We start from the raw sequence: 72,089 nt of genomic DNA, 5'->3' as shown, positions 1-72,089 counted from the left end.
ACGATGTCACTCCGTCCTCAGAACAAGTGGCCTTTCACACGTCTGGAATGGCTCATAACACAGCTTGGCATTTCTGAAATGTACACAGTGTTATGCAGAAAACTCAGCTACCTTACTTTTGGTTTTCGGTCATGGGGTTTTCCTGCCCAAGCTGGCTTTGCACTGTGATCCTCAGATCTCAGCCTCCTGAGTATCTAGGATGACACATTGTGAGCCACCAGCAGTGCCAGGCTTCAGCCACCTCTTAGACCCAGGGGAAACCCAACTCATCAGGCCACAAACCACATGCAACCCTTCACTTCAGACTTTGACACCAGCATCCAAAACCATTCTTCCATGGATGGAGAGCATATAATTGACACTACCTTCCCACCCCTTCTCCCATTCACCCACTCCCTGCCTGCCACAGGCCACAACCTCTGGCGTTCTTGGTAAGGCATCACCCACCTGCTATGGTTTCACACTGGTAAAAACCTGGGTAGTTCTTAGAAATGTCTGTACACTGATGCCAGCACCTGGTCTCCCAACCACAGCACCCCCACTACTTCACCATCTCTTGCAAGCAAGGAAGAAGTGTCTTTCTTTCTTTCTTTTTTCTTTCCTCTTCCTTCCTTCCTTTCTTCCTTCCTTTCTTCCTTCCTTTCTTCCTTCCTTCCTTCCTTCCTTCCTCCCTTCCTTCCTTCCTTTCTTCCTTCCTTCCTTCCTTCCTCCCTTCCTTCCTTCCTTCCTTTGTTCCTTCCTTCCTTCCTTCCTTCCTTCCTTCCTTTCTTCCTTTCTTTCTTTCTTTCTTTCTTTCTTTCTTTCTTTCTTTCTTTCTTTCTTTCTTTCTTTCTTTCTTTCTTTCTTTCTTTCTTTTTCTTTCTTTCTTTCTTTTTCAGTTGAGGGGCTTGAACTCAGGGCTTGGGTACTGTCCCTGAATTCTAATTTTCCATAAGGCCAGTGCTTCACCACCTGAACCACAGTGCCATTTCTGGTTGCAGATTGCAGATGAGGCTCTCCTGGGAGTTTCCTGCCCGGTCTGGGAAATGAGATCCTCTGGATCTCAGACTCCCAAGTGGCCAGGATGACAGGAGTGGGATGACAGGCGTGAGCCACCTGCACACGGCTTGAGGTTTCTGGTCCTTCAGAATTTCCAGCTAGTCCTCCTCTAGGCACTACAACCTAGACACCCCTCTACCTTCTTCAGGGACAGCAAAGGGAGGCTCAGAATCTGGGTGGAGCCAAAGATATTAAAGGGCTCCACCACATTACTAACCCTTTCTAAGCTCCCATTTGCCTCCTATGGATGGCCTGGTCATCCATGGCAGACAAGACCCACTAGGAGTTCTGGGGCCTGCTCTGTATCCCCCTCCCCACCCAACCAGTACCTGAGGATTTCTGAGGCCAGGTGCTCCATGTCCCAGTGGAAGACATTGGAAGGGTTGCTGATAATGGGGTCCAGGGGTGTTCAGGGCAGAAGGAGTGTCCAGGTCCCTTCTGTCAAAAAGGAGACACAAAGCATGGATGGAGCTACTAAGAGCTACAGTGCATAGCCATCCACCGGTCACTAACGTCCCTTGGAGAGCTGTTTTATGTTGACAGCCCTTGGGCTTGACCTTGAGGCCTGGGTGCTGTCCCCAGAAAAGCGCTCTTCCACCTGAACCATGATGCCACTTCCGGCATTTTCTGTGTATGCAGGACCTAGGAATGGAACCCGGGGTTTCCTGCATGCTAGGAAGACACAATCTCAGCCATGCATAGCTGTTCTTTTGTGACCCATCGGGCCTGTCTCCAGACAGTCTTGCACATCTGTACTGAGTTTCTCACCAACAGCCCTGGCTGGAAATGAACACACTCTGCTATGTTGTCCATTATCTGCAGCACCTTTGCTCTCTGTGCTTCCTGTGAGATCCTCCTTGTTAAGCAAGACCTCCTTTTCAAGTGCTGCCTCTAAGAAGCCCGTTCTGATAATCTTGGCAGAACTGGAGCCTCTCTGCTCTGCAGGCTTCTGGCCTTATCACGCTCTGCCTTCCGTCCAATGTTTTTTGAGAGTGCATGAAGGAGAAGGCCTGGCTTCCACCACCGGATTTCTGAAGGCTCTGATACACCACCCAGGGACAGGTGTTGTATCACACTCCGAGAGAGGGTGCTTGAGGCCTGGGCAGTCTGTGGGCAGCAAGATGGGGCCATTTCTTTGTGTGGGCTTGAACTCAGGATCTGGGAGCTGTCTCTCTGAGTTTATGTGCTCAAGGCTGGTGTTCTACCATTTGAGCCACAGCTCCACTTCAGGCTTTTTGGTGGTTCCATGGAGAGTAGATTCTCACAGGCTTTCCAGCTTATGTCTGGCTTCAAACTGTGATCCTCAGATCTCATCCTCCCAAGTAGCCACAATGACAGGTGTGAGGCTGAGCCCCGGGTGACAGGCACCAAAGGCTTTTTTTTTTGCTTCCATTTCTCTCCTCAACTAGGAAGCCCTAGTTGAAATAATCAATTAGAGGTAATAAAGATCCTCTCCTAGGTCAGTTAATACAAGGAGATAAAGTGTTTTTGGAAAAGGCTAGTTTGAGCCGGCCTAGTGGAGGGTGGGTGGGGTGTGGGGTGTGGGTGTGGGTGTGTGTCGGGGATACATACCCCTTTCTCTCTGGTGCCTCATTCTCCCAGCAGGGTGTGCATCCAGGATACTCATCCCAAGGAAGGTGGGTGGGGGAGTGTATCTAAGGTCACATCCAGGGGGATGATCCGAATTATGTCCTGCAACTGAAGCCTGGACAGATAATGGAGAGAAAGAGAAGTTTTGGGGAACATCAAGGGAAGCCCCTTACCTTTGGCTACAAGTACTAGTGAGAAGACTGAATCCATCTTTCTTGGTAGTCAGATAAATGGTGTACACTGTTCATTTATTTTAATATTATTGTGTGAGTCCTAGGGCTTGGATTCAGGTCCTGGGTATTATCTCTGACGTTCTTTTGTTCAAGGCTGAGATTCTACCACTTGAGCCACAGCACCAAATCTGGATATTTTGTGTGTGGGTTTTTCGGGGGAGGTGGTTTATCTGAGATAAAAATCTCACGGACTCTCCTGCTTGGGCTGGCTCTGAGTCACGACCATCAGACCTCAGCTGCCCAAATAGCCAGGATGATAGGTGGGAGCCACCAGCTCCTGACCGCCACCATCCATTTATAATCCCTTAGGCCCAGGGCTGAGCCACCCACACTGCACCCCCTTGTTGTGAGTGGGAAGCAGACATGAGTGAATTTGATACTTCAACAGCCTACCTATCTTTGATCATTGTTCCGGGTCTGTCCGATGGCAGCTTCCTCCTTATCCACAGCTTGGCTCTGTCACAAGAACAAATGTCTCCAAGGAGGTGTCAGGTCTGGGGTCTTTCCTCTGCACCTTGCCCCCTTAGAAACGACACACCCCAGTAAAGGGTAGGAGACACGGAGTGTTTTCATTGTCTTATGGCCAGAGTATGGACAGATAGGTTAGGGTGAGGGTAAGAGGACCGGGATCGTGCTGGGCAGGGGGACAATGCAACGCCTCCTCAATGGTCTAGCAGAGTGATGTGGGGAAGGAATCACAGGGTGTACAATGAATAACCGTCACAGTCTAGCCGAGGCACAGAGGGCTTACCTCATGAAGTTGGTTCAACAGGCTGAGAGACAGAGCTCCTGACCCACAGCCCACATCAAGAATGAGAGGGCCACCTTGGGTTCCAGCCAGATGGGGATGCTGGGCCACCTTCTCCAGCACCCATTCAACCAGTTACTGTGTGTGTGAGAGAGACAGAGAGAGAAAGAAGACCAGAATAACACTTAAGCGGGGTGCCGGTGGCTCAGGCATATAATCCTAACTTCACAGGAGGCTGAAGATCATGGTTCATACCTGGCCTGGGCAGGAATGTATGTGAGACTCTTATCCTCAAAGAACCACCAGAAAGCAATAAGTGATTCTGTGGCTCATGTGGTAGAACACTAGCCTTGCTCTGAGGAGCTCAGGTACAGCACCCAGAGTTCAAGCCACACGATTGACAAGCAGTAGACTTACCACCATAAGAAGTGGACTGTATAGCACCCACTGTACTAGGGAGCATAGCATAGAAGTCAGGCTGAGCTTCCTGTGAGGTGGGGGTCACGAGTAGCTCACCCAGCTTCTCCATGCCTCATTTTCCCCAGCTGCAAAACTGAATAGAGTGAAAGATTCCCTTCCTCATGGCGATAGGGTAATGATGAAAGACAGCCATGTTTTGTTTCATAAACCCACACCTGTTGCATGATTAATAACAGACCCCATCTGCCAGGACACCTCCTGCTGAGTCTCCATGAGAGATCATGCCAGGCAAAGCATAAGCTTCATGGAAGCATGCCTACAGGAAGGAATTGTTGTTTCAAGGCTTCCTATACACTTGGCTGCACATTTATTGCCTCTACCTTTATTCTTACTATAGTCTTCTTGGCTGTACATTTGTTACTTTAATCTCGTTTTGTCTATTTTTTTATTGATCCACGAAAAGAGCATGTTGTTTCTTTCCAGTCCAATAGAGACAGCTTCTCAAAATAGTCAATACTAGGACCAAGGATTAGATGTGGACAAGGTCACAATCAATATATCATCTGATGTGACGCTGCCTCCAGAAACTCCTGTAACTTCACAAGCAATTTTGCAGCTCACTCATAGTACATATAGAAATTTAAAAATTCCAGATATATTACAACAGGCAAAATTAATAAATTAAACAAAACCAGAAGGAGTTATCCCAAAAGCACAGAGAGTTATTCATAAAAGGACCCCTGATAATAAAAGGAAAAGAAAAATTCCCCCAACAGTTATGACTAAGTTTAGTCCAGCTTACATTATAGGGAATAGATGGTGGTTTCCCACAAAACATAAAGTTAGTGACATCAGATTTCCTGAGCTGACTGATGAACCATTGCCTTATACAGGAGTTTATAAAGATGAAGATGAAAATAGATGGATTAATGTAAAAGGAAAAAAGAGTATCTTGGTACTCATTAGATTTTATGCAAAGATTGGGCAGCTCTAGTCCATTATGGTGTTTATTATCAAAATAACAACAAGATGGTTTAAAATAATGTTTAGAAATTTATGTGAACAAATTTTGGGATTAAAATAATAGGAAATGGAGAATGCCTGACTCAACTTGGAAGTGGTTTCTAGGATGGTTTCAAAGGGTCTTGAAAATATATGGAAAAAATAAAAAGAGTACAATATAAGTACAGCCCTGTCTTAGGTTTGATAATTATTAAACATAAAAAGGCTGAATAGATGATGCATTGTGTTAAATATGCTAGACTTGTCTCGCACAACTTAGCTTAATCAGTTGGTGGGATAGTCATCAATTTTATTAAGGCTTTACTTTTCTTAAAAATTGATTATGTGCTTAAATCAACAAAGAATCTATGTCACAATCACCCACTGTATAAAAATGTTAATTCTCCTCAATATAGACACACTCAGATGCAACCCTTTTGTGTCTGTGTCTGTTTGTCACTTCGCCAACTCCTTGCCCACCAAGATCCCTGTCCCGTCGGTCTGTTACACCCATCTGAGCCCTTTCCAGGTAACTTCCTATCATATGCTTACAGAATTGCCGAGAAGCTTATCGGATGGCCGCTCCCACTGTGCCCGGTCCTGCTCCAGAGATCCTTATGCATTAGTCCCTTGTTTCCTCACAACTGTCCCGTGAGTAGACTGAGGTCCGATGGTCAACGTCCAACCCAGAGCTTCACCTGTGGTCAAGAATCTGCTACCATGGACTAAGAGTTTGGGACAATCCATCTAAACCTATTACTAAGCATAGTGCTAAATATCTACCATCCCACCCTTCCCCACAAACACACCTCCACTCTCTTTTGCAGGCAAAGATGTTTTACATTTTTTTTGTTGATTGTGGGGCTTGAACTCTGGGCCTGGGTGTTGTCCCTGAGCTCTTCAGCTCAAGGCCAGCACTCTATTACTTGAGCCACTTCCAGTTTTCTGTTTCTTTGTTGGAGAGAAGTGTCTGAGGGTCTTTCCTCCCCAAGCTGGCTTTGAACTGTGATCCTCAGATGTCAGCCCTCGAAAGTCCCATTCCCCATGGATGTACCACAGGCATCCTGCAACAGATGACAGCCAGGTAGTCTTCAGTAAACCCAAGGTGCCAGAACTTTTAATAGCCATGTGGCTGGTTCAAAGACTGTATCACGGATAGTCTAGGTGAGGTCATGGCTCCAGTGCCTTGACACACCTGACCTAGAATCTTCCTCCCTCTTTGTCTTTCTGCTTATCCCTTGCTCCCCCCCCCCCAACACTTTCTCACACCAATGCCTCCCTAGCTCTTGGTCACTTTCTTCTTATATGACCAGAAAATAAACTAGGAGGGCCGGGGACACTGAAACCTGGTGACCCACCCTGAGACCTAGGGTCTACATGAGGCTACTTCCCTCTGCAGATGATGATCACACAGCTTCTGGATGTCATGAAGTTGCTGAGGGGTCGGTGGCTTGGTCCTATATACTGGCTTTAGGCTCTGAAAATGTCCCCACAGAGATTGTGAATGGTTGGCTCCCTTGACGCAGGGACTCCAAACCTGATGTAGCTCTCCCATAGTTCTCCCTCCTCCCTATTCCCCACCTCCTGGTGCCACTGCATTTAACTGTTTTGGCTCCGAGGACATGAGCCACGATGTACTCCCTGGATTCTGGGGCCTCTGTGATGCCTCTCTTCTCAAAGATCTTTGTCCAGCCACTGACCCGCTCTTTGGCACGCATTTCTACACTCAGATATGAATGAGGCTGATGTGAGCTGAAGGCTCGGCTCAATGGGCCTCCTCTCCTCCCCCTGGGGCCAGAGAGGACGGTCCACCACATCAGCCCCCAAGTTTCATTTTGTAGAGAAAGGATCCTCGAGGCATTCCGGGTCTCTGAATCTCCCAGATTCCAGTGCAGGTGCTGGGAATCATCTCTGCTCACAGCTGGCAGGCTGGTGATGGTGAGGTCACAATCTGTGCTCCCCACGATGTCCTGGACTGTGGTGGTCACACTGGAGAGAACTGGAAGAGAATAAACAGCTGCCAGAGAAAGGCAGTCAAGGCACAACGTACATAGTAGGAGACGATCTGGCTTGGGAACTCTGCCCGTGCCGCTTTGAATGTCATTGTTTGGCACTGAAAACCTCCGTCTAATTTAACCCATAATCCCAGGTGTTAGTGGAAATTGCCAACTTAAAGAAAAAAAAACTGGAAAAGCTGGCATTTCAGTTGTCCCAATGAAACTTAAAGGGTTCCAAAGTCAGTGGTCCCCTTTACCTTCCAGATAGCCTACAGCAGGTTACAGAAACTGGCATTCAGCGAGCCCTAGCTAACTGTCACAGCCTCATACCAAGCACGCTCCAGCAGAGGGAATGCACTTGCCTACACTGGAAATGGCCCAGGCAGGACACAGATTGGTGTCTGTAGGACTCCAGAGAGGACTGCCCTCCAGTGCACTGCCCCAGAGGGAATCCATGGCACCAGTGGAGGCCTGGAGCCCCCTTCCCAGAGGCCCAAAGATACTGTCAATGCCCAGGGTAAGGTTCCCCTCTCATCCTCAGTTGTGGTGAACCCTCTGCCATGTCACACCATTAGGCCACTCCCCAGACGCCCCCACCAAGCTTCACAGCCCCCTCCCTACTCCCCCCATCTCATTCCCTAATTATGTTTGGCAAACACATTCCCAACCCCTGAATTAGCTCCAAATCAACACACCATAGCAGAGTGTCTGACTAGAAGAGTGCGGCTGTGGTCACATTTGCCTCACCAGCCTTCTGGCTGAAGACAGAAGAACAGGTGTCCACCCTGGTCTGCAATTCTCCTAGGGGAGACCCACGCAGGCCTACTGTGGGCTACAGAAAAGGGAGAAGAGAGAGGTGGAAAGGAACATCTACTGAAACCTTCCCCAAAGGAGCCATGAAACAGTGAAGGAGAAAAAAATATTGTGGCTGGGTTCGTACCTATTAGCATTGATGACAAAAGAACAATATGCATACGGACAAATAAAATGCTTTTGATCTTTATAGACATGGTGACTTAAATATGTTTCCATTGTTCTCATCTCCCTGCTCTCTCAACACAACACACACACACACACACACACACACACACACACACACACACACACACACAAATCCAGATGTCTTGTCCATGCAGCAGCTGCAATTTGCCAATTGATCACTCACCTGAGCACAGTCAGGCTGTACAAGGAGAAAGATGATCTCTCTATCTCTCTCTCTCTCTCACTCCTCTCTCACTCATACACTCATAAACACACAGACTCAGAGCAGTGCCTCTCCTGAGTTTGTCAGTTCCTCATCTTGGACAATGTACAAGCTAGAGCATGAAGATTCCCTTGTCAGAACCAGGGGCTCCCACCAAAGGGGAGCACTGCTCGAATAACAAAGAACCACCCTGCATCTCCCAGGGCCAGACCCATCCTCTTGGGAACAACCCATTTTGACTCCCCATTCACCAAAACCCTAGGCCAGGATGCTGGGTGAAGGATTCCCGAGAAGGTGGCTTCTCAGAGCTGGGACAGATAACAATCAGGGGGTCATGGTGCCCGCAGAGGAGTGTCTGACTTGGGGTGGGGGTGGTGTTGGGGAATCGGATGGGGTCCTAAATGTTACATAGATGGATGGACTCCCTATGTCCTTCCTAGTTGCTTCTGGGTGATGTAGCACATTCTTGGGGAGGACGAGGAGACCAGATGGACCAGGAGCACCAGCAGATGCTGGCAGAGCTGGGAAATGTGATCACCCTGTGATCTGAGCTGGCAGCACCATGTTTGAAACAAGGCTCAGCGAATCCTCTCCATCTCCAGCTCAGCCACCACCACTTCAGCTGCCTCCTCCTCAGAGGCCGCTGCCACAGCCGCTGCCATTTCCACTCACACCACCATCACCACCGCCAAGGCTGCTGCCACAACCGCCTCTTCACGTGCCTCCTCCTCAGCGGTCTCCTCCTCTATGGCTGCCTCCTCCACCATGCTCCCCATGCCGGAACCTCAGACTCGGGGCAGTCATGGCTGATGCACTTTCCTGGGGCTGTGCAAGGTGATGCGCCTGCTGCACCAGCTCTGCATGCTCTGTGCTTCTGGCCAAGACCTGCGTTTCAATTGTGGCCTCAGCAAGACACTGAAGCTGCTTCCCACAGTGTGTGTGCTCACTCCTCTCTGCTCTCTCTCTATCTGCCTCCACTCCTCTTGCAGGCCACCTCTCCTCATCTGGGCATTTGCCCTGTGAGACCCTGGACACTGCTGTCAGTACAGTGAGGTTCCTGGGCCCTGGCTCCTCCTCTCCTCGACCCCGCCCCCTCTTCCCTTTGGCTCAGCCTCCACCTTTGCCCACAAGGACAGCCCTGACTGGGCCTTATGTCTTCCATGCCATTGGAATTACAGCGTCACTTCAGCTCAGCATTCCGCACCAACCATTGTATTTTCTCAGGGGATCAAATCTCCCCTCAGACCCACCACTGGAGGAGACTCTTCTCCAAGCCTCTCCACTCCACATATCAAGCACGTGCACGGTGACACTATGTGTGTGTGTGTGTGTGAGAGAGAGACAGAGAGAGAGAATAAGAGAGAGAGAGAGGGATTGTTCGGGATAACTACCTCTGAAGGACTCAGAACATAGCACCCTTTGGGATGACTCAGCACACCGCACACTTTAAAAAATAGCACAAAGCACCCTGTGTAAAGGACTCAGCAAAATATGCCCTTTGAAGGATGGAGTCCATAGCATGTACTGTATAGGACCCAAGCAAGGCATGCTTTGAAAAACTGAGCACATAGCACTCTTTCTCAGGACTCAGCACATAGCACCCTGTGTTAAGACTCCATACACACCACCCTTTGAAGAGATAAGTATGTAACACACTTTGTAAAACATTCAGTGCACAGCACCCTTTGAAAAACTCAGCACATAGCACATAGCACAGTTTTGAAGGACTCAACACATACCACCCTGTGGAAGGACTCAGCACACAGCACCATTTTAAAGACAGTACAGAGCACCCTGTGTAAAGGATTCAGCATAGAGCAATCACCTCATCCCTCTCTTCTCAAGGATGTAGCACATTGCACCCATTGGCATGACTCAGCACACTGCCCCTCCCCTTTGAAGGACTCAGCAAAAGTACCCTGTGTAAAGGAATTGGCCCACAGCACCCATTGAAAAACTCACCTGTCCCTCCCTTCTCAAGGAGTCAGCACATAGCACCCTTTGGGATGAATTAGCACACTGCACCATTTGAAGAACTCAGCATAAAATACATTGTGTAATGGACTCAGCACACAGAACCCTTTGAAAAACCCATCATGGCCCACTCTTCTCAAGGACTCAGAACATAGCACCCTTTGGAATGACTCCGCATAGCTCTATGTCACAAGTTCAACTGTCATTAAGATTAGGGTGCTTTCTTCAGTACGGGAAGGACCCAGAAAACAGCACTCTGTGAAGGACTCAGCACATAGCTCTATGTCACAAGTTCAACTGTCATTAGAATTAGGGTGCTTTCTTAATTATCACCATTTTTCAGAAACACTTCACAAATCCTACTAGTTCTCATTTAGCTAACGTGTGTTTTATGGGGGAGGGTGAGCTGGGGGTCTTGAACTCAAAGCATGGGGGCCCTGTCCCTGAGCTCTTCGGTTCAATGCTAGAGCTCTACCACTGTGATCCACAGCTCCAATTTGGTTTGTTTTTTGACAGACTTTACAGCGATCAGGAAGGCCAAGTTGGGGTGTCCATGGACAAAGGCTCTTTGCTCGGCCTGGAGCTGACTTCTCACTTCCTTGTGCCCCTGGGAGCCAGGCTTCCTGGAGCTCTCTTTGCCTAGGGTGGAACAGATCTGCTCTGGAATCAGCACTCAAGGTGAGCAAAGTCAGCTTGACCCTGGTCACTTCCCCAAATTGAACTCTAGAGGAAAATAGTCCCCCACAATGGCATGGGGCCACATGTTCCGCGTCTGGCCACCAGGGGGCAGGAGGCGCCCACCATAGGAATTGTACCTATGAGTGTGTTTACTCTTGTTTCCCTGGGGCCCCAACATGCTTCTTTCCTGGACAGGAAAGACCTTGAGACTCTTACCTACAATTAACCATCGAAAAGCAAGTAGGGCTGTGGTTCAAGTGGCAGAGCACTAGACTTGAGCAAGAAAATTCAAGGATAGGGCCTAGGCCCTGGGTACACACACACACACACACACACACACACACACACACACACACACACACACACACACACACACACACAATTAGAGATTTCTACACTGAAATCTTTGGGTATTCTCAACCTTTTCTCCACTGAGCCTGGTGGCTGTTGGCCTAGGTGTTTGATGCATCCAACACCACCTGGCATCTTTAATTTTGGGGAACAAAATGGCTAGAAGGCCATCCTTCCACCATCACAGCTCCTTGATTGGGTCAACATCTATCGAGGCCCTTTGGGGCTCCTTTTATAGACTCACCAAGATGCCTTCAAAAGGTATCACATTCTGGGCACTGGTGGCTCATGCCTGTCATCTTAGCTACTCTAGAAGCTGAGATCTGGAAAATCACAGTTCAAAGCCAGCCTGGGCAAGAAAGTGTTTGAGACTCTTATCATCGATGAACCATCAGAAAACAAGAAGTGGCCCTGTGACTCAAGTGGTAGACTGCTGGCCATGAGAAAAAGAACTCAAGGACAGTAGCCAGGACCTGAGTTCAAGCCCCAGGACTGGAAGAACAAATCTTTATTGGAGGCTTGAAAATAATTTATATCTTTGGAAACAATTTATTCTTTGTGATAAGCATAACATGGGCCTCTTCCCTGGCCAACAATAGGCCATTAAATGTCCCTAGACTTTGGGCCGCCTCCTGGCAGCCTTTGCCCTACTCAACCCGCAGTTTACCATTCCCATCACCCAGCAGATGGAGGCCTGAGAGACGGCTACCTGGCCACCTACTTGTGGTGGCTGCTGAGGTTTTGAAGAGTCAGTTTTCACATAGAGAGTCATCATCTACATCAGTCTACAGAAGAAAGGCAAGGAGCACTCCTCACCCTAGCCCGTGAGCTGTGGGTGGCTCTGGATGTGGGGCATCTGCAGCAGGACATGCTCTATGGGGGAGTCCTCTATGGGGTTGAAAACCCCTACCTCTCCTCTGGCAGTTTCCCCACTGAGTTGAAGTGACAATTCTTCAAAACCTTTCTCTTCCTCCCTCATTTCGTCCACCCTGGAGCCTGAGGTGACCGAAGCGGCGGTGGTGGCTGGAAGCTCAGCCTGCGCTGCATCTGGAGCCCACTGTCCGTGTCTTCCCCTGTGAGGAGTGAGAGCGGCTCCTGCAGCTCTCTCCTCTTCTCCATCTTCTCCTAGGACAGCCGATACACACGCTAAGGTTTCTTCTGACACAGCTCATCCAGAATGAACATCTGCTCTTTACATGCCACGAGGGACTCCTCGACAGTGTGATGTGTGCCGACAGCTGGCTGCAGCTATGTTGGAGATCACCCTCTGGAATATGGAAGTCAATCTCATCAGGCAGGTCATGGATGAAGTAGATTTTCTTCTCGGATGCCCACCTGTCCCGCTTCCCATCCCCACACAGGCTGTGGTGCCAGCTCACGGGATGGAGGGCCGGTGGCTCAAGCTTTCTCCCCCTGTGGATTTCAGCCACTAAGAGTGCTCACAAATGCACATCCCTGTCAGTTTGGGGAATGTCTCTATCCTCTGCGATGGTCATGTTGGGGGGAGTCACCTCCCCCTGCGTATCCAGGGTTTTTGACTTCCCCTTCTGTAAGGAAAGCCAAGAAGCTCAGCTGGGCCTGCAGCCTCTCCTCCTGTGGTATGGTTGCTTTTAGGCACTCGAGAGTGTCCTGCCATTTTGGGGGGCACGACTTGGTCCCCCCAGTTGGTCGGGCCATGAACTTGCTTCAGCTGCTCGAGGAATTGGGTCTGCCTCTCTAGGTGCTACTGCAAGGCCTCCTTTTCAGAGCTCAGCCACTCATTGGAGGTGATGTGTCAATCACAGGTGGCTCTGAGCTCCTGCAGCTGTGCCAGGGACTGCTCCTGCTGCTCCTGAGATGCTTGGCTTTCTCTCTCAGTCACTTCTTTCCATTCCTCTATCTTCTCCTCTGTGCGGTCCAGCTGTTCTCGCAGGTGTTTCTGCACTCTGCGTCCAGGATGCTGGTGAGCTCCTCCTCATCTCTCAGCCTGTGGAGAGTGTCCTGCAACAGGGCCAGCTGTTCCTCCAGCTGTCTGTCACACACGTATGTGCATCATAGGATCGCGTGGATCTCCTGCCAATCCTTAGCTTTCTCCTCCAGTCTCCACAGTTGCTCCTGCTGCTCTGCATTATGGAGATGAAGCCTCTGGTTTTCCTGGACCTGAATGTGAAGTTATTTCTCCATGTTTTTCAACTCCATCTGCGTACAGAAGGCCTAGGCCTGCAAGTGCCACTGGGTCTGAGATGGTCCCATGGGGGGCCATGACTCTGCCAGCTTCCTTCTGAGTTCCCCCAGCTCATCCTCTAGGTCGAACACCTGCCTTGTCCCTCACTCCTTCTCCTCTGTCAGTTGGTTCACCTGCTGGGTCAGCCGCCATGTCCTCCTCCTTCCACGTGGACCTCTCAAGGCTCAGGTCTTCTGTGAAGGTGTCTCTCTCTAAATTCGCTGTGCTCACCAGCCAGCTCACGTTGTCCAGTAGTCTCTTCAATACCTCACGCCCAACCAGTGCTTGTTAGAACTTGCAGATTCTGTTCTTCCTGTTGTTCCACTGTGTCCAGAGCACTTCCAGCTTGTCCTGCAACTTTGAGTTCACTTGTGCCAGGTCATCGAAGCTTCTGGTCTTTTTCTCGAGCTGAAATGTCACAGCATTCAGCTATTCGAAGAACATTTCTGTCTCATTCTGTGAACAGTGACCACAGAAGCTGACATCTACGGTCTGCCACGCACTGTTTTGCAGCCTGCAGGCAGCTGGTGAGAGATTCCTGCTCCCTTTCTCTGTCATTGGCAGCCTGCTGCACACGGGCGGGTGCCCATTGTAAATTGCTTTCTGCCGAAACCAACCTCTGTATATGGGTGCCTTGTGAATCTCTAGCTCCGTTTTCGGTACTGCATGCACCTGGGCTATCTTCTCCCTCTCTTTCTCCCATTGATCCTGCAGGTCGGTCTTTTCCTGCTTCAGTGGTTGGATCTTGGCAAAGAGTTCCTGGTTTCTTCCTTTGCTTGGGCCCAGGGTGGGCACCACGTGTTGGTAGCACCTCTGTGGATCCTTGGTGGTATCAGGTCCATTGACACTCTGGGCACTGGTGGCTGTGACTGTGTCCAAAGGCAGGCAAGGCCCGTGGTGAGCATCACCTTTGGCCGGACCCTCCATTGAATCATGCTCCCCAGTGGCGTTTGTATTGGGGATCCTTACCTGTTTCATGTTCTTTGTTTTCTTGAATGTTGCAGGTCTTTCAGGAGGATTCTTCTGGCGGTGTTCTGGGGGCAGTTTCTTGCCAGTAGCTCTCTCATGGAGTCTTGTTTCAGACATCTGAGCACTGGGATGGGAAAGATGGGCTGGCCACGTTCCCAGGCTCTGGGAAATCCTTTGTTCTCCCACTCACAGACAAGGACATCAATTTCCTACTCTAATCCAAAGTCACCTGGAGTCTCTTGCTCACCACTTAGCCACCTCAATCTTTCTCAACTGTTTGTAGTAGTGTCAAACAACAGAGAGAATCCTGGTGCTATCAGGCAGCATGGAATAAGGGTGTGGCCACTATTCTTGTATCCCATTGGTCAGAAAGAACCATGAAAGAATGGGGGTGTGACAAGAATCCTGTGATGCAGGCAGAATGGGCAGAGTCAAGATGACAGAAGTCCCTTTCCCAGGAAATTCTGTCCAATACAGTTGGGGACAAGAGGGTGACCTGCTTTAGCTGGATGGCTGCACAAATAGTTGTGTGTGTCTGTTTGTTGCCAGCTCCGGACCTTGAACTCAGGATCTGGCACAGTCCTTGAGATGCTTTTACTCATGGCCAGCCCTCAACCTCTTGAGCCAAAAGGCTATACTTCTGGCTTTGTTGGCACTGAAGTTGGACATGGGTCTCAAGGACTTTCTTGCCTAGGGTGACTTTGACCATGATCCTCCTATCACAACCTTGTAAGTATTAAGGAGGACTCCTGAACACCACTTGTGCCTCCCTAATCACTGGTCTTGCTGATGTTCTTGGACAGACCTGAGTGTTCCCTATACTCGGGTTGAAATAGTGGGAACTGGAGCCCACAGTTTGAATCCTGGTCCTGTCACCTCCAAATGGCAGGAAATCCTAAGAAACTCATTCCTATCCATATGAATACCAATGGAATGTTATATATGTCATGATTGAATGGGAAGTTCTTGAAAGATTCTAGGATAAAATTATACACAATTATTTGCTAGGACACTGATTGATTTTAACTAACACTTTATGAAGCATTTAAAGAATCACATTCATTAAATGGACGCATAATGAAATACCTAAGAATTGGGTGCCACAGAGTAGAAAGGTGCCATTTATTTTTGTCAGGAATGAGATTGGAACTCATGGTCTGGGTAATTCTGTTGCACTGTGTGGGAATGGGAAGCTCACCTCCTTGAAGTCAAGAAATTCAAGTCTGTTCCTTAGGCCTGAAATCGATCCCCAGCAATAGAAAGCATCCTATTCATGTACATTTTACATATATTATTTATATTTACATACATGTGTTGACTCCATATTGTGTTCAGTGTAGTTATTCATTTTATTTTTAGTTTTATTCATGTGTTGACTTTTTTATTGACTATTATGGCACATGATACATTGATTACATAGGATATAGGTCTGCATATGTATTCCACTTACTACTGACACCCAGGACTTTCACAGAAAAGGAAAACATGTGTCACCATGAGTTCTTACTCCATGATTCATTGTTTGGGAGTGCTGGCATCTGAACTCACAGCCTACAAGGCCCAATTCATGAATGGGTGAATGTAAGCACACCATCCTTGGGCAAATTGAGCTGACAGGCAGTTCCCAGGATCTGAGATCGAGCCCCAGAGGTTGACAAAATAAGAACAGAGAGACATCCAGATAGTAGTATGCTAATAAATATACATCTTTATAGAGTGTCAGAGATGTCTACACATTATTCAGTTATATAGACTACCTTCCTACCAATTCTTCAGTACTTATTATGCCTCCATGTAATTAATGTTATTGTTTTCATCCTTATAAACTATTAAGTAAATCAGGGTCCTGAAATTATTGCGTCCCTGTAAGAAATAGTATTCTTTTAATGTTTCATATTAAATAAAATCAGCCTACTGAAATTATGATATCTAATTTTATACGAGTAGCATTCATGATCAGCTCATTCAACTGTGACATTGATAACGTTCCATCGTTATTCCTATGGATGGGAACCAGTCTCTTAGGATCTCCCGCCATCTGGAAGTGGCATGACTGGGATTCCATCTCTAGACCTATGTTCCGGGACTATGGCTTCCCCAATAGGCCGCCAGACTTCAGCAGTGCAAGATGAAGTACCATTTGGAGCAATGTCATTCAGACCCAGATGGTCACGGTGCAAAGGAAGAAAATGTAAAAATGCAATCATGCCACTTGTTTTTTGGTAGGTCATAGGGCTTGAACTCTGGGCCTGGGCACTGTCCCTGTGTTCTTCAGCTCAAGTCGAGCACTCTACTGCTTGAGTCACAGCGCTACTTCCAGGTTTCTATTGGTTTATTGGAGATAAGATTCTCACGGACTTTCCTGCCTGGGATGGCTTTGAACAGTGATCCTCAGATCTCAGCCTGCTATGTAACTTGGATTACAGTTGTGAGCCACCGGCGCCTGGCTCCTCCACTTTTTTTCAGTGCATATTTTTCCCCACGCAAGGCCTGGAGGTCTAGGATCGAAGGATCGGCTATGGCTCAAGTGGCTGCACCCCAGCCTAGGGTGATGGAAGCTGAGGCAGAGTTGCCATGACCTGAGTTCAAGACCTAGTTTCCCAAAAACAAAAACAAAACAAGAATAATTAGCTCCCTGGCTTGCAATTCATGCCATTTATTCTATCAGGCTTTGGATTTGATCTCAGGGTCTGGGTAACTCTGTAGCACTGTGGATGAAGAGGAACTTCACCATATTTGAAGAAAAGAACGTCGGGCCTGTTCCCTAGGCCTGAATTCAAGCTCCAGCCCTGGAAAACATACTATTTATATACATTGTAAAGATAGGATTTGTACTTACCTATAGATGTTCAGTCCATATCCTTTTTGTTGTGGTTATTGGTTGTATTTTTGTTTTATTCAATTATTTACAGTTTACTGAATGTGATGACATGCATTACATTTATTATATTGATGACATCCCATCACATAGTATCTAAATTTGTACAAGTGTTCCCCATCATGTTTGACACCCAGGACTCTCAGAGAAAAGGAAAACAGGTGTCACACTTGGTTTCTTATTCCACAATCCAATTTTTTGCAGTGCTGGAATCTGAACTCAGGGACTAGCAGAACCAATTCATGAATGAATGTGTCAACACGGCAACCTCTAGCCAAGGAAACTGCCAGGAGTTCCCAGACCCTGAGATTGAGCCACAGGGGTAGACAAAATAAACATACATTGATAGGCAGGTGGCAGTATGCCAATAAATATATATTTGTATAGAATTCCAGAGACATCTACCTAGGATTCAATGACATCAACTACATTCCTACCAACTCTTAGGTATTTATTATGCCCCCATTGAAGGAATAGTATGGTTTTCATGCTTAATAAACCATTCATTAAGATCAATCAACATCCTAGGATCATTGCATCCCATTTTAGATTAGACCGATGCCTGCAGAAACTTATTCAATCATGAGATTCCAAACATTCCATCATTATTCCCGTGCATAGGAACTAGTCTCTTGGGACATGCCCCCATATGTAAGTGTCAGGACCAGGATTCAAAATCAGGGCCTATGATGACATATGGGCCTGTGGCTTCCGTGAAATCTGCTAGTCTTGCCCAATGCAAAGTGAAGTACTATTGTAGCCGTGTCATTCAGACACAGGTTGGTCACCATGCAAAAGAAGAAAATGTAAAATATCCATCCCATGGCTAGTTTTCTGTGAGGGTTTTTTGTTTTTCACCTGCAAGGCTTCAGGGCCTAGGATCACAGGATCGGCTATTCACCCATTGCATCCCACCCAGCCTAAAGTGATAGAAACTGAGGTAGAGTTGCCATGAACTGAATTCAAATTACTTGGTTGGCAAAAAATAATAAAATTAAATAAAAAAATAAATAATAAACCACCCTAGCTCAGAATTTGCACCATTTTTCTGCCGCAGCTGGGATTCCAACTCAGATATGGGTAACACTATAGCACTGTGGGTGAAGGGGAAGATCACCATCATTGAAGACTACAAGGTCAGGCCTGCTCCCAAGTTTGGCAAAAATCATATGCCCACCTGTTTTAAACATAGGATCTCTATTTACATACATGTGTTGAATGCATCATGATTTCAATATAGTTATTCTTTTTATTGTGTGTCTCAGTCAGGGATGCATTTTGTATTTTATTGTTTATGATGACAGATATAATTGTGCTGGCAGGGATGAAACTTATTCACATGTCTATAGCATTGCTTAAGCCTTCTCCATCTTAGCTGAGACCCAGAACTTTCACAGGGCAGAAAAACAAGTGGACGGATTAGATTCTCACATCTGCATTCCTCTTTTGGCAGTGTTGGGGTTGGAACTTACAGCTTAGCAGACCCAATAGGAGAAAGGGTCAATGTGAGGATACCATGTTGTGTGCAAATAAAGAGCTAAGCTGTTCCCAGGACCTGAGATCCAGCCCCAGGAATGGGAGGGGGAGAGCACAATACTCATCCATTCATAAGCTGAAGGTAGTATGCATATTTGTATACAGTAGGAGAGATGGTGACCTGTGATGGAATCCAATATACCCCATGACTATCGATTCTTGAATCTTTCCCGATGCCTCCATTTCATGACTGTGATGATTATGGTCATGCTTCATCAACTCTTCATGAAAAATAATCGATACCTCATGAGTCTTGCCTATCATTTCCTACTTGCATCCTGAAGAAAGTACTCATTCAAAGATGAGATTGATTGAATTCCACGACCCTTCCAAGTGCTGGAAACGAGTATCTCAGGATCTCCCGCCATTCCCACAATGGAAGGGGACGACCAGGATTCGACCTTGAGGTCTCTGATATCCTGTCTCCCTGGGGCTTCTCCGAGAGCCAGCAGACCTTCACCCACTCCAAGTCACCTTCACTCTGCAGGCTGCCGATTTCGAACCCAATATGGTCACCATGCTAAAGAAAAAATGAACATAAAAGCGCCAGGTGGAACTTCCCACCACTTTTTTCCCCTCGCGGTTTTTTTTTTTTTTTCCTGCAGGTTCTGGGGTCCTAGGATCCGAGGATGGGTTGTAGGTCCAGAGGCTGCAGCCTAGGATGATCGGAACTGAGGCAGAGTTTCCACGACTTGAGTTCAAGCCCCGAGTCTGGTTAAAAAAATTACAAAGGAAGAATCCTAGCTCAGAATTCACTCCATTTTACTGCCAGAGCTGGGATTTGAACTCAGTTCTGGGTTGCTCTGTTGCACTGTGGGGGAAGGGGAAGCTCACCGTCCTTGAAGAATACAAGGTCAGGCCTGGTCACAGGGCCTGAATTGAAGCCCCAGCACTGGCAAAAATCATATGCCCACCTACTTTACATATAGGATCTCTATTTACATACATGTGTGGAATGCATCATGCTTTCAGTGTAGTTATTCATTTTATTGTGTGTCTTATTCAGAGATGGATTTTGTATTTTATTGAGTATGATGACAGATATAACTGTGTTGACATGGATGGCAACCTATTCCCATGTCTATAGAGTTGCCTATGCCTTCTCCATCCTATATGAGACCCAGCACTTTCACAGGAGAGGAAAACAGGTGGCTTCTCACATCAAGATTCATGTTTCGTTACTGTTAGGATTTGAACTCAGAACCTAGAAGGTCCAATTGGCAAAAGGGTCAAGGTGAAGACACTGGCCTGTGAGCAACTGAGGAGCTAGGCCATTCACAAGACCTGACATTGAGCATCAGGGAGGACCAGGATAAGCATAAATTCATAATTTAAACATAGGATATACATTGATATACATGTGTGGACAGCATCTTGTGTTCGGTGCACATCTCCTTAATTTGTGTCTAATTCATGGAGGTATTGTGTATTTTCCTGAGTGTGGTGACAGGTATAACTGTTCTGACATGGATGAGGACCTGTTCTCATGGTTATAGGGTTGTGTATGCATTCATTCTCCATCCTTTCTGAGACCCAGGATTTCCACACGAGAGGAAAACAGGTGCAACAACTGGTTTTTGACATCATGATGAAACTTTTAGTAAGGGCTGTCATTTGAACTCAGGTCTGTTTAACCCCATTGCACTGTGGGGGAAAGAGAATCTCAACATCCTTGAAGACTAGAATGTCTGGCCTGGTCTAAGGCCTGATTTGAAGCCCCAGCACTGGATAAAATAACAAGCCAACCTTTTTTTAAACATAGGGTCTCTACTTCCATATAGGTGTGGTATGCATCTTGCCTTCAATGTAATTGTTTTTTTTTTTTTTTTGAGTCTTATTCACGGATGCATTGTGTATTTTATTGAGTATGGTAACAGGTATATCTGTGCTGCCCTGGATGGCAACCGATTCCCATGAGTATAGACTTGCTTATATAGTATTCTTCATGCTAGCTGAGACCCAGGACTTTCACAGCACAAGAAAACAGGTGCAACGATTGGCTTCTTACATAAGGATGAATCTTTTGGTAGGGCTGGGATTTGAAGTCAAGACATAGCAGGCCCAAGTGGTGGATGGGTCATGGTGACCACACCAGCCTGTGAGCCACTAAGCATCTAGGTTGTTCCCTGGACCTGAAATCAAGCCTGGGTGGGGGCCTTTATAGTCATAAATTCATAATTAAACCAGAGGATCTCTATTTTCACACATGGGTGGGCAGCATCTTGGGTTCGGTGTAGTCATTGTCTTTATGTGGTGTCTTATTCACAATGTATTGTGTATTTTCCTGAGTATAGGATGACAGATATATCTATGGTGACCTGCATGACAGCCTATTCCCATGAGTATACAGTTGCCTATGCATTCTCCGTTCTAGCTGAGACCCAGACCTTGCACAGCACAGAAGAACAGGTGCAATGACTGGTTTCTCACATCACGGTAAATTTTTGGCAGTGCTGGGGTTCAAACTGGGGGCCTAGGAGGCCCAACTTCCCAATTGGCCCATGTGAACACACCAGCCTTTGAGCCACTATGGAGCTGGCCCCTTCCCAAGAACTGAGATCTAGCCCTAGGGAGGCCACAATAGTCCTCAAGGCATCACTGAAACATGGGATATCCATTCATATCCATGTGTGGACTCTTGTGCAATGAGTGTAGTGATCCTCTCTATTTTGTATGCTATTCATGGATGTATTGTGTATTTTCTTGAGTATATGATGACAGATATAACTGGGTTGACATGGATTACAACCTATTCTCAGGAGCATAGGGTGACCCATGCATTCTCCATCCTAGCTGAGACTAAGGCCTCCCACAGGAAAGGAAAATAGATGTAACCACTGGCTTCTGACATTAGGATGGATCTTTTGGCACTGCTAGGATCAGAACTCAGGGCCAAGCATTCCCTATAGGCGAATGGGTCCACATGAGCACAACAGCCTGTGAGCCACTAAGGAGCTAGGCTGGTCCTAGACCTGAGATTGAGCCCAGGGGCCAGGGTCCTGGAGAGCACAATAGTCATCCATTTATAAGCTCAAGATATTATGATAATAAGCACAAATTTCAACAGAGTAGGAGAGATGGCGACCTGTGATGAAATCCAATCTACCCTGTGACTACTGATTTTTGGATCTTCCCCTATGCTTCCATTTCATGACTGTGATGATTATGGTCATGCTTCATCAACTCTTCATGAAAAATAATCGATACTCCATGAGTCTTGCCTATCATTTCCTACTTGCATCCTGCAGGAACTACTCATTCAAGGATGAGATCAATAGCATTCCATGACTCTTACTGGGTCCTGAAACGCATGTCTCAGGATCTCCCGTCATTCCCTCAATGTAGGGGGGTGGACCGGGATTCAAAATTGGGACCTCAGTTTCCTGGTTGGCCTGGGGCTCTTCCGATATCCAGCAGGCCTTCAGCCATGCCAAGTCACTTTCAATCTTCAGGCCGCCAGGTTCAGCCCCAGCAACGTCACCATGCAAAGGAAAATAAACCAAAAACATTAGATGGAACTCCCTGCTGCGTTTTTCCTCTCATGGTCATTTTGTTGTTGTTGTTGTTTTCCTTTAAGCCCTGGGGTCCTAGGATTCGAGGATGCTCTGTGGGTCCAGAGTCTGCAGCCTAGGATGATCGGAGGTGAGACAGAATTGTCTCTACTTGAGTTAAAGCCCTGGGTATGGAAAAAAATTAAAAAATTATGAATGTAGCACCCTAGTTCAGAATTTGTGCTATTTTACTGCCAGAGCAGGGATTTGAATTCAGCTCAGGTCAACTGTGTTGCACTGTGGGGGAAGGGGCAGTTCACCATCCAAGAAGACTACAAGGTCAGGCCTGGTCCCAGGGCCGGAATTGAAGCCCCAACACTGGCAAAAATCATATGCCCACCAATTTTACACATAGGATTTCTGTTTACGTACATGTGTAGAATGTATCATGCTTTCAGTGTGTGTCTTAGTCAGGGATGCATTTTGCATGTTATTGAGTATGATGACAGATATAAATGTGCTGACATGAATGGTAACAATTCCCATGTCCATGGAGTTGCCTATGCCTTCTTCATTCTAGCTGAGACCCAGGACATTCACAGGACAGGAAAGCAGATGGATTGATGGGCTTCTCACATCAGGATTCATGTTACGGTACGGCTAGGATTGAACTCAGAACCTAGCATGTCAATTTGTGAAAGGGTCAATGAGAGGTCACAGCCTGTGAGCAACTGAGGAGCTAGGCTGTTCCAAGGACCTGATATCGAGCCCCAGGTAGGGACAGGATAGAAATAGATTCATCCTTGAAATATAGGATCTATATTGACATTCATGTGTGGACACTATCTTGCATTCAGTGCTCTCCTTCTCCTTATTTTGTGTCTAATTCATGGAGGTATTGTGTATTTTACTAAGTATGGTGACAGGTGTAACTGTGGTGACATGGATGATGACCTGTTCCCATTGTTATAGGGTTGTGTATGCATTCATTCTCCATCCTATCTGAGACCCAGGATTTCCACACTAGAGGAAAACAGGTGCAACAACTGGTTTCTGACATCAGGATGAAACTTTTGTAAGGGCTGTCATTTGAACTCACGTCTGTTTAACCCCATTGCACTGTGGGGGAAGGGGAAGCTGAACATCCTTGAAGACTAGAATGTCTGGCCTGGTCTAAGGCCTGATTTGAAGCCCCAGCACTGAACAAAATAACAAGCCCACCTATTTTAAACATAAGATCTCTGTTTACATACAGTTGTGGTATCCATTTTCCATTAAATGTAGTTATTTTTTATTTTGAGTCTTATTCATGGATGTATTTTTTGTCAGTAAAGAAGCAAATTTATTGAGAAGGTTCCTATACTGACCGGCCAGGGCCGCAGCACAGGCTCGGGAGCTGATACTGCGACTTTGTGTATTTTATTGAGTATGGTGACAGGTATATCTGTGCTGCCATGGATGACAACCTATTCCCATGGCTATAGAGTTGCCTATATAGCATTCTCCATCTTCGCTGAGGCTCAGGACTTCACAGGACAGGAAAACTAGTGGATTGATGGGCTTCTCACATAAGGATGAATCTTTTGGCAGTACTGGGATTTGAACTCAGGGCCTAGCAGGCAAAACTGGTGAATGGATCAAGATGAGCACACCAGCCTGTGAGCTCTAAGGTGCTAGGCCATTCCCATAACCTGAGATTCAGCCTTGGGATGGGGCTGGTGCACCATATTCATCCATTCATAAGCTGGGACTTGTGTGCTAATAAATACCTAATTGTATAAGGAAAGAGATGTGGCAAGTTGTGTTAGAATCCTATCTACCATGTGAGTACTGATTCTTGGATCTTTCCCAATGCCTCAATTTCCTGAATGTAAGTATTGTCACACTTCATTAAGTCTTAATTAAAAATTATGGTTGTGCCAAAGGTCTTGCCTATCATTTCCTATGTGAATCATACATTAACTTCGCAACTCTTCCCTAGACTTGAATTCAAGCACCAGCCTGAAAGACGTAACATTTATAGACATTTTGAATATATGATTTATACTTACATCTACATATTCAGTCTATATGGTGTTTGTTGGAGTGATTCATTATATTTTATTATTGATTGGTTTAGCATTTATTTCTGGACTATCAGTGCACCTATATCATTTATTATATTTATTCCAATCTATTCCATAGCATGTAGCTTTGCAGATATATGATGTACATCATACCTGACACCTAGTACTCGCACAGAAAAAGAAAACAGGTGTCACACATGGAATCTTACACTAGGAAGAAATTTTTGGCAATGATGGGACCTAAACTAAGGGCCAATGAGGCACAATTCATGAATGGGTGAGTGTTATTACGGAGCCATTAGCCCATTCAACTGTCAAGTGGATCCCAGTACCTGGGATCAAGCCCTAGGTTTGGCAAACATAGCAATAACTTTCTATGCAGATGATGGTATACAAATAAATTTAGATATTTAGATACTGTCAGAAATGTCTATCTGGTATTCAATGACATATACTACATTCCTATGGAGTCTCAGCTCTTTAGTGAGGACTCCATTTAATCAATAGTGTTCTTTTAATGCATAATAAACTATGAATTAAAGTCAACATGTGTCCTGTGATTATTGGGTCTAATTTTATGCTAAACTGATTGATGAACTACTCATCCAACCATGACATAGATCACATTCCTCTGGTGTTCCTAGGGACAGGCAATAATTTCGTAGGCTCTCCAGCCCTTTGTAAGAGGCATAACCGGGATTCAAACTCAGGGCCTAAGTGTCCAGGTTGGCCTATGGTTTTGATGTCAGCCCTCCAACCTTCAGCAATGCCAGGTGATCTACAGGTTGCAGCCTTGCCATTTGGGCTGGGGATGGTCACCACAAAAGGAAAGGAAACCCGAGAAACCACTAACCATCCGCAGTTCACAGCTTTTTTTGATGCCATTTTCATTTTGTTTTCCTGTCATCCCCTGAGGCTTAGGATCCCAGGATGGACTGTGGGTCCAGAGGCTGCACCATTCCAGCCTATGGTGATGTTAGCTGAGGCAGAGTTGCCACGACCTGAGTTCAAGCCATGTGATTGGCAAAAAAAGATAAATAAATAAATAAGAAAAACCTAAAAATCTTAAAAGGACTAATGAAGCTCCCTGGATTGGAATGTGTGCCCTTTATTTCTGCCAGGCCTCGGGTTTGAACTCGGAGTCTGAGTAACTCTGGTGCACTGTGGAGAAAGGGGAAGTTCACAGTCCTGGAAGGTAAGAAATTCAGGACAGTTCCTACATAAAGAAGGACGAGAAGAACAGGAACTGGTTATATAAAATGCTCCCTACCAGAGAACAAGGTAAATATATTAAGAGTAGATGAGGCACAGCTCTTAACAGTAGGTGTATAACATAGCAGGAATTATTAGATATTTCACAGTCTCAACTTTCAATATGAATGGACTGAAAGTTCCAATTAGAAAACATAGATTAGATAGTAGTATCAAAAAACAAGACACGTCCATCCATTGTCCACAAGAGATACATGTTATTGACAAAACAAACATACTCAAACTGAAAGGCTGGAAGGAAAAATTTCAAGCAAATGGACAACATAAACAGGCCACAGTAGAATTACTAACATAAGATAAAATAGAATTCAAATTAAAATTAGTAGGAAGAGACATTATATTTTGATAAAGGCAACATCAATTAGGAGGATATAACCTGTCTAAATATCAATGCCATGAATCCTGGACCATGCCACATCATCAACCAAATATTACATAACCTAAAAACACATCTCAACCCATTGTCATCCATGGATTGGTTAAACTGGAAAAACTCAACCAAGAAACTGAAGACCTAAATAACTACATTGACCACCTAGCCCTAATAGACATCTACAGAATATACATTCAGTATCAGTTTATACATTCTTCACAGCAGGTCATGGAAGCTTCTCCAAAATAGAACCTATCCTATGTCACACAGAAATTCTGTCCAAGTTGAAAGAAAAATTAACTGAATTCTCATATCTTGTCAGACCACAACAGAATAAAACTAGAATTGAACAGCTAAAGCAAAAAAAAAGTCAAACCCATGAAAAGTGAACAACACATTGCTGTATGACCAGTGAGGCACTGAAGAGATTAGAATGGAAATCTGAAAGTTTCTGGAATTTAACAAAAATGAACACACAAAATACTAGCTCCCCTAGGACATATTAAATGCAGTACTTAGAGGAAAATGTAAAACTTTAAATGCCTACATCAAGCAATTGGGGAAATCTCAAATGAGTATCTTAGTTATGTACCTCAAGCTCCTTGAAAAGAGGAACAAGTCCAAAACCAAGTAGACAGAAATAAATGAAAAAATTAAATCAGAAATAACTAAAGACAAAGACCAACAAAACAGAGCTGGTTCTTTCAATAAATTAACAGACTTGACAGACCCTTACCAAAGCTGACTAAAAAGAGACCTTATGTAGATAGAAAGATAAATACAAAGCATACAGATTGGGAGAAGAACTTTAGTTGCTCTGCAACACACAATGGCCTCATATCTCAAATATTCTTAGAGACTCAAAAGTTCACGCTGCCCCCAAAAAACAAATCCTCAAAGAAACTACAACCCTTATAAGTGGGCTTAAGATTTAAAGAGATACCTCTCTGAAGAAGAAATATGAATTACCAATAGACACATGAAGAAATATGCAACATTTCAGTCCATAAAAGAAATGCAAATCAAAGCAACATTGAGATTCCACCTCACCCCAGTTAGAATTACCATTATGAAGAAAACTAATAATAACAGATACTGGGCTGGTGGGGAATGTGGCCAAAATGGACCATTACTGCACTATTGGTGGAAATGTAAACTTGTTCAAATACATTGTAAAGAAATATAGAGGTTCGTCAATAGAGCTCCCCTACGACCCAGCAATGATGGATCAAGAAAATGTCATAGATATTCGCAACAAAACTCTGTGCTTCCATCAGAATGAATGATATTGCCCCATTTGTAAGGAAATGGAATCATTTGGAAACATACAAGTCAAATAATCCAGACACAAAAAATCATAGGCTACATGTTTTCACTCATTTGGAAATGAGCTCCAAGAAATGGATAAAAGATGATTGTATAGTGAACTGTTTTTAGCTATTTCTAAGTATTTTTTACCCTTTGGTTTATTCCCTTGAGTCACTGATTTTGATTTCTTTACCCTTTGTTTTACACATGTTAATCTGATTTGGGGAAGGGAAGGGAAATCACAGAAATCGTGGGGCAAAGATTAACCAAAGCAACGATGATATTCACTAGACACTATGTTAGAAATGAACTTTACAACTTTGTGGGAGTGGGGTGTCAGGGTTGGGGGAAGCAGGAAAATATGGGGAAGGGGTAACACTGTTAAAAATGCAGTAATTACTTATGTAACTGTAACCCACCCTTCTGTATCTCACCTTCATAAAAAATACCCAAAACAATAAAAGAACTCATCCAAATAGAGAAAATTAGAGACGAAAATGAGACAAAACAACAGATATAAGCAAAATTGAGAAGGTTATAAGAGAGAACATTGAAAACCTTATGCCTATCACCTGAAGAATCCTGGAAAAATTGATGCTTTTCTATACTCAATCTGAACCAAGAAGTGACACATAAGAAGAAATGAAAATGAAATGTCAATAAATCACTTCCCATTCCAGAAAAATCTAGGACTCAATGAATTTATCATGAAATTAAGGCCTGCAAAGAACTTACAACACTCAGATCTAACTCTTCAATGGAATAGAAAGGGAAATGAAATTATCAAACACATTCTATGAAGCTAGAATTAGACTCTTCCCCAAATAACATAGGGACTCACCAAAGAAGGAGAACTATGAACCGAACTGTTTGACAAGCAATGATGAAGAACTTCTCAATAATATTCTCACCAACCAATTTCAGCAGCTAACAAAAAAGTCATATTTTATAATCAAATAAAATTCATCCTAGGATACATTAGGATTCAATATTCTTGTCAATAAACATCATACAAACCATCAGCAGAAGAAGGGACAAGAAACACATGATTGTCTATAGGGATGTAGAAATAGCTTTGAACAAGCTCCAATACCACTTTATGATTAAAAGGACTTAGAAGCTAGGAATACATGGAACATTCCTCAATATAATACAGAGCATGTATATGACAGATAATTAGCATTTACCTATCGGTGGAAGCATGAAGACATTAAAATCAGGAATGACAAAAGGATGTCCATTCTCTCTACTACACTTCAATATGGTAGTGGACTTTCTAGCAAGAGCAATATGCAAGAGAAAAACATAAATGGGATGCAAATAGGAAAGAAGTAAAATTATCCCTTTTTACAGATGAAATGATTCTGCATTTAAAGGACCCTATAGCTTCCTCCCTCAAGTAGTAAAGGTGATGCTAAATTTCAGCAATGTAGCAGGGTATAAAACACACAAGAATCAGTAGTTTTTCTGTGTTACCAACAATGGAAAGATCTGTGCTGAAATCTAAAAAACAACCTCATATGTATAAGCCTCAAAATTAAATCAAATCTAAACAAAACAACAACAACAACAACAAAACTAGAAAGTAATTACTTTAACTAAAAATGTGAAAGACCTCTTCTCTGAAAACTTTAAAAATATAAAAAGGGGAATTGAAGGAGTTTCAAACAAATGTAAAAGCTTTTAATGTTTCTGGTTGGCAGAATTAACATGATGAAACCGCAATACTGCCCCCAAGCAATTGACAATGCAATACTCATCAAAATCCCAACAATATTATTCAATGTAGTAGAGAAAGCAATCCAAATTTAATATGGAATTACAAAATTACAGACGAAACAGAAGGCTTTCAAGTGAACTCATGGGCCTTTAGTCATCTTACACACACACACACACACACACACACACACACACACACACACACACACACACACACACTGAAATTCTATTCACCCAGACACTTTTCACCAGTCTTTAGGAAAATGAAATGCTTGGGAAAATTATACTAAGAGCATAGAGAACGAAATGCAGACTCAGATCAATATAGGTTTCATGGATTCATTCATTTATGATAGCTAGAAGATACCCACAAATCTACAATTAAACAAGACAGATTCTAACTAGTCCCAGTTGGAATGGCCATTATCAAGAAAACAAACAATAGCAAATGCTGGCATGGATGTAGCCAATTGGGAACTCTATTACACTGTTAAAGGGAAATTAAATTTGCTCAACCACTGTGGAATACAGTACGGAGTTTTCTAAAAAGACTAAATATAGATTTCCCTTAAGACCCAGTAATTCCTTCATGGGCAGTAATCCAATAAATAACAAACAAGCTCACATGAAAGCTACTAGCATAACCATGTTCAGGGCCGAGGCCCAGAGTTCAAGGAATGGTAAAAAGTTACCACTGCTGGGTTTGTTTCCACAAATACGAACCTTTTGACATAAGATACCAAATCATTCTACTTGCAGTAGCTAGGATAGGAATTAAATGTAGTGGGTTATAAAATGGCTTCTTTGTTGAATGTTAGGAAAAGATGTAGGTAGTCCAAGAAAAGGGAGGTTTTTTGTTGTTGGTCAAGGGGCTTGAAGTCTGGGCTTGGGCACTGTCCCTGAGCTCTTCAACTCAAGGTGAGTGCTCTACCTCTTGAGCCACAGTGCCACTTCTGATTTTCTGATTGTTATATGGAGACACAAGTCTCAGGGACTTTCCTGCCCAGGCTGTCTTTAGACCGCAGTTCTCAAATCTCAGCTTCCTGAGTAGCTAGGATTACAGCTGTGATCCACTGGCACCAGGCTGAAAATGGGGTATTTTTAGAAAAGAAAATCCACCTCTTCACCTTTGTCTAAACCTCAGATATCACTATTAGGATACTTCAACCTCAACTCATTTCATCAGACATTTGTAAATTTTCTCTTTTCCTTCATGTAGGATTACTGCAGTCAATATGAACTCAGCTGTGGGACTAGATCAATTGTATGTTAAATTGCTAGCACCTACATCAAGAACTATTACACAAAACAAATGAATCCCTCATTTGGAATAATTTTTTTTCTCTTTTTATTACAAATCTTTGCTTGATTACTTCCTAATGTGATATTGGACCTCCTAACAGATTGATGACATTTTCTTTCTCTTCAGCAGTTGTCCTTTTCCACATGTAGTCAAATATTTAAGATTTCAAAGATTTCCATTGATAATTCACTAAGCTGACATCTAAGAAATTGTGCATTTCTGGAATTTGGTCTGCTGTCTTGTTCTTTCATACACAAGCTTTATAAGATTTATTAGTTCTAGAAGAAATTCTACTTTCCAATCTTCATATGACCATTTTCAGTCTCTCTCATCAGTCTTTATGACCCTCTCTCTGGAGTCTCATTGCAGTCTGCCTCATAAAAAATTTTATTAGTTATTAGCTAAATGACTCTCAGCTTCTATTTCTTGCCTGACTTCATGTCATCTGTGATAGCAGCCCTGACTAGCTGTGCTTACTGGAGTTTTTTGTTTGTTTTCTTTATTTGTTTTCTTTTAGAGGTCTAGGATTACTATTCAAAGTATTAGCTTCTTTGGGCCCCAGTGATCCCTTGACCTATATTCAATGGGTTTTTCTCCTAAAGATACAAAGAACAGCTGACTGAATTCCTGTTTTAATTTTCTCAAAACGAGGGAATCTGGCATACTTGCAAAGCCATAAATACTTCTATATAACCACATACAGAAATGGTCTATCAAATTGGCTTTTCAGGGTTCATTGGAAATGTTCATTTCCAAGTCTCCACCATAAAACTGATCACATCCCTTGGAGCAGACTTTTGGAAGGAAGGTTCCCCTTCCTTCCTTATCTTATGATAAATCAAACCATAATATTCTACAGTTGTGGTCAGCCTGGAGCACATTTCCCCAAGAATATTCTGTTGTGTAAAAGAGGACCAACTATCAAAATAAAGGTGAAAATAATTGTCTACTACATAATGATTTATCTTGCTTATATCTATTGTTATTTTCATTACTTCCAACACATGGATAATTTATATTGGGATTAGACAACTGGCAAAGGATCAATGGAATAAACATTCAGTTTACTTTCATATATCCAATATAATATACTTAACCCATTATGGAAAATTAAATTCAATTGTAGAAACAATGTTAGAAATATAAAGTAAGCCTCAATACGTGTAATCTGGCACACATACACCATCTACTCAGAAATTCAGTCTCTTTATAAATATTTATTTGGTACAGAATAATAAAAATTTAACTAATGAATATGACTTTTATGTGTCATCTGAAATACTCCTCTTGTACATAATTGTATGTAATTTTATAGATGTCACCTACACAGGAATTTAACATGCATGTAGAAATCAAATTTCCATAATTTAAACTAGATGAGAGGAATCATACCTTCATGTACTGTGTGGTGTAAATTTTCCCACAGTGCTGAACCTTTCCACCTGATACCGAGTCATGTGCAATAACTTATTATTTGATGTTAAGATGAGTGCTAAGTGTAGAATGCACTTTGAATTATTACAATAATTCCCAGAATTAAAGCAGTAATGATACATTATTTGTTTATATTCTAATGTTTGTCAATTTCACTATGCATGAAATATATTATTGAAACTAGTTTCACTTTCTTCTTTTTTGTAGCAGCTAAAAGTAAAATTATATATTAAATATACATTAAGAAATCAATAATAAGTAATCTATTATTAAAATGATATAGTACTAAACTGTGATTTTAACCATAGTTCTAACAAATTGTGATGTAAACAACATTTAATAAAATTATGGGTAATATTTTTAAACTTACCAGCTTGTTATTGGTTTCCTAATTGTGTCATTTGTTTTTATTGGTCCAAGTTTTGTCTTAATTGTTTAGTTTTCTATTTTATCTCTATTGGTTTGCTGATTGTGTATTTTGTTTTCCCTTTTTAATGACTGATATGAGGCTGAAAATCTGTATGCTAGTTTATTACTTGCTATGTTAAATTAAAATTACTGCTCTCCACAGCTGTTCTAATCTTTGTACAGTACAATATTTTCCCCAGTACCATATCCTATATTTTACTGAAATTTTAGTGTCAATTTAGTTTACAGAAGGGTTATAGTTACATAAATAAGGTAATGGGTTCATTTCTTTTCTAACTTGTTACCCCTTCACCCATTTTTCTCCTTCTTCCCTCCAAACGGCCCCTCCAAGTTTACTTCCAACATGTTGTCTTGTGTATTTCACTGTTGCATAGGTTACTCCTTTGTCCTTTGTCTCACCATTTTTCCCTTTTCCTTCCCTAGTTCAGATAAACATATTTACAATACCCAGGGTATAAAAATCCAATACAGTGGCTACAGGGTATAAACCATAGTTGGGGAAAACACAAAAGGATGAAAAAGAATCACATAGTATATTAAGAACAATAAAAACAAAGAACATATCTTGGAATTCATTTCACTTAGAATCACCTTATATGGTCAAATGTATATAGTTATAGAGCTATTCTGCTCATCTACTAAATTTATTCTTTATATACACAATAATGCTCCCCTATTACCCACTAATCCCATTTTTAACCAGGTGACCACAAACAAGGCCACACTAAAGCTACCAGAACAATTATGTTTATCACAGTATTATTTACTATAGGTAAGATATGGAATCAACCCAGATGCCCCTCAGTAGATAAATGGATCAAGAAAATGAGATGCACACACGCACACATGAATACTATGCTTTCATCAGAAAACTGATACCACCTCATTTGCAATGAAATGGAAGTTCTTGGGGAAAATCATATTAAGTGAAATAAGCGAGACTTAACGAAACATAAGTCCCATGGTTTTCCATATTTGTATTAATTAGTTAACATCAAGGATAATCTCATGTATTTTAATTTGACATTTTATTCTATGTTGAGCATCCAACATTATTGCTATATTGTTTGTTATTATTTCTGCAAATAGGCAGATATATTTTTAAAAATGTTCTTCTTATCCTTTACTGAAGAAAGAACATGTAAAAGAGCAAACCCTACTAGGAAGAACAACTCCTACTTACTTAGCTTCATTCCTATGTAAAACTAGTGTTGTCCCCTATATCCTCATGTCATACTTTACAACTGTATTATTCATCATCATGTATATCTACTATCTTCTACATTGTGAACTAAATGCCTCACAAATTCCACTTTGCTTCACTTAAAAAAAAATTCTCCCTTAATGTTTGAGGTTGGTTTGTGTGTGTGTGTGTGTGTGTGTGTGTGTGTACAAAAATCAGAAGACAACATTTTTCCTCATATAGAATAGATCTTTGAGGTCATTATAAGTTTTGGCTAATGGGAGAAGTCTCTTGCTATTTTAAGGATGAAACAGAAAAATATATTTGTGCATGCACACAGTTGCTTTATTAATCTGTAGTTGAACACTGAACTTCGATTTATATCTTGGCTGTTTTTGTGAATAATGTGAATAACAATGAACTACAGATATGTTTATGAGTTACCCAGAGAGAAATAATCACATGATTGGTGGGTCAGATGATATTTCAACTTTTCTTTAGAAAACGGCATACTACTTTCTACAAGGAGAATTCTAACCTGTATTTTGACCACAAGTGTAGAAAATTTCCTTTTCTCCACACTCTCACCAGACAACATTATTATATTTTGAGTTTTTTAAAGGGAAGGTTTTCACTGTGTGCAATAGCCAAGACTGGACTTAGACTCAAATCCTTTTACTCCAAACTCCTAAATGCTTGTAATTACAAGCCTTTACCACCACATCTGGTTCCTTCGTTTTTGTTTTTTTTTTGATAAGAGTTATAATAGTTATGAAGTTGTATCATCATAATTTTAAATTGCATTTCTCTAATGACTTCTGTTCACAAAGCATTAAGCCAGCATAGAAGTTTTATTAAACACAACTTTGTAAATCGACTTGCGATATTCAGGGCTTTTTGGAAAACATGTCTATTCAGAACTTTTGTCCATTTTTAATCAAGTTTCTTGTTAATCTCATCTTTAATCTCTCTATACAAAGTCAATAATTAATTCAAGGTAGTAGAAAGGAAAAAAATTAAATTCCTAACATTTTTCAATTTCAATAACATGATACTGCTTAAATTATTTTCTGTTTATGCTTGAGACTTTATAAATCAATTTAGGTAGACCTTTTACAAGGCTATATGTGTTTTATTTATTTTACGTTGATTGTTCTCTCTAAACCTGTGTGAATAATTTCCTTTGGTTTCCTTCTATCTCATGTAGTTCAGATTTCAAAATGAAGAATAAATGGAAAAAAGCAAACAAAAATACAGTTCCTCTCATCTTATGATGCCTCTACATGAACGAGGAAAGAGTTCATCTTTATAAGGACATATGATAGAATATCAAAAAGACACTTCATTCTTCTCGGTCTTCCTTATCTTTACGATGTAACTTAAATGATGTAAAACACAATATACTGTTCAGATACTTTTATGTTTTATCAGTTTTGCACATCTTCATATGGTCTTCAGCTCAGTCTACAACATTCCTTGATGATTCTCTCCCTGATATTTTTACACTACCAAAATATAAGATAACCAGTTTGATTTACAGCATGAGAATTTATCCACCTGTCTTCCTTGGAAGCAGAGTATGGTCAATAGATAACATTACTTCTGGTTGCTCACTGCATGTAATGGTTTCTCTAATATTTGTTGTATTCTATTTAGTATTTGAAAATCTCTTGGCTCAACTCAAAGCTCATTCATAGAAGTTTATTTTAAGTATTTCACGAGTTTATTGTTTCTAAATTCTTAAGATAACATTTGTTATAAAACTAATGTTATTACCATATTAGTGTTGAGAAAAATTGTAATTAAAGGCAGTAAGTGCATGGCCCAAAGACACACGGTGAGGAAGGAAATGAGTCAGTTTCCAAAGGTCTTTCAGCAATACAAAAAAGGTAGGTAAAATCTCTACACTTTCTTACTCTCAATTCAATAGTCATATTGTCCAAGAAATAATAGCATACAAAATATTGCCCATGGTGATTGTTTTCTGTCACATTTTGTCTTCAACACAGACTGTGTTGGTGACATTGGGTTATCATGCACAGAGCTGAGCCGATAAATTGAGGTCCAAATAGAGGCAAATTTCTTCTGTCTCACGGTTCCATTATCCTTTTTAAAAAGTACTGAAAAATTTAAATATCATCCATTACTGTCTTTTAAGAATCCAAAAAAGAAATAAATTCACCGATAATCACTCCTAAATGCTTTCAAAGTAGGAGATGATAAAACAGATCCCCATGAAGTAAATTTTCTTCATTTTTTAAAATTATTCTGAAAGCCTTGTATTGGTTGGTCACACCTGTAATCCTATCTACTCGGGATATTTACTCAGGAGCCTGAGATCTCTGGATAACAGTTGGAAGCCAATCAGGGCAAAAAAATCATGAAATTATTTTTCAAATTTTTTAATGAGCTAGCAAAGAGCCAGCATTGGAGATGTAGCTCATATTGTAGCTCAACAATCTAGAGAGGAAAGGCCTAGCAAGACCTTGAAACCCTGATTTCAAACTCTGAGAACGCCAACACACATGCATATGTGTGTGGGGGCATGCATGAGGTAACTCGTACATGCACATTTATTCATATTTGCTCCATTCTCTTACTGTCTCAATTCAATATTCATATTGAATATTGGGGTTATATTTACATGAGCAAGGTAATTCGTACATTACCTAATAAGCATTGTTATGTCCTCCTTTATATTTCCCCTACCATCCCTTCCCTCCCACATCCAGAATTATGCTCCCCTCCCCTTTTCTCCCCACCTAAATTTTAAAGTTCATTTTTCAACATAGTGTCTTGTGCATATCTCCTTGTTAAAATGGGTCAAACTGTATCCTTATTTGAGCATTTTTCCCCTTCCCCTCCCCAAATTAGAGAAGCGTACATACAAGATGTAGGGGAATCAACTTCAAATACAATGAAAACAGGGGTTATAGCGTGGAGGAGGAACATATAAAGAAACCAAAAAATCATATAGCACATTATAAGTACGTTAGAAATAATAGCAAGAAACACACAAACAAACAAAAAAACCACTTGTGTCCTTATCTTGGTGTTCATTTCCCTTAATCATCTTATCTCTTCGTATGCACATAGATTTTGACCTTTTCTGCTTATCCCAGACATATATTCATTATTGAAAATAAGGGAAACCATGGGACCTATGTTTCTTTGGACTTGGCTTACTTCACTTAATAAAGTTTTTTTTTCCAAGTCTTTCCATTTCCTAACAAAATGGGCGATGTCATTCTTACTGATGGAGGCATAGAATTCCATTGTGTATATATAACACATTTTCTTGATCCATTCATCTACTGAGGGGCATCTGGGTTGATTCCATATCTTAGCTATAGTGAATAATGCGGCAATAAACATAGTTGTGCTGGTAGTATTAGTATGTTGTTGTTTGTGATCATTTGGTTAAATCCCCAAAAATAGTATTGTTGGGTCATACAGGATCTTTATGTAGTCTTTTGAGGAACCTCCAGACTGCTTTCCCAAGTTGTTGAACAGTTTACACTCCCACCGACAATGCCGTACGATTCCAGGGTGGGCACATGTCCTCCAGCATCTGTTGTTGTAAAAATATGGATTGATCCAGGAATTTGCAAGTTATCCCAGTGCAGGGGCCATGATAATCTTCTCTGAATCATTCCAATGTTAGTGTATGTGATGCTGAATTGAGCACAGAACATTTTTATATAAAAAGTGTAATTGATTTTATTAAACTAGACAATTCAACAAAAAGTAAGTTGAAAACAATTGTCATGAAATTTTAGAACCAAATATTTCTTACATAAACACACATATAAGTGTAAAGTCTAAATTGATATGTCAAAAACAAAATAATTCCAGATATTTGTTGTTCAAGAGATTTGTAGGAGGAGGAATTCAATTATTCTATTCAAGGCACCTGTCATAATGAACACTGCAGCAAGTGTTAATGTTTGTTAAAATTTTTAATGTTTTAAATATGTTTAATGTTGGGAATTTGTTTATATATGCCAAAATTAGGACTGTTTTGCAGGTATAAACTTTTCTACAAAGTATTTAATATTTATGGTATCAGATATATACTACTAAATATGTACATTTCAGAGTTTATAGAAACCTTATTAATGAGAAGTTGCAAAGTCTTTTTGTAAAGAAGCAGAGTGAAGAGTTAAGACTTTAACTACACAGTTTCTTTTAAAACTTTAGGGATTCCTAACAAATGATGATATAAGCCATAAACAAATGATGAGAAGAGCAATAAATGGTAATCTTAGTGGCTAATTTTAAAGACTACTCATATTCTATAAAACTCTTTTTGAACATCATAAACTTAGCCAGAGTTAAATTTACAGGAATATGAGAAAATAGTAAAATCTAATATGCAGTATACTTCAAAGGCTGAAAACACTGGTAATTGGTTTGTTTTATTATGTTTTTAATTTTTAATATTTAATTATTGGTTTCATTTATTTGTAGCAATTTTTACTTGATGTAATATAGTACAACTTTTTGTAAGTAATCATTAGGAGGTCATCATTGAGAAGGTTACTGTGATGTACATACCAATTTTTATATGTGCATGTGAATTTACAAAGAGGAAAATTAAGAACAAAATATTTATTTAAAAATGAACAAATAGAATCTGAATCAGGAGTGTTGATAAATGTAAACACCTAAAATCTTAGCCCTAGGCTGACACAGCGGTATTGCTGAGTTGAGGTCACAAAAGTGAGAGATTGTGTTTTGTTTTGTTTTGTTGATTTTGTTGGTCATGGGGCCTGGGTTCTGTCCCTCAGCTCAAAGCTAGCGCTACCACTTGAGGCACAGCACCTCTTCCATCTTTTTTCTGCTTATGTTGTGCTGAGGAACCAAATCCAGGACCTCATGCATGGAAGCCCAGCCCTCTAACACTGAGCCACCTTCCCCACACCTGAGAAACTGTGTTTTAAAAAAAATCATCTAAACAATATTTGCTTTCTGCTTTGGGTTTTATAATGAAAAATATGAATATCTTTTTATATTTTTGTGAATTGTCGTACTTCTAAATTTATACTAACATTCAGCCACTTTATCCTTTACAAAGTCATGAAATATCTCTGAGAATTTGCTTCTGTGAAGATTGTTTTTCCATTTATAATTTCTTCTGCGTCATTTTTATTTTTTATCAAAATAAAATATGTCATGTTGATGGGTTATAATACATCAAATATGAATATTCTCATACTTCTCTTGTTTATGTGTTATGCACTTTAAGTATTATGATATTTCTCTCTCTCTTTCACTTTCTCTCATTTCCTTTTTTTTCATGCTCCATGTCTGCAACTTAGAATTTCTGCTGGTCTACTATTATCCTTATGGATCCACGGGTTTTGTGGCAACATGATAGTGACCATCAGTTACTTTTGCATTCTTTAAAAGTTATAAAAGTGACGTGATATTATTCTTTGCGATTCTAAATGGCAAAACACCAGATCTCACTTTTACTACTATTTATATAAATTTTATCTCATAGGAATCATTGGGATAAATAAGATACTTTTAACATGTAACCTAAAAGTACTTTTTTTAACAGTCTTTTTCTTTTATTATCAGTTAGTAACTTCCTGTAATGAAAACAAAGCTATCCTATGGAAAGTAGACAGAAATTGTTCACAGGGATGAAAAACAAAGGAATGGGCGAAGTGAGTACAACGGATGCACATCATAGAGCACAGATCCTCAGAGCAATTTATCTTGTACACTTTGTGAGAATGAGAACTTGCTGGTAACTAGAGAGTAAATCACTGAACAACTGATATATGCACATATAGTTATATGTGTATATTTACTTATATATGCATATATGTGTGTATATGCTCTTATATATGTATACATGTACGTTACTATTCACACGCATACATATACACATGTATACATGCACACATGGAGAAAGACACCTAGGTACAGCCAACACAAGTTTCACTAGTTGTTGAATATGCCTTACACGGAATGCTTGGAACAATATATGTTGAAGATGTATTTGTCCCTAAGAGTTTTTTACCACTCCTCTTATTTCTTAAATCGGGTGGTTTTTGAGAGATTTGACTGGTAAAATGCAGTACAAGTGATAGCAAGTCACTCGGAAATCTCAGTAAGTATAAGTCATATGGTGTCTCCCTGCTCCTCACAGAATGCTTGCTCTTGTAGACACTCTCAACAACCAAAGCATTAGGAGAATACCCTGGTAAAGAATAGAGTTATAAGGCTTTAAATGGCATGCTTCCCTGAGGTTCCTTGAGCTTACTTGATGCTTCCAACAGGCAGCATCAATTCCTAAGCAAAACAGTGAGTCCTCAGAAGACTGGATTCTACATATACATTTAAGCAGCCCACGTGAAAAGCCCTATGTGAGAAATGCTGACTGAGTTCTTGCTGATTTCCTGGTCAAGAAAATAAAGAAAAAAAGAAAGTATTTTTAATGTATTAAAGTTTGAAAATTATTTGTAACCAGTCAATAAATGTGTAGAATAAAATTATATGAACTGACAAAGAATGATGTTTCATTTATGTGTTCTTGGATTGGTGAGTGATTTTAGGTGTGTCTACACAAGTAGAATCAGCATAAATCAAGCCAGCATTACTTCAATTAAGATATAGAAAGAATACAGGTTGAGGCATTGTAACAATGAGATGTACAAGACACTCTATCAGCGTGGGGTGAGTGAATGGGGGAGTTAGAGAGGTGTGAAAGAAAGAGATGGTAGGGGAAAAACAAAGGAGGGGTAACAGTGCTCAATAAAAATGTGCTTATATCTTAGCTATGGTAAAAAATGCTGCAATAAATATAGTTGTACTGGTAGCTGTAGTGTGATCTTGTTTGCAATAACAAGTGTATGTCTGAGTCAAACAGAAAAGGTCAGAGAAGTTGATGATAGGGAAATGAACCCCAGGATAAGTATTTAAATGTTTTTTTTTCTTTCACGGGATTTTTTCTAACATATTTATAAGATGATTCCTTTGTTGCTTTGTATGTCCCTCCCCTATGGTATAAACCCTGCTTTCATTTTACTTGATGTTGGTATAATTTGTGGAGGGGAAGGGAAAAAAAACAAATTGTTTAAATAAGGATACAGTTTGACCCAGTGCAACAATGAGATATACAAGTCTTTATGTCAAAAAACGAACTTTACAACTTTGGTCGGGGTGGGGGGAGGATCAGGTGGGGGTTGCAGGAGGGTGTGGGAAGGGATAGGAAGGGGAAACAAAGGAGGGGGCAACAATGCTTGAAAAAATGTACTCATTGACTTGCTCATGTCATTGTAACTCCTCTATACAGTATTTTCACAATAAAAAGAAAGAAATGAACTCATTACCTTCCTTATGTAATTGTAACATTTCAGTACATTATATTTTATGTATACACACATATAGATAGATAGATAGATAGATAGATAGATAGATAGATAGATAGATAGATAGATAGATAGATAGATAGACAGATAGACAGACAGATAGATAGATACAAGGAAAACTTCTGTACTTATAAGAAGTTGTATTTGTCACTCAATATCAGTAAGGTATTGGTTTTAGGACCAGAGGTATATTAAAACTTTGGATATTAAAATTCTCTACATGAACACAGTAAATTATTTACATAAGAATCTGCCCACAAGCTAGTGCAGTGTAATTGCTATGAATTTTTTTACTGCATTCTATGTTTGTAATGAAAAATAATAGTATATGCACTATCAACAGATTCAAATTTTTCAAATAAATTTTGTCTGAAGTTTGTAGGTGGAATTGGGACAGCAATTTTGAAAAGCACAAATTTCATCACCAAGACAGGTCTGCAAGTTATAACAAGGAGCTAATACAGCATCATTTAATAGTATGGCACTCCATACTATTATGAGACTTTTTTATTATAGTGAAAATGCTGTACAGAGGGGTTACAATTACATGGGCAAGATAATGAGTACATTTCTTATCAAGCATTGTAGCCTCTTTTGTTTTGCCTTCCCATCCCTTCCATCCTCCCTCCGCCCCCCTACCCAATCCTCCTGGCTACTCCCCACCCCCGCACCAAAGTTGTAAAGTTCATTTTTCTTTTTTTTCTTATTAAATAAATAATTATTTATTCAACATAATCAAATAAAGGTATAGGGTATTAAGTGAAATGAATGGCAGCAGTGTTACAATGGATGGGAGAAGGGAAGATTTTTTTTTCAAAAAAGAAAGTTCAAATGAAGTAAATACAAAATGGTTGCAAATATGACAGGTATTAACCCAACTATATCAATAACCACTTTAAATGTAAATTGTCCAAATATACAAATTAAAAGACAGAAACTAACATTAGTGAATATAAAGATATACACAGATTAGAAGTAAGGTGATGGATGTTAGCATAAACCTAAAGGAAGCTTAAAGTAACAACTCTTTTTTTTTAATTTAATTTTATTTTATTTGTGAACATACTGTATAGAGTTACAATTACGTAGCCAGGATAATGCGTACATTTCTTACCAAGCATTGCAGCCTCCTCCATTGTTTACCCTTCACATCCCTTCCCAACCTCCCCCCTCCCCCCAATCCCAATCCTTGTCCTTCCCCCCCTTTCCCTCCCTCCCCCGCACCGACTTTGTAAAGCTAGTTTTGGACATGACAACTTGTACTTCTCATTGTTGCAACAGGTCCACCTGTATCCTTAAACAACTGGTTTTTCCCCATCTCCTCCACAAGTTATACTGACATCAAATATAGTGAAAGCAGGGGTTATACAGTGGGGGAGGGATATACAAAGCAACAAAGAGATAATCTTATAAATGCGTTAGAAACACATGCATGAAAGAAAAAAACATTAAAATACACAACTAAGGGTTCATTTTCCTGACATCACATTATCTGACCTTTTCCGCTTGACTCACATATACTAGATATTACAAATAAGGGAAACCATGGGATCTATGTTTCTTTGGGCCTGGCTTACTTCACTTAATATAATTTTTTCCAAATTTTTCCATTTCCTAACAAATGGTGCAATGTCATTCTTTCTGATGGAAGTATAGAATTCCATTGTGTATACATACCACATTTGCTTGATCCATTCATCTACTGAGGGGCATCTGGGTTGGTTCCATATCTTAGCTATGGTAAATTGTAAAGTTCATTTTTCGACATAATGACTTGTACATCTCATTGTTGCAATGGGTCCACCTATATCCCTATTTAAACGATTTGTTTGTCCCCTTCCCCTCCACAAATTATGCCGACATTAAATACAGTGAAAGCAGGGGCTATACTGTGGGGGAAGGATATCCAAAGCAACAAACAAATAATCTTATAAATGTGTTAGAAACAATTTTCAATATCTAGTATATGTCTGAGTCAAGCAGAAAAGGTCAGATAAGGTGATGTTAGGGAAATGAACCCTAAGATATTTATTCAAACCCAGGGACTTTTAAGAAATGCAGCTGCGAGTTTTCTCAAGGGGAGTTTTCAGAACACTTATTGAAGCACAATTCAGAACCTCAGTGATGTGTAGATGGTTTTCCCTCAACTTTCTGACATGCTCAGTCATTATTAATCAACATATAGCTCATCATGAATAATCCTCCAATAACGAAATGTTGATGTCTTGTTTATATACAGAAAACCTGGGAAGGCTAACTTTTTCCAATTAGGAGACATTCTGTATTCTATGACCCAGCAGAGAGAAAACTAGGTAAACATCCATTTACAACCTTCTGAATAATTCTGATACTGTCCACATCAGTTATTTATCCATATTTTTGCCTGAGTGAGATGATTTTAAAAGAATTTAGTCATTTAAAATTTAAATTGAAATATGAAATGAAATTAGTTCCAATGCATGACATTACGATATTTAGCAACAACTGAGAAACCTAAAGGTCTATAAGAATTTTTTTAATTGAATGAAGGGATGTTGGAATTTGGTACTCTCCAGTTTAAGCAATTTGCAAAAAGAATTGGCAAAATAAAATTTACATTTGCAGAAGACTTGACACTTATTAAAATTTGTATATTGAAAGGAACACAAGCCTCAAAAATATGTTAATGCTATCCTCTTATTTATCCTTAAAGGTTTATGCTTCTGTTATCTTAATAATAAAACTTCAAAAAATTTATTTTTACCTAGTTGTGCAAAGGGGTTTCACTTCATCATGTCCGTGTTGAATAAAGTGTATGTGCATTTCAATGTATAGTGCATCTGGATCATTGTCAAACTTTCCATTTTTCTTCCTTCCCTTACCCCAACCCCTCCTATCCCTTCAAGTATCCTACTTATATTCTCACATATGTACATTGAGTGCTATATGTACATTGACTATATTAGTCCACCATTTCCCTCTCCATTATTCTGCCCTGCTCCTTTCAAGCCCAGATCACCTTTTAAGACTTGTTTTAACTTCATGGTATTTTGTTAAATATCTCTACCTTTGGCATTTGGCTATGGGCTTGCCACATCCACTGTTACATGTTAGACCTACATAAATGTGTATATTTCTCTCCACATTTCTTATGTCTGAATGGCCAAGATAAGTCTGCTTTACTATTCACCTTCTCTCCTAAATTTAGAATTTGACCTTCAGGGCCATCCAATAGTGCTCTTTTTTTCTCTACACTTTTAAGATGGAAGGGAAATAATTTCTATGCCCTTAGCATTATGGTTCAATCATGAATTTCCATCACATTACTTTAGCAGTCTACATTTAAAGTCATATTTTCTGCATTATATTCACACAGATTAAGTGAATATCAAGGGTAATTTACCTAGTATTGGATGACCTTCAATTTCTGATGATAGAAGCAGCAGTGAGTTTTAATTATGCAGATAACACTATTTATTGAGCCCTGTAGTCTTATAAATTTTTAATAAATTTAGAGTTACTTTTATTAATAATTTTAAAAGTTTTATTTCAGTATTTGAAATGCTGCTCCAATTATTTTAAAAGTTTCACAATAAGTTAGACTGAACTTTTCCCCCATTTTCCCCACTAGTTCAGATTGTCTCCTTTAGCTTTATTGTTTGAGAAGCCAAGGGAAGAGGATAAACACAGAGATGATCATTACTCATGTATCTCCTTCCTTTTCTGTTTCTTCTATTCTTGCTCAGAGCAAGACTGGAGCAGAGTGATGCTTGACTTCATCATACGAGGAAGCATTCCTGGCATGTCAATTATTGTTTCGCAGAATCACTTAAACTGCTTACTCTTGCCTTCTCTGTAACAGTAACCTAACTGTGGCTACCTTGGTGCAGGAGGAAGCACACTAACAGGTTGTTACCTGTAAATTTTATTTAATATCTCAGCTTACTACTACCACATATAGAAAGCTTTGTCTACATAAATGCAAAGGTACTGATTGCCCAACAATAACTTAGTGAGGAGTAGACAATACCACTCAGCTACCCCCTCCCTTCCACTCCCCTCCCCTCATTTCCCAGCCTTCCCTTCTTTCTTTGTGTCTCTCTCCTCCATATTCATCTCTATCTTCTCTCTTTTTCTTTTCCATTAGCAAGTGATGTGGTTCATCACATGACACATGAATAATTGAAAAATATTTCTTTCTCCTCTTTTGTGATTATTTATTCTTAAGAAGTGAGTTCTAGATCTCTCTGTTCTATTCTAGCTCTCTCTGCTACCTAGCTCTTTCACTGCTCTTTTCTAGCTCTCTCTGCTCTCTCTCTGCTCTCTCTGCCCTTTTCTGGCTCTTTCCTCTCTCTTTCCCAACTGTCTGTCATTCCCAGGCCTTTCCCAGCCACGTGGAGTTCTAATCTTGCCTCTTGCCAGCAGGTCTACTGAATAAAAAAAGGTGAGTTCTAGCAGAGCACCAGTGGCTTACACCTAGATACTGGGTAGTCTCAAATTTGACAATTGCAATTCAAAGTTATTCCAAGTAGACAAACCTAAGAGATTCTTTTCTCCAATTGTGGTAAAAGGAAAAAGTGAAGTTGTGGCCCAGGTGGTATGGAGCAAACATTGAGAATTAAAGCCCAGATAGAACTCAAGGCCAGGAGTTCAAAGCCCAGTATCAGCACAATATTAAAAAAATGAATCCTTTGTCCTTGAAAAGGGATATTTCTCCAAAAATTCATACCCAGGACAATTTTCAAGGTCCAAATCTATTTGAAAGTCTCTTTCACATATTAAACTGATTCAACTGCTTGATTCACATTACGGAAAATAGGAGTCACACTTCACATTATAAAGTATGCCCAGTGCTGAACAATTCTTACAATTTTTAATATAAAGGAAGCATGAGAGTGGAATTCACATCACTTGGTTGAGTTAGGTTTGACTCACTGACATACTTTTGCAAGTAAATTACGGACTGTTTACCTGTAAGGAAGTCTATATAAATGGTTTTCTAGGAGAAAGAATGAGCTAGCTGCTGTCCAAGTTTGAATCAGAGTAAGTTTATTCCTATGATATGGTAAAGAGAAGCTCATCTCATAGAACACTATGCAGACAGTAATTTCAAAAGGATTAAAAATCCATGTCTATGTTTTGAACAGCCAAGTTTTCACAAACAAAAAACAGTTTTCTGTGTCAAGAAAATATGTTAGAGCAAAAGGAACTATGTTAAATATAGTTAATGGCTGAGTGACATGTATAATAACAACCGAACTATACAATTTTCATCATGTCCTTAACAAGAATCTCCAAGATAGGTCTTGCTAAATCTATCATAGAGGACTGGGTTTATGCAATTGTCAGTTTTGTTTAGGGTCCAATATCTTCTACAGTCACTAGGGTTGCAAACCGCTCACATCACATGCAGTGTCTAGAGAAAGGTGCAGTCTTGTAGGCACCTACGGTATTTTTGTCCCACTGTGAATATTGATCGTTTTTCTTCTTGTAATTATACACGTCAGTGTGAATCCTTTCATGTAAGAAAATGATTTACATGTTTTATAGAAATAGGTTGACTTTAGACCAATGAGTTACTCTATGCTGCATTTTGTTTACTTTATATCCAGAAAAGCTAACTTCTTACCTTATGATTTTCCTTAGAATTTATACACAGGTTTAAGCTCTGATGGGTGACAGATAAAGATATAAACATTTATTAACAGTGGCTAAATTTAGGCTGAGGAATCTAGGTACAACTATACTCGTGCAGATAGGCCTCATAAATCATGAGACCACGATATCCAAATGTTATCCTATGCTTCCTGAAATCATGCTTATGAGATTTTGTGTATTATAAACAGTGGTTATTCGCATGTTTTGTAAACTACATCATTTCATGGATTAGGAATTGAAGTGAGATATTATACTCTGAACAAAATTTAAGGAGGCATCCAAAATTTGTTATCAATATATACATCATTTAACACAATGTTTTAAAAATGCAAGAATAAGGAATTAATTTATGAAAACAATAAACATTTACAATAAATACGGAATCAGTATGACTTATTTTTCTTTTATACCAGTTGCAATATGGCTTGCATGATGACTTTTATGGTTATATGTTTAGTTAGATCTTGATATTTAGTTGGAGAACTTATGTTCTTTGATTTATTCATTTGTCAGATCAAAGGAAATGAATTCCATGCCAGAGTCAGCATCCATAATACAGTTGTATTCTACTACTTTGCCAAAATTTCAAATCACCTCGAGTACCTTGGGTCTTTTTTGGATCTAAATAAATAGGTATGCAATTTTGTCAGTACTAGATTTTGACCACCCTTTATTTAAATAATATTTTCCAGAAACTTCTTCTATTCTCTTTTTTCCTGAGATTTTTAAATCCATTTATAAAATGTGCTGATGTTTTCCTTTAGATAACCCACATTCAGTCTACTATAAGCAGTCTAATTTAGAGTACTTTTAAATTATGTACACTCATGTGCACTTCTCAGATTCTATTCTTTGCATATTTTGTTGTTGTTAAGTCTGTAGTATTTAGTTCTCATTATGAGTATTTTGGACGTACTAAATGCATTTCTGAATTTTTAAGTATGTCATGACCTTTTTGATTTGATACTGTAACATTTTTAATTTAAATATATGCAGATCTTACTTCATATACAGTTACATTCGTTTGAAACAATTTGATCCATTCAAGGTATTTGCTGCATTAGGTGTATACAGATAAATTTAATTACAAATTAACACAACCTTATTTTTGAGAGACAGTTATCCTTATAGCTCTACTCAAATTACCATGTATTTGAAAGTTTTGTAGTTTAAAAAATAAACTGGGCACAATATATTTTTGGTGTTGGGCAAGTTTCTATTTGTTGGTTGCTTTTCCAGCTGTGATGACTTCAATATATGTGTGCATTTTATTTCAATTGTTTTTTGTCTATATTTTGTTTCATATAACAGAAAATGCAGAAAGAATCAGTGATTTAGGATTTTTCCAAATTGAATTCGAAGAGAGAAGCTTGAAGTTTTGTGGCAACTGGGAACAGGGAGGTCTTCTTAGTGGAGGGGTTAGCAGAATAACAGACGTCGTTTGACGTGATTTGAAGTCTGCTACTTCTTGCCTCAATATTTCCAATGGCATTACTTCAAATTCTTTAGTGGAAAGAAAATAATTTAGTCTGTATGAACTCAGAATTTTTGGTTTAATTGAGACACATTATATATTCATATTTGATTTTAACTCTAAAATATTTTTTCCTTAGTTTAAAACCGCAGGTGTGAATTAATAATGTTAAATAGCACCTAGAATTTCTATGAAATGGTCCAAACTACTTTCACTTCACACTATATGCAATATGCAATGTAATAATAATAGTGTTTGAGATAGTATGTAATAATTGACCTTGGGGAAAGTCCATTACAGTGGATTTTTGTGAAATACTGCATAATAGTAAGAATTATATTTGATTCTATTAAAAATTCAGTTATATCTAAAAATAACTCATAGTTATAAACTAATCCTGAAAAATAAGATTGTTTACTGGAAAAAGCTAGAAGTTTCAATAAGCTTGCTTTTTTAAACATTGACTTTGACACCAGTAAGGAGGTAAGAATTGACTTAAATTGTTTGTTCCACGTATCTGTTTCTGTCCTCAGAAAGTTCGAGTATGTATGAGATGGTATGAGTATGCCTTAAAAGACAGCTTATGAGTAAAGTTGGTATGCAATTTTTGGCTGTGATTTAACATTAAAACTAGCATGTCATTCTCTATTTTCATCTAAAGTCGTGTCTTTAAGCAGTCTGTGTATAATTTTGTAAGCAACTAAACAGGAGATTTGATCATTCATCTGAGGGATGCAGCCTAGCCCAGATCCTGCCTGGACCATCCCACCTCCACCACAGTACACTGGACTCCTGCCTGACTCCATCACACACAGCTTATTAATGGTAAAAGACTGCTTTACATTTACAAAAACTAAGACTTTTGTGGGACACTCTCTGTAAACTTTACCCAGTCTGATCTGAAAAAGCCAGATATGTTGTTATGCAATTGAAACATGTATAGGCCAGGAGAGCCTCTTATACACTTTGGTTATCAGGTTTTCCAGGAAGCCAAGCTATGCTCAAATTCTCATCCCATCTATTAAGTTTTGTCATTGCAGAGTTCTGCCAAGTATTTGTTGATCAATTCTTGACGGGATGCACCTAAGCTCTACTTGTTCCCATGGATCTCCTTTTTGCTTTAACTGGAAATAATGAAGGGTTTTTGGCCAAGATTGCAGTTCAAAGCCAGGCCGGGAAGAAAAATCCCTCTGAGACTCTATCTCCCAACTAATCTGCAAACTGTCAGGCTGGAAGCTGTCTCAAAAAATTAACCAGCCAAATGCTAAATGTTGCCTGTGACTCAAAGTGGTAGGATGCTAGCCTCGATCAGAAGTGCTCAAGGAAAGTGCTCAGGCCTTGAGTTCAAAGCCCATATCTCAGCCACAAGCACCTAGATCCCAGGACAAAGTGGAAAAGAATGAGAAGATGATGTCACATCAGCCACTTTGTGCCTGCCCTTTCAAAATTAACCAGAGCCAGGAGGTCAATAGAAACAATTTGCGAAGCTTGTCCATCTAATATCCACATCTATCTAACTTCTAACTGGACAGGAATTTAAATTCTTGCCTTTGTTACCTGCTATTTATAGGAAATGATCACGGTCTCTCACCAGGTCCTTAACTACTCCAATCCAGTCCTAGTTTCTGACTGGTTATGGGCTCATCATCCAAATGGAACTTTTCTGACTTGTTCCCAGGGTGTATTTTCCTATGTGACTCATGTCAACTTGTCCTGCCACCTTGTCAGACTTTTGCTTGAGCTCAGCGTTTCCAAGTTTCTCTCTAACAGGATAACTGCCCTCACTCAAGATCTGGGACCAAGTCAAGGCCATCCTGTTACTGCAGGCAACCAGAGGCTTAGCTTACAGGGCCCTGGAGAGAGCACAGACCTGGACCTGAAGACCGCAGCCCCAGTAACTCCTTGACACCCCCATGCCAGCTGGAAATAGTTAGAAAAGACCACTATGCCCCTCCATCTTTTATACTCCAGAGTTCAAAATGATGGAATCCGCTTTGTTCTCTTTGTTCTCATAATTCCATGATACTTCTCTCTCAGCCCAATTCTTTTTAAGTATCCAAAGATCCTATATGAAGAACTTGCCTCTCCTCCCTTAGCCCTATCATTTTATGTATCTAAAGATGGAATATGAAGGATTGACTCCCACCCTACTGTCATAGGCCCATATAGTCTACAGGCAAAATCCCAGGTATATGTGAACTCCTTTGAAGTGTAGGCAGGGCAATCCACCTAATCCCAGCTTTAAACATCCCATTGTTGCCCCAACTGAAAGGCCCCCACATTCCTTGAATTTGGGGCTTTTCATTAGCCTCTACCTCCTTGCTCAGACCTCCTATAAAAACCCAGATCCTGTCCCAGCTCCCTCACAAAACCTCCAAACCTGCTGGAAGGGCTGTGCCCCTAGCTGTTCATCAATAAATTGTCCTCACCTGTTGATGATCAAGTCCGGCCTCTTCCTTTTCCAGTCTCCTCCATTTTCCTAACAAGGACAGTCTGTATTCTATGATCCAGAAGAGAGAAAATTAGGTAAGCATCCATTTACAACCTTCTGAATAATTTTGATTCTGCCCACATCAGTTATCTATCTATACATATGTCCAAGTGAGAGCATTTTAAAAGAATTTAGGGTTTTTGAAATTTACACTTAAATGTAGAATGAAATTAGCCCCAATGCATTACATTAAGTTATTTAGAAAAAACTGAGAAAGCTAAAAGTCTATAAGAATTTTTTACTGGATGTGTAGGGATAGTGGAATTTGCTACTCTATGTTTTAAGCAATTTGCAAAACAAATTGGCAAAATAAAATTTACATTTGCAGCAGACTTAACACATTAATTTTTGTATATTGAAAGGAACACAAGCCTCAACAATATGTCAATGCTACCCTCTTATTTATCTCTAAAGGTTTATGCTTCTGGTCTCTTCATAATAAAATTTCAAAATTGTTTTCATCTTTAGCAAGTTGTGCAAAGGAGTTTTGCTTCATCATGTTAGTGTTGAATAAAGTGTATGTGCATTTCAATTGAATAAAGTGTATGTGCATGTTCATCTAGATCATTGTCAAATATTCCACTTTTCGTCCTTCTCTTACCCCAACAACACCTATCCCTTCAAGTTTACTACTTAAATTCTCACATATGCACATTGAGTGTTATGACTGTATTAGGCCACCATTTCCCTGTCCATTCTTCTGCCCTACTCACCTTAAGCCCAGCTCACCCTTTTAAGACTTATTTCCTTCATGGTATTTTGTTAAATTTCTCTGCCGTTTTGGCATTTGGCTTTGGGCTAGCAACATTCTCTCTTCCATGTTTCACCTACATAAATGAGGCTATTTCTCCACTTTTCTAATCTCTGAATGGCTGAGATAGGTCTCCATTGCTATTCACCTTCTGTCCTAAATTCAGAATTGGGTCTTCAGGGTCATCAATTAAAGCTTTTTTCCTCCTCCACACACAGAAGATGGAAGGAAAATAATTTCCAAGCTCTCAGCATTATGCTATTCATCATGAATTTCCATCACTTATCATTTCAGCAATCTAATTTTTTTATTTATCCATTTTTTATTGTACAGAGGGGTTACAGTTACATGAGTAATATTTTCTGCATCATATTCAAACACTTTAAGTGAATATCGAGGGTAATTTATCTAGTATTGTAAGGTTAGGAACAGTCTTCAATTTCTGATGATAGAAACATGAGTCAGCTTAATTATGTAGATTCCACTATGGAATGAGCCTTTTAGTCTTCTAACTTTTCAATACATTTAGAGTTACCTTTTATTACTAATTACAAACATTTTATTTCAGTATTTGAAACACTACCCCAAGTATTTCAAAACTTTCACATTAAGCTAAACTGAAGTTTTTCCTCCCATTTCCTCCATTAGTTCAGGTTAAGTCTCCTTTGACTTTATTGTTTGAGAGGCCAAGGGAAGAGGGAAAACAGAGAGATGATCATTACTCAGATATATCCTTCCTCTTCCGTTTGTGCTATTCTTGTTGAGAGGAAGACTAGATTAGGGAATGAGTGATGCTTGACTTCACCATACAAGGGAGTATTCCGGGCATGTAAATTATAGTTTCTGAGAATCATTTAAACTGCTTACTCTTGCCTTCTTTGTAACAGTACATCACGGTGTCACCCCTTGGTGCAGAAGGAAGCACAATAACAGGTTATTACCTGTATATTGGTATTTTATATTCCAACTTATTACTACCAAAAATATAAAGCTATGGCTACATAAATTCAAAGGCACTGATTGTCTAATAATACCTTATAGACAATTCTACTCAGCATCCCCCTCCTCTTACATCCTCCCTTCCCCTCCTCTCATTTACCCTCCTTTCCTTCTTCTTTCCTTGTGTTTCCATCCTCCATATTATTCTTTAACTTCATGTTTTCTATCTTCCAGTAGCAAGTGATTTGGTTTATCAGACAACACACAAGTAATTGAAAAACTATTTTTTCTCTTTTTTTGATGATTTATTTTTAAGAAGTGAGTTCTAGCAGAGCACCAGTGGCTTACACCTAGCTACTAGGTAGGTTCAAATGTGACATTTGCAATTCAAAGGTATTCCAAGTACACAAACCTAAGAGATTCTTTTCTCCATTGTTGTTAAAAGGAAGAAGTAAAGGTGGGGGTCAGGTGGTATAGTCCAAACATTGAAAATTAAATCCCAGATAAAATTCAAGCCAGGAGTTCAAACCCAAGTACCAGGACAATATAAAAAATGCGTCCTTCCTCTTTGAATGGGGATATTTCTCCAAAAATTCATACCCAGGAAAAATTTCAAGGTCAAAGACTCTTTCAAAGGCACTTTCACTTCTTATCCTGATTCCTCTGCTTAATTTACATTATGGAAAATAGGAGCCACACTTTCCATTTAAAAGTATGTGCATGGCTAAACATGCACATATTTACCATTTTTAATGTAAGGGAAACATGGAAGAGGAATTCACCTCACTTGGGTGAGTTAGGTTTGACTCACTGGCATATTTCTGCAAATAAATGAGCATTTGTTGACCTATAAAGAAGACTGGACAGATAGTTTTCTATGGGAGGGAATAAACTAGCTACAGCCCAAGTTGGAATTAGAGTAAGTTTTTCCTATGATACGGTAAAGAAAAGTTCATCTCATAGAACACTATGCAGGCAGTAATTTAAAAAGGATTAAAACCTGGAAGATGGCAGAGGAGAAGCTGGATACTAAACAAGCTCTCGCATAGAAAGCAGTTTTAGAGTTCCAGGGAACAGTACTAAGCCAGAGAATCACACAAACTTTGCAATCACAGGACAGAGAGTTAGGCCACAGAGGGAAAATCCAGGCAAGGAGACAGATCTGAGCACTTGCCAGAAGCTGCCGCTGTGTCAGCAACACAGAGAGTCCAAGACGAAGGGGCAAGATGCAGAACAAGAACCGACAAGGAGCAGACATCTTCATCCTGCAGTTCGCAGACCAGAGACAACCCAGGAACCAAGACTCGGTGTGAGTAGAAACCTAACTTTGTTACTCCTTCTCAGGGAGCAGAGGAGGGAAGGCCACCAACCACTCCCTGCCCACTACCAGAGATCTCCATCTTGGATACCGACAAAGCTCGGCAGAGCTGCTAGCTCCAACTCAGGCCTTGGAAGAAAACTAGAGTCATTTAGCAGGTAGGAAGAACCTGACCTGACCTGCCAGACTCAGTTCCACCCAGGGAAAAGTCACCCACCTCTGGTCGCCAGAGCCAGGAGTGGTTTTTTTCACTGGGTAATCAGAGCCAGAGGTTGCCCCTCCCTTTAGCAGCCTTGACAATCAATTGAAATTCAGTAAACATAAACCCTGAGAGTGGCTCCACGCTGGGATCTGTGAGTTTCTCACAAGCTCATCCCCAGGAAAAGCTGAAAGGCCTCAACTCTACCTAGAACCTAGCCTCATCACAGCATCTCCAAACTTGAGGAAAAAGCCATCTCCCTCTTTTGTGATACTCAAAGCAGATCTCCCTCCTATTGAACTAATCTGGGAGGAGGATCACAAAATCCTGGGTAAAGCAAAGCATTTTTCTGCCTGTTCAAACAATCTGACTTAAGAAACCAACCAAGCCACAGGAAAATCAAACACCATAACAAGACCAGAGACTCCAACAAGAAGATGTTTATGGACACGAGGGTGATACAGGATTTTTCCCACCTCTCCAAAATAATCAAAGAACTTTTTTCTTCTTTTTTTTGTACCTTTTATAAATTTTTTTTTCTAATTTTTTTTTAATTTTTAATTTTTTACCTTTTTTGAAAAAATTTGCTTTCTAGTATCTTTTATTTCCTCTTATAATTTTTATTTTAGGGGTATATTTGCGTGCGTTTTTATTTCTTTTTTTGTTTTTTGTTTAACTCTACTGAACTTCTGATCTTTTTGCTTTCTTACTTATTTTTTCACCTTTTCTTCTCTTTCGTTCTTCTTTGTGTGACTTAATTGTTGTTCTGCACATCCTCAGATATACATGTAGTCGATTATTAGACCTTATCCCCCATTGTGTGCACACCTAATGCACAAATTTCTTACTAATTTTTAAACCTCTTAGACTTAAATTCCTTAATTGCAGTATGACCTCTTTATACCTATATAATATATTAAGCATTTTTACTTTTAAGTTTTTCACATCTCCTTTCTATCTCCCCCTATTCTCATTATATCCACGTTCTTAAAAAACGAAGTACACAAATTTATCCAAAAAAACCCTACTTTTCCTCAAATTCCAAATGGATGCAAAGACATTAATTGTTGGGGACTTTAACACACCACTTTCCCCACTAGTTAGATCAACTTGGCAAAAACTCAACAGAAAAACTACTATCTAAACAACTGAATAGATCAACTAGATTTAACAGACATCTACCGAATATTTCACCCAGCAGCATCAGTATACATGTTTTCCTCAGCAGCACATGGAACATTTTCTAAAATAGACAAATTTTGGGCCAGAAAGAAACTTGTCCAAATTCAGACAAACTGAAGTTATACTTTGCATTCTGTCAGACCACAAGGGAATAAAATTAGAATTCAACACCAAAAGCCACCAAAGAAAGTCCGGTAACACATGGAGGCTGAACAACACACTGTTGAATCAAAAGTGGGTAACGGAATAAATTAGAAAGGAAATTCAAATGTTCATGCTAGTCAACAAAAATGAGCACACAAATTACCAGTTCCTCTGGGACACAGCAAAGGCAGTACTCAGAGCCAAGTTTATAGCTCTGAGCTCCTACATCAACAAATTGGAGAGATCTGAAATCAACAATTTAATGACATCTGACCTCCTTGAAAATGAGCAGCAAGAAAAACTCCAATCCAGTAGACAGAAAGAAACAATTAATATTACATCAGAATTAAATGAATTAGAATACAAAAAAAAACTACAGAAAGAATCAAGAAATCAAAGAATTAGTTCTTCGAAAAAATTAACAGACTTGACAGACCCTTAGCAAATCTTATCAGAAAAAGAAGAGATTACACCCAAATTAATAAACTCAGAGATGAGAATGGAAACATCACCACAGAAACAACCAAGGTTCAGAACATTATAAGGGAATAATTCTCAAAATTTTATGTTAAAAAGTTTGAGAACTTGACAGAAATGGACCTTTCCCTAGCAAACACTGACATGGCAAATCCAAACCAAGATGAGTTAAAACAGCTTAAGATGCCCATTTCAAGCATTGAAATAGAAACAGCAATAATACACCTCCCGTCCAAGAAACATCCAGGACCAGATGACTTTACAGTAGAATTCTACAAGGCGTTCAAATCAGAGCTCACACCAATACTCCTCCAAATCTTCAATGAAATTGAAAGGGAAAGTTCACTACCGAACACATTCTATGAAGCCATCATAACCCTCATCCCAAAACCAGCCAGGGACTCATCAAACAAAGAGAACTATAGACCAATTTCTTTGATCAACATTGATGCAAAACTTCTCAACAAAATTTTGGCCAATCGTCTTCAACCATTCATCCAAAAAATCATAAACCATGATCAAACCGGATTCATTTCAGGGATTCAACCTGGTTCAATATACGCAAATAAATTAATATTATTCATCACATTATCAGGAGCAAGAATAAGAACCACATGGTTATCTCAATAGATGCAGAAAAAGCATTCAACAAGATCCAACACCCCTTTATGATGAAGGTTTTGGAAAAATGAGGAATCCATGGAACATTCCTCAATACAATAAAAGTTGTATATGTCAAACCTACAGCCAGCATTATACTTCATGGTGAAAAACAAAAAATGTCCTCATTACTCAGGACAAGAAAATGATGTCCACTCTCTCCACTTCTCTTCAATCTAATATTAGAATGCCTTGCCACAGCAATAAGACAAGATGCAAACCTAAAGGGGATCCAAATAGGGAAAGAAGAAATAAAAGTATCCCTCTTTGCAGATGATATGATCTTGTATTTAAAGATTCCCATAGATTCCACTCCCAAGTTACTCAAGCTGATACAAAGCTTTGGCAAAATAGCAGGGTATAAAATTAACCCCCCAAAATGAATGGATTTTCTGTATGCCAACAAGGAGAAAAGTGGGACTGAAATTAGAAAGCAACTCGATTTGTAATAGCCCCTCAAAAAATAAAATACCTAGGAATTAACTTAACCAAAGAAGTGAAGCACCTCTATAATGAAAACTTTAAAATCTTGAAAACGAAATCAATACAGAACTTAGAAAATGGCAAAACCTCCCATGCTCCTGGATTGGAAAGATTAACATCATGAAAATGGTAAAACTTCCCAATGCGACACCTATCAAAATTCCAAGGTCATTCTTCAAGGAAATAGAAGAGGCAATCCAAAAATTCATATGGAACAATAAAAGACCCAGAATAGCAAAAATGCTCCTCAATGGAAAGAACACTACTGGAGGAATATCAATACCAAATTTCAAACTCTACTATAAAGCTATAGAAATAAAAACAGCTTAGTACTGGCATAAGAACAGACCTCAGGACGAATGGAATAGAATTGAAAACCCAGAAATGAACCTACAGACCTATAGCCAACTAATCTTTGATAAGGGAGCTAAAGTAATAGAATGGAAGAAAGACAGCCCCTTCAGTAAATGGTGCGGGCAAAATTGGTTAACTACTTGTAGAAAACTAAAGGTAGATCCTTATATATCACCCTGCACCAGAATCAACTCCAAATGGATCAAAGCCCTGGGAGTCAGACCAGACACTCTGAAAACAGTACAGGATGGAATAGGACAAATGCTAGGTCTCTTTGGCTCAGGCTGAAGTTTTGTTAATAGAGACCTGGAAACACAACAAATCAAAGAAAGGTTGGACAAATGGGATTGCATGAAGTTGCAGACCTTCTGAATGGCAAAGGACATAGCTAGAAAGATCAATAGAAAGCCAACGGATTGTGAAAACATCTTCAGTAGCCTTACAACGGACAAGGGTCTCATATCTAAAATATACCTGGAACTCAAAAAATTAAATCCCCAACAACAAATCCTCAAAGAAACAACTGCCCAATAAATAAGTGGGCTAAAGACTTAAAGAGAAACTTCTCTGAAGAAGAAAGAAGGATGGCCAATAGACACATGAAGAAATGCTCAACCTCCCTTGCCATAAAAGAAATGAAAATCAAAACAACATTGACAGACCACCTCACCCCAGTTAGAATTGCAAAAATCAAGAACTCTAACAACAACAGATGCTGGAGGGGATGTGGACCGAAGGGAATCTTACTTCATTGTTGGTGGGAGTGTAAACTTGTTCAACCACTTTGGAAAGCAGTACGGAGTTTCCTCAAAAGACCTCACATAGAGCACCCCTATGACACAGCAATCCCACTTTTGGGCATTTAACAAATTGATCACCAACAAGACCACACTAAAGCTACCAGCACAACTATGTTTATTGCAGCATTATTTACCATAGCTAAGATATAGAACTAACCCAGATGCCCCTCAGTAGATGAATGGATCAAGAAAATGTGGTATATATACACAATAGAATTCTATGCCTCCATCAGAAAGAATGACATTGCCGCATTTGTTAGGAAATGGAAAGGCTTGGAAAAAATTATATTAAGTGAAGTAAGCCAAACCCAAAGAAACATAGGTCCCATGGTTTCTCTTATTTGCAATATCTAGTATATGTATGAGTCAAGCAGAAAAGGTCAGATGATGTGATGGTAGAAAGTTAACCCTTAGATATGTATTTAAATGTTTTTTTTTTCTTTCATGCATTTGTTTCTAACGCATTTATAAGATTATTTCTTTGTTGCTTTGTATGTCCCTCCCCCACTATATTACTATATTTGATGTCAATATAATTTGTGGAGGAGATGGGGAAAAACAAATCGTTTAAGGATACAGGTGGACCTGTTGCAACAATGAGAAGTACAAGTTGTCATGTCGAGAATGAACTTTACAATATTGTTCAGGTGGGAGGGGAATTGGGCGGGGGGTGTGGGGGGAGGCTGGGAAGGGATGTGAATGCTAAACAAAGGAGGAGGCTGCAATGCTTGGTAAGAATTGTACTCATTATCTTGCCCATGTAATTGTAACTCCTCTGCACAGTATGTTCACAAAAAAATAAAAATTAAAAATAAAATAAAATAACAGATTTGAATTTATATATATACATATATATATATATATATATATATATATAATGCTAAAGTAGCATGTACTAATTTATATGAAATCTTCCAAACTACTTTCACTTCACACTTCACACATAAATTATCTCCTACTTTGTCCTGCAATGTTTCAATGTGACTCCGATGTCTTTCATTCATTTGGAGTTGATTCTTGTACAGGGTGTTATATGTGGATCTAGCTTTAGTTTTCTACAACGGATTAACCAATTTTGTCAGAACCATTTACTGAAGAGGCTCTCTTTCTTCCATTCTATTTTTTAGCTCCCTTATTGATGATTAGGTGACTACAGGAGTGTGGGTTTATTTCTGGGTTTTCAATTCTATTACATTGGTCCCGAGGTCTGTTCTTGTGCCAGTGCCAAGCAGTTTTGATTACAATGGTTTTTTAGTAGAGTTTGAAATTTGGTATTCGGGGTCTTTTATTATTCCATATGAATTTTTGGATTGCCTCTTCTATTTTCTTGAGGAATGAGTTTGTGATACTAATAAGTATCGCACTGAATTTGTATATAGCCTAGGGAATTATTGCCAATTTCATAATGTTGATTCTTCCAATCCAGGAGCTTGGGAGACTTTTCCACTTTCTAATTTCCATTTTGATTTTCTTTTTCAGGTTTTTAATGTTTTCATCATAAAGATCCTTCACTTCTTTGATTAAGTTAATTCCTAATTGTTGTATTTTTTGTGGGGTTATTATGAATGGAGTTGTTTTCCTTATTTCAGCCATGCTTTTCTCATTGTTAGCATACAGAAAAGCCATTGATTTTCGAGAGTTAATTTTTCCCCTGCTACTTTGCCAACCATTTGACTCACCATGAATAATTTGGGAGTGGAGTTGGTGGGATTATTTAAATACAACATCATGCCATCTGCAAATAGGGAGAGTTTTATATCATCTGTCCCTGTTTGGATCCATTTTATGTTTGCATCTTTTCTTATTGCTGTAGGTAGGCATTCTAATACTAAATTGAAGAGAAGTGAAGAGATTGGACATCCTTGTCTTGTTCCTGAGTTAAGAGGAAATGGATTTAGTTTTCCAACATTAAGTATAAAGCTGGCTGTAGGTTTGTCATATACTGCATTTATTGTATTGAGAAATGTTTCCTGGATTCCTAATTTTTCAAGAAACTTCATCATAAAGGAGTGTTGGATCTTGTCAAATGCTTTTTCTGTGTCTATTGAGATAGCCATATGGTTCTTTTGTTTTGGGGGGGGGTATGGTCGTGGGCCTGGACTCTTGGCCTGGGCGCTGTCCCTCAAGTCTTCAGCTCAAGGCTAGCGTTGTACCACGTGAGCCACAGCGCCACTTCCGGCTTTTTCCTTTTTGCTTATGTGGTGCTGAGGAATTTAACCCAGGACCTCAAGCATGCAAGGCAACTGCTCTACCACTGAGCCACCTTCCCAGCCCAAACATGTGGTTCTTATCCTTGCTCTTTTATTTGATGAATTATTGTAATTGATTTGCATATATTGAACCAGCTTTGCATCCCTGAAATAAATCCTGTTTCATCGTTGTGTATGATTTTTTGGAAGAATTCTTGAAGTCCATTGTTCAAAATTTTGTTGAGAAATTTTGCATCAATGTTCATCAAAGAAATGGGTCTATAATTCTATATTTGATGAGTTCCTGCTTGGTTTTGGGTTGAGGGTTATAATGGCTTCATAGAATGAATTCGGTAGTGAATTTTCCCTTTCAATTTCATTGAAGAGTTGGAGAAATATTGGTGGGAGCTCTGCTTTGAAGGCCTTGTAGAATTCTGCTGTAAATCAATATGATCCTGTTCTCTTATTGCTGTTTCTATTTCTATGCTTGATATGGGCATGTTAAGTTGATATAATTCATCTTGGCTGAGTTTTGGCATGTTGATATTGGCTAGGAAAAGGTCCGTTTCTGCCAGGTCTCAAACTTATTAGCATAAAGGTTCGAGAAGTATTCCCTTATACTCTTCGGACTCTTGGTTTTTTCTGTGATGATGTTTCCATTCTCATCTCTGAGTTTGTTTATTTGGTGTGTTCTCTTCTTTTTCTGATAAGATTTGCTGAGGATCTGTCAATTTTGTTAATTTTTTCGAAGAACCAACTCTTTGTTTTGTTGATTCTTTTTATGGTGTTTTTGGGTTCTAATTCATTTAATTCTGATTTAATTTAACTAATTCTTTCTGTCTACTGGATTGGGTTTTATCTTGCTGCTCATTTCCAAGGAGGTTCAGATGTCTTTTAAATTGTTGGTTTCAGATCTCTCTAATTTGTTGTTGTAGGACCTCATAGCTATAAACTTGCTTCTGAGTAGTGCCTTTGCTGTGTCCCAGAGGAGCTGGTAATTTGTGTGTTCATTTTTGTTGAATATCATGAACATTTGCATTTCCTTTCTAATCTCCTCCATGACCCACAGTTGATTCAACAGTTTGTTTTTCTGCCTCCATGTTGTACAGGACTTTCTTTGTTTGCTTTTGGTGTTGATTTCTAATTTTGTTCCCTTGGATTTTGTTTCTTGGCTGTTACTGTGGTCGTGTTGGTTTTCTATGTGCAGGATACATTTAATGTCTTTTGTTGGGGTGGTTTGGTAGAGATAAGTTGTTTCAAATTTTCTTTCCTATGGGCAGCTTTTATTTGACTTTCAGTAATGAAGGAGAGTTTGGCTGGGTACAGTATTCTTGGTGGATAATTGTTAGTCTTTAGCACATGGCATTCCCCCATTCCAGGCTCTTCTTGCTCTAATCGTCTCTGCTGAGAAACCTGAGGTGATTCTAATTGATTTCTGTTTATAGGTGATTGTTCTTTTCCCTTGAGAGTTTTTAAGATCCTTTCCTTGGTCTGAATTGATCCTTTGCAGATTATAATATGATGGTGGGAAGTCCTGTTCTGCTATGGTCTATTTGGAGTTCTAAAAGCTTCTTGTATCTTAATAGGCCTAACTTTTTGCACGTTTGGAAAGTTCTCTGCTAGCATTCTGTTAAATAAATTTCCTATACCATTAACTTCTTTCTGTAGTTGCTCCACTATACCCATAATCCTCAGATCATTCCTTCTGATGGTGCCTTCCAAATGTTGAATAGATCGATCATATTTCTTGGATTTTTCTTGGATACTTGTATGTTCTTTCTCGATAATGTCTAGGCTGTCTGCAATCCCCGAGATTCGATCTTCTGCATGGTCTAACCTACTGTCAAGTCTTTCTACTTTGTTTTAGATCTTGTATGATCTTTATTTCTTTAATTTGTTGTTCAGTGTTTATTCTCAAATCACTTAGTTGACTGGTTATGGTTTCCTTGGACACCCAGTCTTACTGTTGGACTCCATTAAGCATTCCATTTGTGATCTCTCTGAATTCTTTCAGCTGTCTGTTTATGGATTCCATGAATGCCTCTATTGATCTTTTTCTATTCTTATCTTGCTCTCTCAATTCCTGTATTACTCTTTGATTAGCTTCTTCAGGGTCACTCAATTCCTATAATTCTCTATGACTGTTCTCAGCCTACTCACGCAATTCCTTTATTTCTCTTTTATTTTTCTCAACCTGCTTATGCAATTCCTGCATTAATCTAATCCTTAAGTAGCTTCCTAATGCTTACAAGATTCCTTTATTAATCTTTGGTTTGCCTTCTCTGGCTCCCTATCATGCTCACACTAGTCCTTTGCAAGTTTTCAATCATTTCATTCACCATGTTTACCCATAGTGTTTGTACAGCTTTTTGGGATCTCCTCTGGATTATTCATTAACTATTCTGTCCCCTGATTATCATGAGAGGGAGTTCAGATACCTAGACTTGCCATTTTTCTTGTGGTTTTCGGCTTGGTCTGCCAATTTGGTATGAAAGTAACACCAATTTTGTACCAGAACACTATTTTAAGGCAAGCATCAACTGGAGTCCTGTAGTTTCACAATCAAAATTGCTGCAGATACAACCTATTCAACATCAAACAACTATGTGTTAATGGGCTACAAACAGCAAAAAATGATTTGGCAAACCAGAAATTATTATCTTTAGGAAGAAATGTGGGGACCAATAGGACTAGAGGGATGTGGAGAGGTAAAACGAGAGTAACTTTACCAAATCCTAATCTCAGATAGGGAAATCCATTGGACAGAATGATAGGTGTGAGATTAAAATAAAAACAAGAAAATTGGAAAAACAAAAATTAAATTTAAGAAGTGAAACACTTAAAATTATGTAAGTTTAAAGAAATGATATTGAGAATAGAAAAGGATAGGATGAGAGGAGAGAAGGGATAGAAAGGAAACATAAAAATGAAAAATTTAAAAAAATTTGAATTAGTTATTTGATAATTATGTAGGTTTATAGAGATAATACTGCTCTTAAAGCAGTTAAGCCTAAGAAGTTGTGAATTGAGTAATAAATTTCTGGATTAAGTATGTACACAATGGGGAATAAGGTCCAATAATTGACGACAGGTATATGTCTGGGGATGAGCAGAAACAAAAATGAAAGAAAGAGAAAAAAATGAAAACTATAAAAAATGACCAAAAGGTAAAAAAAGGCGAAACACACACACACACACACACACACACACACACACACACACACACACACACACACACACACACACACACACACAAACACACCAAAAATAAAAATTATGAGAAAAAAAGATTAACAGAAAACACATTATAAAAATAAAAGTTTAAGAAAAGTTTCAAAAAAGAGTTCCTTGATTTTTTTTGGGGGGGGTGGTGAATAAGAAGATCTGTATATCCTCTGTGTCCCTAACTAGTCTCTTGATGGAGTCTCTGGTCTGCTTGTGGTATTTGGTTTTCTTATGGATTGATTGGTTTCTTAAATCTGTTTGGGCAGGCAGAAACTGCTCTGTATTAGACATGATTTTGTGATCCTCCTCCCAGGCTAGTTCAGTGGGAGATTTGCTTTGAGTATCACAAAAGAGGGAGTTGGCTGTTTCCTTTAGTTTGGAGATGCTGTGATGAGGCTAGGTTCTAGGTAGGGTTGAGGCCTTTCAGCAAACAGTAGCTTTTTCCTGAGGTGTTAGCTCCTAAGACACTCACAGAGCCCAGCTTGGACTGTTACTCAGGGTTTATGTTTGCTGAATTTCAATTGTATGTCTAGTCTTCTGTAGGGAGGGGGAACCTCTGGCTCTGTTTACCTGGTGAAGAAAGTCACTCCTCTGTGGGCTGAGTTTTCCTACTTGGGCAGGGTAACATTCTCCAGGGAGGAACAGACATCATAACTGATATCATAACTGTCATTATAAAGCTATTGTGACCTATTGTGACATCATAAACCTATTGTGACCTTATCACCATTATGGCATCACCAACTAATTATAACATCAAAATATTATTATATCTTGATTTTGTGATGTCATATTGCCATTGTGATATCACTGTCCCATTGGGTTTTTCAAAATTATTATGACCTTATAATATTTTACAAAACTCGTGGCCTTTGAGTCTATTAAATATTGATTAAAACACAAGACAATCCAATGAGGCACATTGAAGATAACTTTATTTACACTAGAAATGGGCCTGCAGTTACCTTGTCCTGGGCTGTACACTTAGTGAAAGGCCCGCCCCAACCACAAAATCTCAGACGTCCAATGGGGAGCCCCACACGTAGTTAATTGATTTGCAAACTACCAACCCCACTAATTATCATCTCCACGCTCAAAACTTCAATAGTAAGGCTTTTGCCTTTTCCCTTACTCCCTCCTTCTTTATTGATCTTTCCTTCATTTCCCTTTTTTCCCTTCCATCACTTCTTTCTTCTCTTTAGGTTTCTCCACTATCCACAAGCCTACACTTCTCTGGCCTGGTGGCCAATTGGCATTCTTCCCCTCCTGCTCTCCCACACCAGTTGTCCAGGCAAGAAAGAAGGGTGGAGTTTCTTTTCTTTCTTTTTTCAACTCCATTTCTTAGCTTATTTCACTTACCTGAGGTCTAGTTTTTGAATTTATTTCTGAAGTGAGACTTGCTATAGAATAAACTAAATTACTCTCCCCAAAGAAAATTTCCTTCCAACTGGATTTAATTCCTTATTTTATACTTGAAATTTTTATTTTCATCCTAATGTTTATTTTAAAACGCTTATTATTATTATCTTTAAGTAGTTGTACAAAGAAGTTCCTATTCTACAAAACAGTATACTTATACAAGGTGTCTGACAACATTGTCACCCATCCCTCATTACCTTTCCCTTCTCACACTTTTTTGTAAAAATTGAGATAGGTGATTACATATATTTCACATATTTCAAAGTACTGTGGAATTGTGATTCTTAGTTAAAGTCACAGACACATTTTAACCTTGACAAGGCAAATTACTGTTTTCATGGTATAAAGTTTGTAAATTCTATGAGCTTTGACAATCCAAATTATTTTTCCCACCTCAGGTGATGTTTACATTTTTTCCTTTTGCTTAATGTAGGCTATTCCCTCTTTCTCTTTCATTCCTCCCTTCCCATCACTGTATTTGGGTTGCTTAGTTATTTTTCTTCTCTGACCAGTGCAGCTGATGGGCCCCTTTGTTGTATGTTGTTCCATTTCCTACTTATTTTATTCCTCCTCCGGGCTTCCTTTCATTGCGTGCATATTTCCACCATCTAAATGGTCAAGAACATGGAGTCATTAATGGTGATACAACAAAATGAGTGGCTGTCCTTTGTTTCTTGATTCCTGTTTACTTTGTCATACCTTCTTGCATTTTGGCGTTAGCATCCACGTATCAGTTGGACCCTGTGCCGTTTGTCTCGTTCTTGGCTTACCTCACTCAAATAAATTGGTCTAGTTCCATCCATTTCCCTGAAAATACCATCATTTTGTCCTTTCTAATGGCTGTAAGGTATTCCATTGTATATAGGTCCCACAATTTTTGGGTCCACTTATCACTTATGGCTCATCTGGGTTGTTTCCAAATCTTGGCTATTGTGAACAGTGCTGCAATAATCATAGGGTTGTGTGTGTGTGTCTTTGTATACTGGTTCCTGTTGTTCAGAGTAGATGCCTAAGAGTGGTATGGCCAGTTCATAGGAGAGGTCGATATTTAGCTTTTGTAGGTACCTTCAGACTGCTTACCAAAGAAGTTGTATTAGTATATATTCCCACTAGCAATGCAGTAATGTTTCTTTTTTGTATCCCTTCCAGCATTTGTCATTGGCTGAATTTAGGGTGTGGGCCATTCATTCTGATTGGGGAAAGGTGGTATTCTCAGAGTTGTTTTTATTTGCATTTCCTTTAGAGCCAGGGATGATGAACATTTCCTTATGGGTTTCTTTGCCGTTTTTATCTCTTCTTTTGAGAAGTCTCTCTTTAGCTCCCTTGACCATTTCAAGATTGGTTTGCTAGGTTTGTGAAGGGTTAGTTTCTTGAGTTCACCATATATAATGGATATTAGACCATTGTCTGATATATTGCTGATAAATATTTTTCCCATTTCTTTCCATTTCCTGGTAAACTCTATGATTCCTTTTTTAGCCTTTTATAGCTTTCATGAAATAGACCTTTTACATCTTTGGTTAGGTGAATTCCTAGATACTTTTTTTTAGGTTATTGCAAATGGAGTTTTTTCTTTGATTTCCCTTTCTACTTGTACATTGTTGCTGTACAGAAAAGATACTGATTTTTGTGAGTTAATTTTGTATCCTGCTACTTTGCCAAATTTGTTTATAAGCTCTAAGAGTTTGGAGATGGAGCTTTAGGGATCGTTAATTTATAAAATAATGCCATCTGCAAAAAGAGATGTTTATCTTCTTTCTATCCTATATGGATCTATTTAATATCTTTTGCTTGCCTTATTGCTCTGGCTAAGAATTCCAGAACTATATTGAAGAAGAGTGGAGGGAGTGGACATCTTTGCCTTGTTCCTGTTTTTAGGGGAATTGGTTGTAGTTTTTCCCAATTAAGTATAATATTGGCCTTTGATCTGCCATATAAGGCTTTTATTGTCTTATGAAATGTTCCTTCTATTCATATTTTTCCATAGCTTTTAACATGAATGAGTGCTGAATTTTATCAAAAGCTTTTTCTGCATCAATGGAGATAATCATGTGGTTCTTGACCTTGGATCTATTGATGTAATGGATTACATTTATTGACTCACATATGTTAAACCATCCCTGAATCTATGGGATGAAGCCTACTTGGTCATATTGTATGATTTTTTATATTCTGGATTCAGTTGGCTGCAATTTTATTGAGGAGCTTTACATATGTCTTAATCAAACAGATTGGTGTGTAGTTGATTTTTTGTTGTGTCTTTGCCTGGTTTGGGGATGAATGTGATATTGGCTTCATAGAATGAGTTTGGGATTACTTCCTCTGTTTCTATTTCTCTGAAGAGCTTGAGTAGTGTGGTATTCGTTCCTCTTTAAAGATCTTAAAGAATTCTGTAGTGAATCCATCAATTCCTGTGATTTTTTTTGTTGGAAGATTTCTGATTACTTCTACTATCTCATTGTAAGATATTGACATGTTTAATTGATTTATTTCTTCTTGGTTCTGTTTGGGCAATTTGTATTTCTTTTTTTTTTTCAGGTAGGAAAAGAATTTTATTTACTTAACTGCTGCCCATACCATGCATGGTGGAGAAACATGGCTGAAAAAGAAGGGGGGCAACCCATGTCTGGGCCAGGACTTATCTAGGCCAAGGACAGGAAGAGATGTGGCCAGATGGTAGAAAGGTAATGCCACAATGGATCTGGGTGTGACCTCAGTGTCTGAGACCCTCCTAAGTTCAGATGGGAGGCTGGTGACCAGAGGTCGCCCAGGATGGAACCTAGCAGGAGGGGAAGGTGACTGCTTCCAGGTCTGCCAGTTATCTATGTAACAGATATTGGGCAGAAACTTAGCCAAGAAGGAGAGATGTCCCTGTTCAGACCTTACATTACAGCCTTTTGATAATTATGAAAAAGGGTGCTCACTGCTGGGATGGTTGTCCCAGTTGGTATTCAAGGAGGTTTGAACTCAAGGACTGGGCACTTTCCCTGAACACTTCTGCTGAAAGCTAGCACTCTACCACTTTGAGTTATATAACACTTGCAGTGTTTGCTGGTTAGAGATAAGAGGCTTGAGCCATGCTTCCAGACTGGCTCTTTGCAGGTTAGTTGGGAGATGGAGTCTTAGAGATTTTTCAGTCCTGGCTGGCTTTGAATTGCAATCTTTGCTACAAAAGCCCTTTGTTATTTCCAGTTAATGCAACAATGAGATCAAGTAGAATAAGTCGAGCTTACCTGGTCCTTATCAAGAATTGACCAAATATTATTCAATGACAAAATTGTTAGATGGGAGAATCTTAGCACAGATATACCAATATTTTAGAATCACGTAGTCAGTACTAGACTACACAATACAAAACAAAAAAGGCAAAACTCAAAACCTAAAATTTTTGACAACAATTATAAGACATCTTTGGTAACAAAGCAGGTCAGATGGTTAGGCCTCAGTTAGCAGGGTCTGTGAAAAGAGCGCCTTGTTAGCAAGGCACATTTGAATAAATGGATGGAGGAGAAGTAAGCTTGGGGGAAGGGTAAGGATTGGAGGCAGCTAAACCCTTAACCCACCATTTGGCCAATATGGTGAATTCAAGATGGCAAATATCTTTTATAAAATGCAAAGAAAGCCTGAACAAAAAATGAAGTCTAGTTTGGCTAGCCTTTTAGAGGGAACCTAGAGGGGATCCCCTGGACCCAGCCCATGTCGCACTCTTCAGAGCACAATACAAATAGTTGTAGAAATGATAGGGAGAGATATAGAAAGTTGGACATGAATAGCAGAGAGCAAAAAGAGCTTGATAGTAAACAGACTTCTGATCATGTACCATTGCAGCAGCAAAAATTGTCTAAATCTGAGAACAGCATAAAATATTAGGTGCTCTGATACCCAGTGAGCACAAAAGGCATTTCAAAGGGATTTCACAGCTCAGGCATGACTCCCAACACACCATTAAATGTGTAGGAGAGTCAGTCTGGTGAGTGAAGGAGAGATGACCTGGCAGAATTGGCCTCCTGACTTCTCCCAGAGCCCACTAGAGAGAAATGGCCAAGCCCCCCAAACCAATCATCCTCTGCTTTGGAGGTGAACAGCCTTTAGGCTAAAGGCCATAGGCGCTCTCTGGTGTGGTGCCATATCTGAAAAGAGATTGAGCAACCGAGAGCCATAGAGACTAGTTTCACTCACCAGAGTAGAGAAGTGGTGTGGACATGGATGTGAAGGCCAGCAATGGTATTGGGGAAAAGTCTTGCGTGGTGTCTCAAGGCAGTTTGGTTCACAGAAAAGGGTGGTTAGGAAATTCTAACATTTCCAACTCAAACACCCAATCTGAGTCATGGTCCCATATGTTAGATATATGAAATAGGCAGGTTTCATTAGTTAGCGTAGGAAGAGAATATCACACATGATTAAGGCAGGAAAAGACGTTTATTTACTGAACTGCTGCCCCCACCATACATGGTGGACAAGCATGTGTGAAAAGGAAAGGGGGGATTAGTAATTTGTATTTCTATAGTAATTCCATCTCTGCTAGGTTTTCCTTCCTTTGTGAGTAGAGTCTGGAACTATTTCTTTATGATTGTTTGGATGTCTTGTATGTTTGTTATAATTTTTCCTGTGGTATCTCTGATATTAATGATTTGGGTCTCCTCTCTTATTTTGTTAGTTACTCTTGCCAGTGGTCCATCAGTTTTATTGATTTTTTTTTCTTAAAAACAGCTTTTTCAACACAAATCAACTGCTTATCACAAAGGGCTTTGGGAGTATATTAAGCCTTTCAACAATGGACCTTTCAGAACCCTGTAGGAAACAAGGTTATAATGCTAGAGTCTGAGAGGCTGGGCATATGGATGTGCTACACTTGAATCTTGAGCTCTGACTCCATTCTGGTGTACAACAGCATTCATTTTCCAGAAAATGTTCTCCATAGTTAGCAAATAGGAAAAGTACTTTGATTATCCCTCACTCTTTTTCCTGTTGTGTGTCCCAAACTAAAACCTGGGCACTGTCACTGAGCCCTCCAGCTCAAGGTGAACCCTTTACCACTTGACCCACAGCTCCAAATAGGGTCTTTTGGTGGTTCATTGGAAGTAAGAGTATAACAGGCTTTCCTTCCCTAGGCTGTCTTCAAACAGTGGTCTTCAGATCTCAGCTTCCTGAGATGCTAGGATTTCAGGTGTGAACCACCGATATCTGGCCTGTTCTTTTTGCTAAACCTGGGGCTTGTACTAAGGGCCTGGGTACTGTCTCTGAGCTCCTTTTTATCAAGCCTAGTGCTGTACCATTTGAGCCACTCCACAGCTTCTTGCTTTGTCTGAGTATATGGTACTGAGTATGGCATTCATACATGCTTAGCAAGCTTTCTACCACTAAGCCACATTCCCAGCCCCAACATTCCAATTTTATCCCTCAACTTGCCGATCCTCAAGGAAAGGCTTCTGAGTATAAATCATCTAAAGAAGTCCTTATAGGAAGTTTTTCAAAGATAAATAAGACAAAGCTCATACTGAAACAGACTCTATATATGTGATGACTGTGACAAATGACTCCATTTAATTATGTATCATGTTTAAACACAATAAAGTATGAATAAAAATGAGTCAATATCCTAAATAATTGGGTATAATTTTATAATAGATGTACAAAATATAATTAAAATTGTGTGTATAATAATACTAAATACAATAAACAATAAAATGAATAAAATAAAAATAAAATAATACAAAATCAATAATAATAATCATAATATGAAATAAACATACATATGTATATATATCATATATTACACATGTATAAAAATATATTTTTCCCTTGCAGGGCCTTAATTCAGGCCCTGGGAACTCTAGCTTGAATTTCTTTTCCTCAAGAACAGTGAGCTTTCCCTTCACAAATGGTGTAAAAGTGTTACCCGGATGGTGAGCTCAAATCCTATCAATGCCAGACATACTGGCCTCAGTTCCAAGACAGTGACTTAATATTTGTATTGGAAGCAGTTATGTTTACTCAATTACATACTGAACATTAAAAATAAGCAGTGTATAATTTTGTACAGCTATTCAGACATCCTTCACTTACCCCCAAAATGCTTCTTCAGCACTAAATTAATTTTTGTACGTTTTTTATTGTAAAATGTTTTACAGAGGGGTCATAATTACATGAGCAAAGTAATGAGTACATTTCCTGTTGAGCATTGTTGCCTCCTCCTTTGTTTTCCCCTACCATCCTATCCCTCCCATGTCCACAGCTACCTTTGCCTGCTGAGTTCAGTGACTTAATTAAATATTTTTCACTTGGCATGGAGTTTGAACTCAAGTACTGGCAACTCTGCAACTTCCCTCACAATTCTACGGATTTAGCAAGACCCTGAGTTCAAATCCCAGGCTAGGAAAGAAAACTGGAAGAAATTCCAAAAAAGTGAGCTTTATTTTTTTAAGTTAGTTAATTAATTAATTATTTTTGCCAACCACAGGGCTTACACTCAGGTTGTGGCAACTCTGCCTGAGCTTTGATCTCCCTAGGCTGGGGTGCAGCCTTGGGACCCATAGCCTATCCTGGGACCATAGGCCCAGAGGGCTTGCAGGAATTTAAAAAAACTGGGACAGCAGAAAAATTGGCAATCTGTAGAGGGCTGGGTGGGTTTATAATTTTTTTCATTGCATGGTGACCATCCTAGGTCTGAATGACACGGTTGCAAAGTGGACATAACCTGCCATTGCTGATGGCTGGCAGGCTATCAGGGAAGCCATAAGCCAACATGTCAACATAGGCTCTGGGTTCAAATCCTGATCCTTACACCTACCAATGGCAGGAGACCACAAGAGACTCTTTCCTATCCCTAAGAATACCGATTGAATGAGTAGTTCATGAATTTGTCTAGTCTAAAATTGGATGCAATAATAGTAGGATGCTGATTCATCATAATTAATAGTTTATTAAGCATGGAAAGTATAATATTATTTCAATGGCAATATAGTACATACCTAAGAGTTGGTAGGAACGTAGTAGATGTCATTCAATCATAGAGAGACTTCTCTGGCACTCTTTACCAATATATATTTATTTGTATACTACCATCTTCTTATCTACGTATTGCTGTTTGGGCCAAACTTGTGGCACAATCTTAGCGCCTAGGAACTACCTGACAGCTTTGTTGGCTAGAGGCTGCTGTGCTCACAGTAACCCATTTATGGATTGGGCCTCCTAGGCCCTGAGTTCAGATCCCAGCACTGCCAAATATTTAATTTTGGATTAGGAAGCAGAGTGTGACACATGTTTTCTTTTCTGGGAGAGTCCTAGGTGTCAGGCATGATGGAGAACATATCTACAAATCGAGATGCTATGTGATAGTATGTAAATGTAATAAATGGTATAGGTGTCATCAGAGTCAATAAAATAAATGGTAAATAAATGAATAAAACAAGAGATAAAATGAATAACCACACCAAACACAATATGGACTGAACATCTGTATGGAAGTATAAATCTTAGCTTTAAAATGTATATAAGGAGTATGTTTTCCACACTTGAACCTTGAATTCAGCAACGCTATGAGAAGGCAATGGCAGGAAATCA

The 72,089-nt window shown here is 39.7% G+C and overlaps 1 non-coding gene across 1 annotated transcript; it reads right to left on the bottom strand.

Moving 5' to 3' along the window:
• Nucleotides 1-36,980: 36,980 nt before the first annotated feature.
• Nucleotides 36,981-37,087, bottom strand: LOC138810633 (U6 spliceosomal RNA). Its single transcript, XR_011367208.1, has one exon. It is a non-coding gene; the product is annotated as a U6 spliceosomal RNA (small nuclear RNA).
• Nucleotides 37,088-72,089: the final 35,002 nt, after the last annotated feature.

Source organism: Dipodomys merriami, unplaced genomic scaffold, assembly GCF_024711535.1.
Source record: "Dipodomys merriami isolate MVZ:Mamm:240054 unplaced genomic scaffold, mDipMer1.0.p SCAF_501, whole genome shotgun sequence".
Lineage (NCBI taxonomy): Eukaryota > Metazoa > Chordata > Mammalia > Rodentia > Heteromyidae > Dipodomys > Dipodomys merriami.
Note: the sequence above shows the minus strand (reverse complement) of the source record. Positions and strands in the feature narration are given on the sequence as shown.